Source organism: Sarcophilus harrisii, chromosome 6, assembly GCF_902635505.1.
Source record: "Sarcophilus harrisii chromosome 6, mSarHar1.11, whole genome shotgun sequence".
In the NCBI taxonomy this organism is placed as follows: Eukaryota; Metazoa; Chordata; class Mammalia; order Dasyuromorphia; family Dasyuridae; genus Sarcophilus; species Sarcophilus harrisii.
Genome location: NC_045431.1, coordinates 158,032,195 through 158,099,076, shown reverse-complemented (window position 1 = coordinate 158,099,076; position 66,882 = coordinate 158,032,195). Strand labels below are relative to the sequence as shown.

The window sequence follows — 66,882 nt, the reverse complement described above, 5'->3', positions numbered from 1 at the left end:
GAAACTAAGATTGGAGATGTGAATAAATAGGTAATAAATATCACAGGTGACTTGAGTCAACTAAAAGGGTAAGGCCTTTCCACTCAGACATATACTTGTTGGGTGACTCTAAGCAAATAATTTAATCCTGATTGCCTCAAAAAAAACAAAACAAAAAAAAACAACTTTTAACAAGTTTTTCCACAAGAAATAAAAGCAAAGCCTTAGGAGGAAAAATATACGGTTTGATCACAAGGCCACTCTAAGAGTGGCCGAAATAAATTAAGCAAGAGATTATTTTTAATGAAATAAAAGCACTGAGGTAAAGTACAAAGAGAATAAATAGCTTAGAACAAAAGGTGGAAAACCTTACCCAAGTAGCAGACTGCATTAAATTAAAGTGGAGAAATCAGTATCAGTGACTCTGGGAGAAAACAAGACATGTCAGAATGAATAATAATGATGATAGCTAACATTTATATCACTTATTAGGTACTAGGAACATTTAAGGTTATTTAAGAAAATCATATTTTTTATTTTAGAAATAAGAAAAGTCTCTAGCAGACAGAAAAGGAAAAAAGCATTTATTAAGTGACTACCATATGATGTGCCAGGTGGTAAGTGCTTTATAATTATTATTTCACTTGATCCTCACAACAATTCTGCGAGACAGATAGTATTATTATCCCCATTTTAAATTAAGGCAAATTAAGTTATTTGTCCAGGGCCATGCAGACAGTACAAACAAAAAAGAAAAAAAAAACTTCAAAAACAACTGATCTATATAAAGGTTGAGGAGAAATTTTCAAAATTATTAGACTATGGGAAAATCATGACTGCAAAGAAGCCAGACATCATATTTCAATTAAGTGAAAAATTGCGCAGAACTATTAGAACCAGAGAGCAAAGTAAAAATAGAAACAATTCACCAATTGCCACCTGAAACTGTAAACTGAAAACTCCCAGGATTTTCACTTTTTTTCCCCCCTTCTCATTTTTTTTTTTTCCTTTTAGTCTGATTTTTCTTCCACAACATGAAAAATATGGAAATATGTTTAAAAGAATTGCACATATTTAACTTTTGTTAAGTTACTTACTGGGAAAAGGAAGGAAAGAGAGGGGAGGAGAAAAATTTGAAGCACAAAGTCTTACAAAAATGAATGTTGAAAACTATCTTTATGTGTATTTGGAGAAATAAAATATTATTGAAAAATCATGTTTTAAAAAATCACAGGAATGTAAAATTACAGGGCCTAGAAGTCAGAAAAAACTAAGTTCAAACCCAGTCTTTGACACAAGTTTTTTGATGCTGGACAAGTTCATTAACTTCTGTCTGTCAACTATATTTTTCCTCAACTATATAAATTATACCTAGCTCACAGATTGCTGGGAGGATCAAATGAGATAATATTTGCCAAGTGTTTAATACAGAGCCCGGTACATCATACAACAGGTGCTTACTAAATGCTTCATCCTTTTTCTACCTGCTGGAGACTTCTCAAATTTCTACAATAAAAGTATGATTTCCTTAAAACTTAGGTCTTAGAGGAATTTCACGAATGGAGAGTTGTTTGAAAAAGTGCACATGATGGAAATCCCAGTATGGAAAAATCTCCCCACTAAAGTAGATTTACAACTCATCTTTTAATAAGTCTTAGAGAGCTACTTGGCTCGGCCAGGGTCACACAGATATCAGAAATGAGATTTGAATCCCATTCTCTCTTGAATCCAAGTCCAAGGAAAGTTCTTTTTACAACTCTATAAAGTCAAGAAGTGAATAACAATAAAACTATGGCAATACCTCTTTGTAGTGGCTAGAAACTGGAAACTGAGTAGATGCCCATCAGTTGGAGAATGGCTGAATAAATTGTGGTATATGAATATTATGGAATATTATTGTTCTGTAAGAAATGACCAACAGGATGATTTCAGAAAGGCCTGGAGAGACTTACACGAACTGATGCTGAGTGAAATGAGCAGGACCAGGAGATCATTATATACTTCAACAACAATACTATATGATGACCAGTTCTGATGGACCTGGCCATCTTCAGCAATGAGATCAACCAAATAATTTCCAATGGAGCAGTAATGAACTGAACCAGCTACGCCCAGAGAAAGAACTCTGGGAGATGACTAAAAACCATTACATTGAATTCCCAATCCCTATATTCATGCCCACCTGCATTTTTGATTTTCTTCACAAGCTAATTGTACAATATTTCAGAGTCTGATTCTTTTTGTACAGCAAAATAACGGTTTGGTCATGTATACTTATTGTGTATCTAATTTATATATTAATATATTTAACATCTACTGGTCATCCTGCCATCTGGGGGAGGGGGTGAGGAGTAAGAGGTGAAAAATTGGAACAAGAGGTTTGGCAATTGTCAATGCTGTAAAGTTACCCATACATATAACCTGTAAATAAAAAGCTATTAAATTAAAAAAAAAAAAAAAAACCCCGAAACTATGGCAATAATGAAATTGTTGCTATTTATTCTTCATTTTCTTTTCTTTTTTTTGTCCTTCATTTTCAGAGGACCAGTGATATCACAATATTGGGGTCTGAGTACAATGTTTTTGGCTGTGTGGCTGATCAGACCAATATGAGCTTGGAAGGTTCTATTACAGATCAGGCAAAAATAGTTACTTAGAACATTTGGGATGGAGATGTCTTTGAATTTGCACAATTCACACTTCTTCTGTGCTGTCATTCTTGCTTTGTTTAGAATACAGAATTTCCTTTAAGACCATTCTGGGCAGTCCTATGCCAGTGTTTCCATGTGTCACAATTGATAATTAAGCTCTTCAGAGTCTATCAACCATTCATTGGCCCATTCTGAAGCCATAATGGCTCTGAGGTAAATAACCATTTTCCAGGTGAAGAATCAGCCTGTTAAGGACTCTGGAAATTATTTTGCTGATGATAACTGAGAGATCTCCTCCTGTGAGTGTCATAGGAGAGATTATTTTCTTTTCCTTTACAGAGATGGACAACGGAGCCATTTTTGATCTGAGGAAATTTTCCTTATTATTTAATCTGGAAAATCTCAGTAGTTTCTGTATGATCAGTGGATCCCCTGCCTTGTAGATCTCTGCTAGGATGGAATCACTGTCAGGCACTTTGCCACACAAGAGGAACCTAATGACATTCAATACCTGTTCTTCAGTTGGCCAGAGACAGCACAACCTGAAGTAAACAACCAGCGGTCTCAGCTTTGGTCGATGATGGTCTGTTGAGAACACTAGGAAAGCACTCAGCCCAGCTCTTCGGGATCCTGTCGTTATCAGCATGGTTCCATCAGCATTGAGTGCATGAGAAGCACCAGAGATTTTTGGCCCATAAATAGTCTCCAGGGTTTTGGAACGCTTTGCATTGTTGCATGTTTTCCCTTCAGGTCAGCGATGAATTGTTCATGAATGGAAAAATAACCTGTTGCCATTAATCTCCTGATAGTCATCTTGCCTTGAGGTCATTGCTTTTGCTGAAAAAGTGAGTAACACAAGAAGACCATAGCCATAATGAAGTATGGAATATTAGAAAGCATCCTGGAACTAAATTTATGAATTCAAGTTCTGGTCCCTTAGTGCTTGTGCAATCTTAAGCAAGTCCTCATCCGGCATCCACTTGTTTATCAATAAAATAAGAAAGGTGGATTAAAAATCACTTTATTGCTATGTCTTATTTTCCTTCCCTCTGTGATCCCTCTATTCACTGGGTGGATAGTGCCATGAAGGAAAACCCTATGACTTTGATTCCATGTTAGCTATGAGAATGCTGAGCTGAAATACTGCACACCTGCATAAGAAAAAACTTCTTCAGATGTTTCCAGTAATTTTGAGAGAAACCAGTAGAAGGAAGCAATACACCAACTTTTGATGGCAATTTGCAACTCTCAGAGCCAAAAACTTGCACATACACACAAAAACACATATCTTACATCTATCTATTTTGTCTGTCTATTTATTTATTTGTTTGTTTATTTTAGCTTTTTATTTACAAAACATATGCATGGATAATTTTTCAACACTGACCCTTGCAAAACCTTTTGTTCCAACTTTTCTCCTCCTTCCCCCCATCCCCTCCCCTAGATGGCAGGTAGTCCAATTTGTATTAAATATGTTAAAGTATATGTTAAATACAATATATGTATACACATTTATACAGTTATCTTGCTGCACAAGAAAATATTTTAATTTCTAAAATGAGAGGGTTGCAATAGACAATCTCTAAAGATAATTCCATCTCATAATTTTCTATTAAACATGCAGAATTATGAACCACAGAAAGAGAATCATTGATAAGTTAATAAATATTAGGTATTTTAAACCTTACTAAGTCAGAATAAGACTTCCCTTTTTTCAGAGCACTGCCTGGGCATCTTAGGCAGTGTGTTCAAATTCGTTTATAATAATAGCTACCACTAATATAGTTTCCTAAGGTTTGTCAACTACTTTATAAACATTCTCTCATTTGATCCTTACCTTCTGGGAGAGTTAGGTGTTATATACCTAATATACATTTTACTAATAAGGAAACAGAGGCAGAGAGATTAAGCCACTTACCCAGCGTCATGCAGCTCAATAAAGTGTCTGAAAGTAGAGAACAGCTCAGGTCTTCTTGACTTCAAGCCCAGGCCTAAATCCATGGCCTAACCATCCATTAGTTGCCTTGGTTTATTATTACTCATATTTATTATTACTCTGTCTTTCATTACTCATTTTTATTATTTCCTCCCTTTTGAGAAGGGAAAAAAATTACCCTTTTCAAGTAAGAAATTGGACATATTGAAATATTTTCAAAATAGGAGCACTTTGCTTATCTCATAATGATACCTTAAGAAATTCTATTTCAGACTAGTTGATCAGTGGAATAGATGAGGTTCAAAGGACAAAACAGTCAATAACTTTAATAATCTAGTATTTGACAAACCCAAAGACTCCAGCTTTTGGGATAAGAACTCACTGACAAAACCTGCTGGGAAAATTGGAAATTAGTATGTCAGAAACTTGGCATTAACCCACACTTAATACAGTACACCAAGATAAGGTCAAAATGGGTTCATGACCTAGGTATAAAGAATGAGATTATAAATAGATTAGAAGAACATAGGATAGTTTACCTCTCAGACCTATGGAAGAGGAAGGAATTTATGACCAAAGAACTAGAGATCATTATTGATCACAAAATAGAAAATTTTGATTATATCAAATTGAAAAGGTTTTGTACAAACAAAACTAATGCAGAAAAGATTAGAAGGGAAGCAATAAACTGGGAAAACATTTTTACATTCAAAGGTTCTGATAAAGGCCTCATTTCCAAAATATATAGAGAATTGACTCTAATTTTTAAGAAATCAAGCCATTCTCCAATTGATAAATGGTCAAAGGATATGAACAGACAATTCTCAGACAAAGAAATTGAACTAGAAACTATTTCTAGCCATATTAAAAGATGCTCCAAGTAATTATTAATCAGAGAAATGCAAATTAAGACAATTCTGAGATACCACTACACATCTGTCAGATTGGTTAGAATGGCAGGAAAAGATAATGTGGAATGTTGGAGGGGACGTGGGAAAACAGGGACACTGATACATTGTTGGTGGAATTGTGAATTCATCCAACCATTCTGGAGAGCGATTTGGAACTATGCCCAAAAAGTTATCAAACCTGTGCACACCCTTTGATCCAACAGTGTTTCTACTGGGCTTATACCCCAAAGAGATACTAAAGAAGGGAAAGGGACCTGTATGTGCCAAAATGTTTGTGGCAGCCCTGTTTGCAGTGGCCAGGAACTGGATACTGAGTGGATGCACATCAGAGAATGGCTGAATAAATTGTGGTATGTGAATGTTATAGAATATTATTGTTTGGTAAGAAATGACCAACAGGATGATTTCAGAAAGGTCAGGAGAGATTTACATGAACTGATGCTGAGGGAAACGAGCAGGGCCATCATTATATACTTCAACAACAATACTATATGATGATTAATTGTGATGGACCTGGCCATCCTCAGCAATGAGATGAACCAAATCAGTTCTAATAGAGCAGTAATGAATTGAATCAGCTACACCCAGTGAAAGAACTCTGGGAGAGGAGTGTGAACCACTACATAGAATTCCCAATCCCTCTATTTTTGTCCACCTGCATTTTTGATATTCTTCACAGGCTAATTGTACACTATTTCAAAGTCCGATTCTTTTTGTACAGCAAAATAACTGTATGGACACATACATATATTGTATTTAACTTATACTTTAACATATTTTACATGTATTGGTCAACCTGCCATCTGGGGAAGCGGGTGGGGGGAAGAAAGGGGTGGGGAGGAGGGGAAAAATTGGAACAAAAGGTTTTGCATTTGTCAATGCTGAAAAATTATCCATGCATATATCATGTGAATAAAAAGCTATAATTAAAAAAAGAAATTCTATTTCAATAATTGAAGAACATATATTTAATAAATAAGAAGCATGCAAAGGACTCCTAATAGATAATAGTATTAGAGGGAAATATTCAGAGTTGTTTCAAATCCTTCCTCAGATATTTAATAGCTGTGTGATCTTGGGCAACTCATGTAACCTGTTTGCCTTAAATTTTCTCTTCTGTAAGGTGAGGATTGAAAATGGCTCATACTTCTCAGGATAGCTGTGAAGACTAGGATGGGGGAGAAAACCATCTCTGCTTCAAAGAGCTTACCTTCTAGAAAGCGTTATAATCCTAGCCCCATCCTTCAGAGAAACATCAGCATTTGTGCATCCAAAAAGTAATCCCTGAGACCAAGCTCTCTTCTTCCTTGAGCAGATGCGAGGAATCCACATTTTAGGGATACAAAACCCACACTTCTCATGTTGGCGATATTAATTTTTGTCAAGGATCCATCAAGATAAGAGAAATCAGTCTTGAAACAATCAAATTATTGTTTCCTGGAAAAAGAGCTTGTCTATCTTGCACAACAAAGTGTGAGTTCATGTGCACATACACACACACTCCACCTGGTGCAGTTTTAAGCTTTTAATAACAGAAAATGATACTAGGGCCTTTGGGACTCCACATATAATATAGACACATTTTATTATACACATACAATATAGACACATACAAATGTGGATAGTTACCAATACCTACAAATAAGTCTGAGATTAAAAGTATTGACCAACTTTTAATTTTGCTCATTGTAATAGGAATAAGTGGATATCCAAAAATTATCATGAAGGTAGAAGGGGGGAAGAGTAATTGTGTTGCTAAAGAATTGTGTTTAATAGCATTACATTATGAACATTTTCCCAGGCAGATTTAAAATAGCCATAATTTTGTAAAAATGGGAATTTTTAGATAAATGGATTATCCTTAAGTTTCTTCCTCTCCTTTCTCCGAATGCTACTACCTAGATCTCTCAATAAGGCGTTTGTTGCAGAAACAGTGGCTTCCCATATGGAGGTAATAGTTAGAAATCTGATTCCAAAAGTAATCTTTACAACACAATCTTAATGTAAACACCAGTGAGCTTTAATATCCAATACCACAGAGAGCCATCAGATTCCCATGTCATTCTGCCATCCCACTCTCAACCCCCAAAGCCAGGCAAGAACTATTTGAAAATGGCAATGGTTTAACTGAATCTTGAGTGCTACTGCTGGCAGAAGACATTAGCTTGTAGCTTGAATGGTCAAGCTCCCATTTTTGGAAGGATGCTTTTCTGTGGGATTTGGTCTTTCAAAGTTATCCACTCTAACTGGTGTTTGAATATGAACTTATTTGGTGTAATTGTTTTTTTAAAAAAAGGGAGAGAAGAAAAATTAGAGGGGTGCTATAAAAAATCAATTGTCTTTTTGGAAGCGCTTAGTAAAAACTGGCCTGTTTCTTATCCATTCTCTTGTTGATGCTGGACACTAGCTTTTTTTCTTTAATGTCATTGTCTTCTTAATCATATACTTCTCATCCCACTCAACCTTCATATTTAGAGATATTTAGGAAATGTTCATCCTGCACTCAAAGCTCCTTTTCTTACAGAATTTGCTTTGGCTTAATTGCCAAATTAAGGAATGGAACATATCTTAGTATGAAGGTCACCCACAAAAGTTTTACTGTGGGATGATGGTGACCCTCAAGTTATATATTCTGGCAGCTCCATAGGCCAGAATAAGTCCAGCTGAAGGTCTCCTTCACTTGGAAGAGGGTCATCAGCATACTGACCACAGGCTGAGCAATTTTCCTATCATAACTCCTGAAGACTCTTTACTAAACAACTTTGGTATTAAAATCTGAACCAGTGAAATTCTTCATCTTCAAAGGGTCTAAATATAAAAAGCTTTTTGATTTTTAAAAAACGGGGAATTTTTCTTTCTGGTTCAGACCTATAATTTAATTACCGTGGGCAACTTTCTTCAGAGAAATTCTCTCCAACAAAGCAAAATTAAAATATTCATCCATAACAAAAGAGTATCGAAAGATTCATGTGGGCAAACTGTACTTTGAGAGGTGACTTACCCAATGCTACAGACAGCAGGATGTGACTCCCTCTGACCGCTGGAGCAGCTCTGTCCTCAGCCCCTGCTGCCAATCTACTCTGGCCTCCCCTCTGTTCTACTGGCCACTGGAGGGCATCTGTACATACTGCCTAGCATGATGAGCATTTGGATTGTAAATGACAACGCCAATCAATCAGTCATTAGGGTCATAAATAAATGAGCAGGGGAAACTGTTTTTTTATTAATTTAAAAAAATTTTTTTTTAATTAATCACAACATGAAATATTACATGAATGCACATATCAGAACCAAACTGGGATAAATAGTACTTCTACAATGTGCATTTCTTCTCTTAACAAGTCTGAGTGAGGGAAATGATTCCTTTACAAGGTATTCTTGATCTTAGGGATGACATGCCAAGTACTAAAGCCTAGGATGATACTGACATTAAGATTTCTTAAGAGTTAAAGGTTAAAACCACATTTTTATTTTGCACCTTAATAACAAGTAAGATTATTCAGGGCCACTGTCAGATCCATGGAAATTACAAGCTATATCCTAATGACAACATCAACACTTGGTTACGCAAGCCCTGCAAGAGATTTTCATTCTTAATTTTCTTCTTCTTCACTACAAGTTAACAACAGACTTCTGGCCTTCTTATATGTGATAATGGATACACTTTAATCACCTCTAAATATTTGCTCCCATCACCATAAACAGGACATTGTAGAAAGATTCTAAAATCGTAGCACATTTTCAAGGAGTGGTTTTAGAATAGTGAAACTTTCCAAATGACTTTTCCAAATTAGCATTCTGCTTGGTAAGGAACCAGCTAAAGCAAGCAGACAAATATTCTCCCTTTTTTCAGTAATTATATCTATTGCACTTAGCACCCTAACAGCAGAGAAATACTTTAGTGATGCAGCCTCTCAACAACTCCTATCTTCATAATTTTTAAAAAATAGGCCTTAATTTCATTGAATTCCCTTTTCCTTTTCCCTTAAAGACCCCTGGGGAAGGTGATTTGAATATATAATTTTCCTTAGATGTGCGATTTAATCAGTAGAATAAATCCAGAAAACAAGAGCAGAGGTACAATTCTGAGAAATAATTTTGATCTCTCTTCAAAAAACAAAAATAGCTCTTCCTCTAAGTTGATGAAGGCAAGAACAGTTCATTGAAAGAAGTGATGAGGTTGAAATAAGACTTTTCATCATCTGTTAATCCTGCATTTCCAGGTCTCACTACCACCGCCACATGGACATCTGCTTCTTCTGCAGCATTAGCCTCTGGAGAAATAAAACAGAACCATACCTTCCTTAAAACTGAGGAGTGAACAATAGGAATCAGCTGTGCCTGAGTAATGTCATAATTTAGATGATATTAATTAGCATATTAGACAATTGTAAAGAAATGAAAAGGGGCCCTCATCACCTTGACAAATAAAAACAAGATGTTTCCGCCCTTTTCTCAGCTCATTTCAAATACAAAAATGAAGACAGGACATCTTGAATGGATCTCAGGACAAAAAGGGAGAAATGTTCAGGGGAACCATGGGTTGAAGTGGAGGGAATTTAGTACTAAACCTTGTTCTTCTGCTACTTCTTCTAATGTCATTCTCCCACAAATGAATGGGTTTCGAAGATTTCAAATTACTCACTAGTCTTTCCTCTCCACCTCCTCCCCCCAATCAAAAATTAAGAACAAAAAACACTTCCTGGCTAATAAGAGCCAAACATGTATTCTCAGGCCTGGCACTACAATACTGGAAGCAGGATCTGCTTCAAACTCATCACTTATGACTTCTTCCTTCCAATCTCTTAGCTTGGGTCAACCACAGCAAAATTCTGAAAAGCTTCTAGGCAGTGTGGCAGCAATCAAGAAAGCTTTGGCCTGGGATAGAAACGTGGAGCCTGACCTAATTAAGATCTCGATGAACCACCACTCTCCCTCTTCCCCAAAAAGAAGTGGTAAAGAGTAAAACAGGCAATGAATGCACCAGTCACTATGGATCATGGAAATTCAGAAGACCGCCATCAGATTTTCCCTCATATAAGACAAAACTATGGGACTTGATCTTAACAATTTCCTAACAGGTTCTGATAGAATCCAGACTGGTTTTAATATTTATACCATCATACTAGGACAAGGAGTTGCCTTAGATGTTTTTCTGCAATCTACAGATCCCATTGTTTTCAACAAAATCTAAATCCTGTGACCTTTGAAAAGTGTTCACCTAAAGTATTTATAAGATTTATAAGAAAAAAAAAAGAGGCCAGGAAAGAGAAATGCTCATGGAAATAAAGAAGGCAAGTCATTCAATGGGCATATAACACAAACACATTTATAATTCAGTTCAACAAATGTTAAATATACAAGAATCTGCTAAATGATGGATAAACAAAGATACACAAAGAAGTCTAAGGCAGAAAAGTGATATTGACAAAGGATTGGCTTGTAGCTCTTGGGACAAACGTAACCAACAACACAGAGAGGAACTAAGCTCCAATAAGCCACATATGACGGGAGGATTTCTCTCTCTTGTGTTATCCAATCTTAATTGGAGAAGGGGGAGCAGTAAGCTGCTAGGCATCTTCATCATTTCAAGAGCATAGAATAAGGCTTTGAGGTATTTAACACCTATTTTTTGATTTAAACTGTTATTTGCCTTACTTGTCCATCCCTTATAGACAAGGATTCTGGGTCAGTTGCAGGGACAGGGCACTGTGGTCTAAGTGAAGAAAAAGAAAGTCTCAATGTAGAGAACAGACAGAATCAGCCCTGTCCTAGAGCAAATCTAACTCTCAGGAGGGTCTCCCAGAAGTCTGAGGTTCCTTTATCTAAAGTTTATTTTGCCCTAAATCTGCAATGGGGCCAGAACCAAATCACTCTTAAAGAAGCTGGTAACTTGAAGCTTGGGAAATGTGGTTATTTACTTTCTTTTTTAAAGACTTTGTCTGATTTCTACCCAAAAAGGGCTTACAAGTTGATAGAATTAAAGCTGAAGTGACCTTAGGAGTCAGCTAGTCTAACCATCTCATTGTACAAGTAAAATGATTCAAAGCAACATCAGCCAACCAAGCCTACTGCATTCCCCAGTTTGGGAGGAACCTCTTCCTTTTCTTTCTATTCTTTTCTTTCTTTCTTTTTTTTTTTTTTTTTTGGCTGAGGCAATTGGATTAAGCGACCTGCCCAGGGTCACACAGCTAGGAAATATTAAGTGTCTGAGACCAAATTTGAACTCGGGTCCTCTTGACTTCAGGGCTGGTGCTCTAACTACTGCGCCACCTAACTGCCCCACCCCTTCCTTTTCTTAAGAAAAATGAAAAAGTTAGGGCCTTTAAATGACCATTCCCTGAATTAACCACTCCAATTCTTCAAATTCAACATACAATTAAAAAAAAAAAATCAAGATTTTTCCTACTCCAAGCACCTAGAGTATTCAGGAATGAAGGTAAATGGCAGCTATATATCAGTGAAAGATTATAGGAAGATAAGTTAAATACTTGTAGTCAAAGTGCAATCAAAAAGTCAGTGTTGGAGGTGGAAACAAGATGGCAGTGGGAATCCTAGCCCTTCAAAATCTCTGCTCCAAGGGAAGATCTAGAATATCACAAGATTGAATCCTGATGGGAAATTACAAGAAAAAACCCCAAATTATTATTATTACTCTTGCTACTGAAGGTTTGAATGGGGGGAGAGAGGTCAGGGGACCCTCTAGGAGCACACTATTCAGGTCAGCCCACTGCAGGATGAGGTGAAAAGAAGATGGCAACATGGGCCAACTGGCAGCTCTGAGGCTCACTATCCAGCTCAAGGTCACAGACCCAAGGCAGACTGAGAAAAGGACTCGCACCCAGAGCTGGCATTTTGGGGCAAAGGGTAAGTGGCAGGTCTGGTGCGATGTACTGATCTAGAAAGGAATTCAGAAGCAACTGGAAGTGATATGGCTTGGAATTCAGAGTGGAATAGGGTCTTAAGTCCACCTTTTTGCCTAGTCTGAAGCCAGCAGAGGAATAAACAGGACAGAAATCCCAGATGAAAGGGGAGTCTGCAGTTCTGCCCCTCTGGGCCAGCAGCGTTCTTCAGCTGGCCAACTGGAAGCCGGGCCTGGAACTTGCAAAGCTCAGTACAGGGGAGGGAGAGCCATCTGATAGTGCCTTGGCTCTGATCACTCTAGAGCACTAAAAGCTTGTAGGTCCTCAGCGTGACTGAGGTCTGGGAACAACAATCCTCAATACTCTAAAAAAGCAGCAACCAAACTGGCCCAGACCTTTCCTCCAGAAATATTCAGAGCCCAATGCTAACATCAACACCAGTTGGGAAGGAGGCTGGGAGGAATAAACCACAACAAAAACAAGCCATGTGAACAAACCACAAAAGCATCATAGTGATGGGGATTCTCAAATCACAAGCCAAGAAGATAAGAATGCTTTCAAAACATTCACAAGCAAAGTCTCAAAAAACCGCAGCTTGGGAATGAGTCTGCCCGTCCATCACCAATATTATTCAATATTGTATTAGAAATACGAGCAGTAAGAGAAGAAAAAGAAATGAAAGGATTAAGAATGGGTAATGGGGTAATACCATTTTCTCTTTTTGAAAATGATACAATAATATACTTGGAAAATCTTAGAGATCCAACAAAATGAGTTGAAATAAAAACTTTAGCATAGTAGGATATACAATAAGCCCATATAAATCATCAGCATTTCTATGTATCACCAACAAAACCATTCAAGAAAAGATTAAGAGATATGTCATTTTAAATGTTCCCAGCATAACCATCTCCAATCACCCTGAGCTGTATCTGGCCACTGGAACCATACTGCTTAGGAGGGGAAAGTGAGGCAGGTGATCTTGCACAGCCCTCCCTTAAATCCAATTCACTTGCATGTCATGGCAGCATCTCCCTGATATCATGATCCTCTTCAAGAACAAAGGACAAAAGCAACACCACCACCATATAATGCATGGCCATATACATGCCAAAACAAACCCAGGGACTACACAAACATAATTAGAAAACATTTTACACAAATAAAGTCATGTTTAAATAATTGGAGAAATAGTAATTGTTTACAAGTGGGCAAGGGTCAATAAAATAAAAATAATAATTCTAACCAATCTACTTATTTAATACCTTTCCAATTAAATTACCAAAAATTATTTTATTGATTTAGAAAAATATTAAAATTTATCTAGAAGAAAAAAAGGTCATGAACATCAAAGGGATTAATGAAAAAATGTAAAGGAAGGAGGTTTAGCAGTATCAGATTTTAAGCTGTATATAAAGTGGTAATTGTCAAAACTATCTGGGACTAGCTAAGAAATAGAAACATGGATCAGTGAAGATATATAATACACAGTAGTAAATGATTACAGTAACCTTTTGTTCGACAAATACAAAGATTTAAGTTTATGGGGAAAAAAACTCACTATCTGGCAGAAATTGTTGGGAAAATTGGAAAGCAATATGACAGAAACTGGGCATAGATCAATTACCTGACACCATTTACTAAGATAAAGTCAAAATTGATGCATGACTTAAACATAAAGGGTGATATTATAAATAAATTAAAAGAACATGGAACATATTACCATCATACTAGGACGTACAGACAGAAGAATTTATGAATAAACAAGAAACAGAACTGTGTGGTGCTAAAATGGATAATTTTAAGTACATTAAAATTTTTTTGCACAAATAAAACCAATATTGCCAAGATTAGAAAGAAAGCAGAATATGGGGGCAAAAATTTATACAGTTTCTTAAACAAAGGTATCATATTTCAAATACATAAAGAACATTGTCAAATCTATAAGATTATGAATTATTCCCCTATTGATAAATGGTCAAAAGATATGAACATAATTTTTGTATGAAGAAATCAAACTATATGTAGTGATATAAAAATGCTGTAAATTATAGAGAAATGAAAATTAAAATAACTGAGATACCATCTTACACCTATCAGATAAGCTAAAATGATAAAAGGGAAAAATGACAAATGATGGAGCAGATGTAGAAAAACAGGAACTCTTGTATACTGCTGATGGAACTGTGAACTGATCCAAAGATTTTGGAAAGCAATCTAGAATTAAGGTCAAAAGAGTTATAAACTATGGATACTATTTGGCCTAGCAATATCACTATTAGGTCTGATTCTCAAGGTGATCACTGAAAAGAGGAAAAGAATCTATATATTCTAAAATATTTGTAGCACTTCTCTTTGTAATGGCAAAGAATTGAAAATCGAGGAGAGGTTTATCAGTTGGGGAATGATTGAACAAATTGTGGCATATTATTGTGATGTGACTAATATGCTCTAAGAAATGATGAGCATGTTGATTTTTAGAAAAACATGGAAAGATTTTCATTGAAATTATGAAGAAGGAAATGAGCAGGACCAAGAGAATGTTGTATACAGTAATAGCAATATTGCTCAAAGAGTAATTATAAACGACTAAGGTATTCTAAGTATCATTAAAACTCAAATCAAGTACAAAGACCCTATATGAAGGAAGATGCTATCTACCTGCAGAGAAAGAATTGATAAAGAAGTACGCATAATATGGTTTTATACACACCCCTCTGGGTCAAATGGTGGCCTTCTCTACTGAGAAATGGGAAGGAAGGAGAAAGACAGTTGAAACAAAGTATAACAGAAAAAAATTTAATTTAATTTAAAAACAAAGCTTGGGTATACAAATTGGACTGGAATTTCTGGAAGATGTGAAGTAAGCATTTAAAGAAAAGTTTGAAAATATTTAAATAAATAAGAGTATTAAAGGCAAAATTCTGAAAGAAATGAGAGCTGGGGTAGAAAGAATTAGAAAGGGAATTAACAGCTTGACACAAGAGGCAGAAAACCTTGCATAAGCAACAAATCCCTTGAAAATTCAGATGGATTCCAAAAAAGACAATTAACTCCATGAGACCAAAAAAATATTAAAAGGGCAGCTAGGTGGCACAGTGGATAGAGCACCAGCCCTGAAGTCAGGAGGACCTGAGTTCAAATCTGGTCTCAAACACTTCATACTTCCTCGGTATGTGACCCTGGGCAAGTCACTTACCCCCAATTGCCTCAGCAAAAAAAAAAAAAAAAAAAAAATTAAAACAAAAAAGTGGAAGAAAATATGTTATCTCACAGCAAAAACAATCATTTCTGAAAAGGGAGCAAGAAGAGAAAAAAAATTCAAGAAGCCCTATATAAACTTAAAGTTATGACCAAATACACCATAGGCATCATACTTCAAGAAATTTGAAAAGAAATTCGTCCAGACCTTTTAGAACCAGAGGGAAAGATAGAAAGAATACAATAGGTGTCTCCTGAAAGAAATCTCAAAATGAAAACAAAAAACAAAATGAGGAACATAACAGTTAGAGACAAAATACTGCAAGCAGCCAGAAAAAAAGAATTAAAATACTGAAAAGTCATAGTTAGGATCACACATTATAAAACAGCCACTACTATAAATTAACAGACAACTTGGAATATGATATTTCAGAAGGCAAAAGAGAGGGATTGACAGTCAAAAATAACTTACTCGGCCAAAATGATGATAAGGCTACAGAGGAAAGATGGACTTTTAATGAAAGAAGAGGACCTCCAAGCATTCGTGATGAAAAGACCAGAGCTACATAGAGACTCTAAAGTTCAAATCCACAATTTAAGAGAAATATAAAAAAGTAAATATGAATAAAGTGATAAAGGATTAGATCAGGTTAAACTGCTTATATTCTGATATAGGGAGATGATCCCCATGTCTCCTCTGATCCCTATCATGACTGGGAATCAGAAAGAGATCCAAAGCCTGGGAGTGGTTCTGTTATGTCTTGATGTTATTAGGAAAAGAACAGAGAAGGGAAAAGGAATACATTCGGGAGGGGAGGAAAAGAAGGAAGATTAGGAAATATGATCTCACATAATCAGCATGCACAAGTAGATATACCTGTAGAGACAAGCAGAAGAGGATGGGAGGAACATCTAACTCTTTAGCCTCACTTTTCTTAGAACTGGTCACAGGAGAGAATAGACACACACAACGAGACACAGCATTGGGTATAAATATAAATCAGAACCAACAGGGACAAGGAGAAAGGAAAATTAAGAAGGAGCAGATGAATTCAGAAAGGAATCTTTCTACATTTTCATTGAATTACTCTGCAGACCCTTGGCAGCTTGCCATCCACTCCCCCATTTCATACTTTTAAGTTCTTTTATTTCCCTTAGATTTGCTACTCCTTTCCTGAAAAGAAATTTGGGAAAGATAGTTGGGAGTTGGAATCAAGAATAAAATTAGACTAAGGGATAGCAAAACAAAGTCTAACTAAAGGTAGACAAAAAATATTTATGGCTATTTATGAGGTGATAAAAAAAAATTAGGAGGTGTTCAATTGGAGAATGAATGAGCAAATTATAGTATATAATGCAATAGAATACTATTGTGTTGTGAGAAATTATATGAAGAGGATGATTTTGAAGAAATTCTGTAAGATTTGAATGTACTGATGCAGAGTGAACAAAGTGAACAAGGAAAACAATAATGTAAAAACAAACAACTTTGAAAGAATTAAAAACTCTGATCACTGTTATAAACAACTATGATTCCAAAAGACTAATGATCAGACATGCTACTCACCTTTTGATAGAGAGGTGAAGCACTCAGTGTACAGAAAGGGACATATTTATTGGATGTGGCCAAGATGGATATTTGTTTTGCTTTTATTTTTCTTTTGTACTCAAGTAGTGGTGGGAGAAGAAGGAAGATTCTTGCTAATGGAAAATACATATATTTTTAGAGAAACAAATGTTAACTAATAGGCTTATGGGATTGACTAAGAAAAAAATATGTCTTCAAAAAAGCACCATTTTCCCCAACTCACCATACAATAAATTTCAAGGCTTTGAGCCACTTCACACTTCCACATCAGAAATTTATTCAAGTAGTAGAAAGAAAATTCTTTACCTGTACCTAAAACCCACTTAACCTGCTTTTCTACTTATTGCCCTACCTTATATGTTGACCATACTTATGAATGCACATAGTGTTTAAAAACAAGAAATATATTTGACCCATTTTAGGCTGAAGAAAGAAATCTATTGTTATGTGCAAACTAGCAGAACAGATTTTCTCAAAAACTGAAATTTACCATTTGTCTTTTCAGTAAAGCGATAGGAGTATTTCTCTCAAGGGTTCCCCAGGCAGACATCTGTGCATGTCCTTGTATTGCATGGAAAAATGCATTGTGTAATCTTTCCCCCAATCCCTCTTACTTCCCCAATTTCCCAGACTGTGCACGCTGATTAGAAAGATGAATGTATCCTTTAAGCCTCCTCTATCCTCCTCACTTTTAACACTTCACTAAAGCCCATTTGTTTCCTGACTCATCTTATCTCCCTCATAAATATATGAAAAAAGGTGAATTTCACACCCCCTCCCCGCCATGCTCCTCTGTGAGAAATGAATTTGAATAGCTTCCCTGCTAAGCAGAGAAAGGTCTTGTTTGTGCCAAGTCATCAAAAGGGTGAAAAGTATGGTCAAGGGGAAGCAATATGTTGATGATTTGCTGGGATGTACCCTTGGGCCTTGAAGATGATGCATGCTACAGTATGCAAGGAGAGAAGCTAATCAAAACTAAAAATTACAAATGAATTTGTGAATTGCTGTAACCCAACGTAAAAATTCTGGCATCAATGCATATATAATTAAATTGCCTCTTCCAGACACAGAAACCCTAGCTAGTTTATTTTTCGTCAAATATTTTTGACACAAAATAAACATGGAAGTACTAGATAGCTTAGGGTGGGAATTAAAAAAAAAAAAAAGTTTGAGGTTGCCCAAATATCCATGATACTCAAGAATGTTAGCCAGAGCAAAGCATCAGAAAAACCTCGGAAGTTTCAGAGTCCTCAGTAGGAAAGTACTCAATTTTTTTTTTTAATTAATGTTAAAAATGGTCTTTACATATAACTGGAAAAAAAAATACATAATTTTTTTTTTTAATTTAGAAAGCATTAGTGTGATCCTCTTCCCTCCCCCCTCCGAAATAAAGCTTAAAAGATTTTTTTTAGAGCAGAAAAGCATAGAAACATACCAAAATTAGAACCAAGAACTTACTCCTAACTCCCAGATTCTTTTCATTAAAGATTCAAGAGTAAATGAATTTGGGTAAGATTCTTTCTAAACTTTCATTGAAGACCCCTGGCAACTTCCCACCCATTCCTCATATACCCTACTTTTAAGTTTTTTTTTCCCCCCTTGGATTTGCTACTCCTTTCCTGAAAGGAAATAGGGGAAAGATGGTTGAGAGTTGAAATCAAGAATAAAAAATGCCAATATTCCATAACTGTACAGTATGGGAACTAACCTCAGTGGTTAAACAGATTAGGTTTTTAAATTTCTTTGGACATATTTGCATTAATTTTCTAAAACCCCTACAAGGTGAAACTCCTTTGCAAGTATATGAAGTTTGCAATGTCCCTCAACATTTGTTGCCTAGAATCTAAAAAGGAGAAGAGTTACCTCGGGTGACGTCTGTCAGAAACAGGATGTTGTTGGGGGAACAACCAATGCTCGTTGCAATTCTCCTATAACTTTCACTCTCAATTTTATGTCCAATTTTAGTATCAAAATGGCCATCAAAAAGCTGGATGGAGGAAACAGAAATGGAGACAACATTAAAAAACCAAGATAAACGGGGGATAATGCTCCCTCTAGCTCAGGAGTAGAGCCCAACTTTAACATAAAATTTAAAAGTCAAGAAATAGTCTGGGAAAATGAGCAAACAAACAAAAAAAACCCTAACCACAGAAAGTTATTTATGGTAACGGGGAGATCAAAACACAAACTCAGAAGAAGACAAAAAAGTCAAAAACTGCTCCATTCAAAGCCTCAAAGAAAGATGTGACTTGGTCTTGGACCCAAAAAGAATTCCTAGAAGAATTAAAAAGAGATTTTAAAAGTCAAATAAGAGAAGTGGAGGAAAAACTGGGAAAAGAAATGAGAGTGATATAAGAAAATCATGAAAGAGTCAGTAGCTTGGTAAACAAAATACAAAAAATTACTGAAAAAAGCAACACTTTAAAAAATAAAATAAACCAATATTAAAAGAGGCATAAAAATCCACTGAAGACAACTCATTAAAAAGTGGTCTGATCTACTCCATCTCACTATTACCTGGGACTGGAATCCAGAACAACCTATCAGTTTGACTGTTGTGCCAGTAAAGGTCCCTTCTGACTAGATGTCTAATGCCTGGCTCTATGAGCCGAGAATTCCAGAAGCTGGCTGCTGATTCCCTTGCCACCTTCATCTTCCACCCTCAGCCTGAGCAGCCTGAGCTGAACTGCATTCTATTCTCACCCTAAATGAGACAGACCTTTTCTGCTGCCTTTTAAATTGTCATGGGCTGGAGAATTGTTTCACCCCATCCTTTTCTTGGTTCTATTACTGCTCCAGAATCTATTTTGAGGTGTTATTTTAAATTTTGGGGGAGGAAAATATGAATGAATGCAGAAAAGTCCCTATCTTTACTCCCTCATTCTGGTTCCAGGTACTATCCCTTCAACCTTATTTTAAAGATGAACAGATAAGATTTTTTCTTGTACAGCATGATAAATGTGGAAATGTTTAGAAGAACTGCACATGTTTAACCTATGTTGGATTACTTGCTATGTATCTAGGGGAGGGGAGTTGAGGGAAGAGAGGGAGAAAAATTTGGAATACAAAATTTTGCAAGGGTGAATGAAAATTTTTAATAATTGCTTTTTATTTTCAAAACACATTGCAAAGATAGTTTTTGCAATGTACTTTGAAAATAAAAAGCAATTATTAATTTTTTTTTTAAATAAAATGAAATAAGTAGTGACCCTGAAGTAAGGAGGACCTGAGTTCAACTCTGGCTTCAGACTCTTGACATTTCCTGGCTGTGTGACCCTAGGCAAGTCACTTAACCCTTACTGCCTCAGCAAAAATAAAATAAAGATGAGCAGATAGAGATTCAGAGAAAGCTAATCAACTGACCTAGAATCAGGTCTTTCTGACTTGATTACTCTATCCACTACATACCAGGTGGTTATTATATGCTGGCTTAATATCTGTGATCTTTTTTACATAATTCTGCACTGTGTCAGAATGAAATACAGACTGCATCTAAAATGTTGGTACCAAAGAAACCCATTCTTGGCCCTCCCCTTGAGATGAATGCCAAGCATAACCAGTTTGCTACTCTTTCTTCCCCAAACCTCCAGAGAGGCAGCTGTGAAGACAGCTCTCCAAATTCTGGGGAGTTCTGTAGTGCTGCCTTACATCATGCAATCATCCACAACTTGGTAGTTCAAAGCAAAAAAGCAATTATGTGGCTCACCTCAAGAATGTTTCCTTCTGTCGAATAGCCAAAGAGCAGCTTTTGTGCCTCAACACTCCCTGAAGAATAAATGTATACCTTCATGCCTGCTTGCCTCCATTTTCTGATTGCAGGAACTACATCTTCAAAAAACCTAGAAAAAAGAGACAATTGAGAATGTCTCTACTCGTCTTATCTCTCAATCTGAACCAGGGCACAAGGGGTCTCTTGGTAACAAAGAGCTGGATAGCCCTTTACAGTCAAATCTTACCCAGGGTCCCTATGTGTCAGAAGTAAGTCTCTTTATATATAGTCTCTCTCTTCCCCTCTCCATTCTATTCTATTTTCTCTCTCCTCTCCACACCATGAGGCAGTTGCTGACTCTCTTACCTAGCTCCACTTACCTAACCCTCACAACTAAAACTGAAGACTAAAGCTGATACTCTTTATTACTAAGAGAGCTCCTTTGTCTCTTACTTGTGTCATATTTACTCTTTACCCAATTCTGATAATCAATCAATTAAAAGAGGGAAAGTAGCCACCATAGCAAGGAGAGTAATCGCTGAGAAGAGGCCTTTAGTTCATGCCATATGAAGGATTAGCCTAAGCTCCATCTGGAGCCAAAAGGCATAATTGTGATGCTGCAGAGAGACATTAGGGTCACCATGTGAAAAATATTTCAGAAAAACTAGACTTCTACTCTGAAATGGTTTATCTTGAGAGGGGATGAATCCACTACTATAAATAGTTCACCAGAATCCACTACTATAGATAGTTGACCACTTGCTGGATATATATGGCAGAATATAAGTTTTCCCTACAATTTGAAAATTCTGTGAACAAGAAAAGAGTGAAGGAAAAATATGTAATTTAATTAAAGCAAATGAACTAACAAGCAGAGCAACAAGGACCATTAATTCAACATAGAGTCAAACATCCCCATTTACTCGAGTACCTAAAGGCAACATGATATGATTACTAATGTTCCCAAGGATGACTGGAGTAATCAAGAAAAGGTACAACAACATTCAGCACACTTTATTTAAGAAAGTGAGGAAATATGACCTACATGCCAGAAAAAATTTCCATAGTAAACAGTCATATAAAGAGGCAAACTTTCATTAGTCAGAAAACTCTAAAAACAACTCAGTCTTCAAGGTTTTAGTATAATAATATTATATTTGTATATTGCCTTTTTGGGGGGGAGGAGAGGGAAGAATAACTACATATTATCACCTCATTTGAGCGTTTAGAGACCAATTCAATAAATGTTCTTTAACTGGAAGGCCTTGTGGTGGATGTGGAGTCCCCAAAGATAAAGACCTTAAGTACCTAAGGCCAGAAATTTCCATTCTTTTGAGCTCCACATATAGAGATAAGTATATACAAGGTAATTTGAAAAGAAGAGAACCCTAATAACTGGGAATAGGGTGAGATGAAAGGAAGGCTTCTAAAAGTAGGTGGCCCCTGAGCTGGGGGACCATGTGGACATGGGTGGGAGTAAAGGAGAAAGAGGCCAAGTTCAGAAAATACTGAAGAGTAGCTTCTGGTCAATGGAGAGTACATAAGATGGAGTAAGGAGGGTAATGTCAAGGAAGGCTTTAGGTGACAGGCCAAGGAATTTATATAACCTCACTGCAGACATCTGTGTACAACTAGCAGTAACCCACTTTGCTCTATGTTCCTTTGCTTCATTTTTCTTGGATTCATTCCTCTCCGTGTACATAATGCTCTCTTAGTCAACATGTACAGTATCTTTCAGTGCTCTTTTACTCACTTTTCCTACAATAAATGTAAATTTGTTTCCTTCACATTTCATATACTTCTTATTTTTAATAGTATTATAATATTATATTAGATGGATTGAATGATTAGAATGATTGACTCATTCCACAAATGACGGATCATTTAGGTTGCTTATAGCGTGGGGCCATTACAAATTATGTGGTTATTGAAAGTGTTTTCCCCCCTTTCAATTAACAAAGAGCATTTTTACAACAATCAGATTAATGGCTCAAAAATTTTTATTATTTTTTAAAGTCATGCAGTATATTATAGTAAACTGCATAATAGGAACAGTTGATTTTCTAAATTTTTAAGTCTTCTAAGACTTAGCAAAATGTTCTAGAGGCACTTAAAAATATTTGTCAAATAAGTATGCTGGACTCTCCTGCAAATAAATCCACAAATTTTGTTTCAATAGAAATATGTTTCTCCACAAACTCATGACCATGGAATTTTGTTTACTTTTCCCAAGTGGGTGGGTGTAAGACCAAAGTTATTTTAATTTCGCATTTCTTTAAGTTGGAGATGTGGAAGTGATCATTTAAATTTATAATTTATCTTTTATATATTTATCTATAAATATACATTTATAAATATATATTTATTTATTTATCCTTTGACTATTTCTCTAGTTAAAAAAAAAAGAGATGAAAGAGAAATTCCATTTGAGATAATTACAAAATATAAGAAATACTTGACAGTCTCAAGGCACACAAAAGAACTCTATGACTAACTATAAAGCCACTTTACACATAAAAGCTCTAAATAAATTGAGGAAGATTCATGTGTAAGCCACACCAATATAATAAAAATGACAATGCGCCAAACAATTATTCAGTACCATATCAAATTATCAAAGAATTCAATTGTTCAGCTAAAAACAATAACAACAAAATTCACCTAGAGAAACAAAAGGTTGAGAAATTCAAGGAAAATAATGTAAAAAAAAGTACCAACTCAAACTACACTATAAAGCAGTAATCATCAAAACAATATGATACTAGTTATAAAACAGAAGTTGAACAACAAAATAAACTAGGAATAGTTTTGTTGTTGTTTAATCATTTTGGTCGTGTCTAACTCTGTGACTCCACTTGAAGTTTTCTTGGCAAAGATACTGGAGTGGTTGTCATCTCGTTTGACAGATGAGAAACTTGAGGCAAACAGGGTCACATAGCTATTAAATGTCTGAGTCCAGATTTTAAGTCAATTAAGTCTTCCTGATTCCAAGTAGATTTCTTTACCCACTATATAGAGGGCTGAAACTCTGAATCAGACAAGAGAGCACTTAAGGCTACCTATTCGATATGAGACAATGGCTCTATTAGCACATATTTGGATGATGGCTCCCCTGAAGATTGGTGCTGCTGAATGTTTTGGTAGTGAGGTAATCGTAGGTAAGGATTGGAGGGAGAAGGGAGAGAGTCAGAGTCTCTTGGCAGCAGGACGAGGAGTAGAAAGGCTGGAGATTCTGGACTTCAGAATCCAGGATACATCTTTGGCACAGGACAGCTTGCCTGCCTCCTTCACTTCTCCCTCTAAAGACCAAGGACTTTGATTTATCCTGACTGGCTAACCCTGAGGCCCTCTAGGGAGCTAGCCCATACTTTATACCACTGCTCCATCTATCTGCCTCAGACACAAAACATATAGAAGCAAATTAAACATAGTAGTCTAGTATTTTGATTGCATAAAATTAACAAGTTTTTACATAAACAAAACATTGCAAGTTTGTTACTTGAGAGGAAAAAATTTTTGTAGCAAGCACTACATAATATACATAAGAAAACCAAACTTATAGAAATAAGAGCCATTCTTCCATTGATACATGGACAAAGAGTGTGAATATGAAGTTTTCAGAGGAAGAAATCCATGCTATCAATAGACATATTTTTTTAAAGTACAGGCAAAGATATCAAAAAAGGATAATGACATGTTGGAAAGGCTACCAAAAATACATATTAAAACACAATTGAAGGAGCTATGAATTGTACTAGGTATTATAGAGTGAAATTTGGAACTATATACTTGAAATCACTACATCGTACATACCCTCTGATCCAGCTATAGTATCAATAAGCTTATACCCCAAAGAGATCAAAGAAAGAAGTAAACATGGAAAAAAAAATTTTTTTGATAAAATTATGAAATGATGAAATGGAATTCTGGAAGAAGAGAAACCTGGGAAGCCTTGAATAAACTGATTCTATATGAAGTGAAAATGAGAATGATTTATACAATAACAACAAAAGTATAGACAAACAACTGAAAAAGTTGAGAACTTGGATCAATGAAATGACCAGCCTTGATTTTGAAGGGGCATATCATCATCTCACAAAAGGTAATGAATCAAGGTGGAAGAATGAGGAAGCAACTGAACCTTGCTTCACACTAACTTGGCCCTGGGAAAAAGGGAACTAGCACCCAGTGGGTGTACAAGTGGGGGGTCAGGGGCACTACTGGCTCATCTTCCACTGAGGACAGTGGAGTAAAAAGAGCTTCTACCCCAAAGAATAATGTGAAATGGCTCCCTGCCCAGAGAGAATTTATAGAAGAACTCAAAAAAGTTGAGACACTGAAGAAAAACTAAAAACATAAAATAAAATAAAAACTATCCAAGAAAAACAAGAAGATTATGAAAAAATTAACCAACTAGAAAAGGAGATACAGTCTCAAAGATGAAAATAACTCTGAAAATAGAATTGGGTTTAACTTAGATTACTTGCTGTCTAGGGGAAAGGAAGAGAGAAAAATTTGGAATACAAAGTTTTGCAGGGATGAATGTTGAAAAATGAAGTATTTTATTTTAAAGATAAAAAGCTACTGAATGGGACAAGTGAAGAATTTTCAGAAGACTATAGGATAGAATTGGGTCTTAGGGTTAAGTTTCTGGAAGTCATGTCATCCCTATTTCTAGAGAGGGTTGTAGGACAGAAAAAGTCAAACCTTAGGTCTAAGTTTCAGAAGTCTGTGAGTCCCAGGAAACAGACAGCATTTTTGACCACAGGTCAAGTAACTTCCTTTTCAGTCCATCCAATGAATTTAAAAGTCAACAGGAAGGAGGGGAGGAGTATGCCCCCAACTTTTCTGCTATATAATTCATTTTCCACTTCTGTCATGTGCCACACACCATGCTGGATTGTCCACTTGGTATGCTTGGCCCGCTTCTTGCAAGAACTTAATAAATGCTTTCTGTTTGTAGTAGTCCTCTGAGTAGTCGATTTGGGGAAGGGAGGTCTAGCATCACCCAGCTTATGAGGGCTCATCCAGGATCACGAGACTTGCTGGAGAGAGGGCCGGGGGTCTGATCCAAGGCAGGCACCAATTTTTTCTCCAACCCTTGAGATCAGACTCCCAGCCATCCTCTGTGAGCAATAGGCCTGAGGTGGAGGCACAAATAAAAACAGAAAGCAGGAGTAAAGTCTCCAAAGCCCAAGGACAAGAGAACAGTCAGGTAACTTGTGTGCCCATAATCCAGGGCTATTTCTGAGCAATGCCTGTGCCCTTGGGCTGAAGGGGATCCTGGGATCAGGCTTGGTGATACAAGGAAAGGGATGACATTTAATAAGCCAGAAGGAAGTCTTGATAAATGGCACAGAGCAGCGGGGCTCTGGGTGACTGCTAGAAGGGGGCCACCCCTCTGGGCTTGGGGATCCGAGTTGAGAGGTCGGCTCTGTGTATTACAGGATTTCAAGCCATGAGATTGGACCTGTTCTCCCCAGAGGAAGAGGGGAAGGCGCTGTCCAAACTCAAATCTTCAGAGCAAAAATCTGAAATACAAATTACCAGAGTATAGAGAGAAAGACAAAAAGAAAATGATGAGATACATTGCTATTTTGTGTGGGGATGGGACAAACCTTATAACTCATTTTTGTCTGTGACTATAAAGAATGTCTTGTGTCATGTCTGTTCTGAGGACTAGATTTTGTTACCTGGAAAGAACTAAAATGCAGCCAGCAAGAAGAAAAACTTTTATGCTACAGTTAGAACACTGGGAAAGATTTCTTAACACTCTTGACTCCTACCTTAAAAGGGAAAAAGCCTAACTTTTTCCTGTGGACTCCAGCTCTGGACAAGTTGGGGGGTACAGAAATAAAGTTAGATAATTAAAACTGCTAAAATGACATCTTGGTGGATTCCCAAAGTTTTTAAAGTAATGATTGGGGAGTTTAGCAATTGGTCATTTTAAGACTGCAAGACATTGGGGATAGTTCCAGGAATGTACCCCATTCTGAAAGAAGGCAGTAAAAAACAAACAAAAGAACAAACTAGGTAAACCACAACTTTTTGCTAACCCTTCCTTGACTCCTATCTTGTCTGGAGTCCCCTTCTGCTCCATTGGGAGAACACCCCTTCATTAAGGGACCCTCTCCATAACCCTGATCACTCAGCAGACTCGACTCCCTGGAGTCCTGAGTTTATCTCAGTTGTGGGGATTGCTAACAAGATCAATATAGCCCAAGTTCCTCTGTTTGCCAAGTCCTCTTATCTCAGATCAGATTAAGAAAAGAGAATGCTAAAGAACTGTAAGGAAACTCAAATTACCTGACCTGTAGAAATAGGGAAAGCAGCAACAGCCATGGGGACTCCACACAATCTTGCCCAAACACTTCCACAGTCCAGTTTTGGGAAGTGGGGATGGAGTGGAAGTGGACTACATAGTTAGCACTTGCTCACCTTTATTCCTCAACTCCCGACTCCTACACTGCCTCATAGCTCTAGGAACAAGATCCTGCTAAAGAAAGGGGGTATACCCTTTTCCCCTCTTCCCTTTGTTTCATATAAATCTGGGTCCAGACTGCTTGAGGTGGGAAGGATGTGACAATGGCCCTGAGTATTGTAGTACTATGGCTGTCAGATGCCAATCTGTTCTGTGATGGCAGGGTTTCCAAGGCAGAGAGTGGGAGTTGGTGGAAGCGGGGTCTCTGATTCCTGCTCATTGTTTTAAGCAGCAATAACCTGTCACCCTCTTGCTTATGCACTTAATCATTAGAGTAGTTTAAGATTTAGCCGACTTCAGGAGTAGCTAAAGTGGTTCCTGAAAGCTTCCACTGATGGGCAGGTATTGGTTATAAATCAGGGGTCCTCAAACTACAGCCCGTGGGCCAGATGCAGCAGCTGAAGACGATTATCCCCCTCACCCCAGGTTATGGAGTTTCTTTATTTAAAGGCTCACAAAACAAAGTTTTTATTTTTACTTAGTCGGCCTGCCAACAGTCTGAGAGACAGTGAACTGGCCCCCTATTTAAAAAGTTTGAGGACCCCTGTTCTAAATGGTAGGGGGCAGATTACAGTTAGTATTGAAGAGGGACCAGCCTGAAGGCCCAGATCACAGAGATGCCCTAGTGGAAGAAATATATATCAGGATTGGGGTGAGAAATCCTAAAACTGATGAAAAGGAGAGGGGACTGAATGGGACCAGGTGAAGTTTCTCAGAAGACTAGGATAGAGTAGGACCTTAAGCCTAAGTTTCAGGAAGTCACATGACTCCCAGGAAGTAGAGCTTTGTTGTTGTCAAATCCAATGAATGTAAAAATCAATTGGGGCGGGAGTACCCACATCTTTTCTGATATATAATCCATTTTCCACTTCTGTCATGTGCCACACACCATGCTGAACTGTCCAGGTGGTATGCTTGGCCCACTTGTTGCAAGACCCAAATAAATGCTTTCTGTTTGTATCTGGAGATACCTCTGAATAGTCAATCTAGATAAGAGAGGTCTAGCACCCTGACCCATACATTATGAAAGAAAAGAGAAGAAAAGAAAGCAAAGGAAAAGAGGAAAGGGAAAGGGGAAAGGAAAACGGAAAGGAGAAAGGAAAAAGGGAAAAGCAAAAGGGAAGGGAAAAGGGGAAGCCAGTGAAGCTATGAGACCAAGAAATGATAAAAATAAATAAATAAATAGAATGAAAAAGGGAACAAAATGTTTCTTCTAAGAAAAACAACTGATCTGGAGAACAGATCAAGAGGAGAAAAGCAAAAGTCTACAGGCTACCCCACCCGGGGAGTGCCACAATGCTGGTTTTCAGATAACAATTTGTTGTCAATAATAACAAAGTTTCTGAGACAATCTGAGCCATGGAATTTGATAGTGAGTGTGCAACTCTACTTCTTAACCCCATCTGCTGACAGTTCCACTTCTAAGACCACACCTCAATTCTACCTCTTAGCCATAAAATTAGCATATGGGTGACTTGAAGCAACTGATTTTTCTATCTTTTCCCTATAAATTTATCTTCTTCTTCTTGGTTCTTTGCTAAATTCTTTTGGAATGTAGTCCTCAATTGGCATTAGGATTGTAATAAACTTTGCCCCTTGACTTGGAAATGGGTCTGGACTTGCAAATCCTTTAGAGCTTCTTCACGACACCGGTACCCCAACCTTTTGGGAATCTCCTTTGAACCCCAACAATTGAAAGTTGTGACCAAAAAAGGAACCTTGATACAATAATGTAAGAAATAATCCAAGAAAATTGTCCTGGAGTGATACATAAAGGGGAACAACAAACAAACAAACAAAAATCCACAGATTACCACCTCAACAATTTGTGGAAAACACAAAGGAATAAAAAAAAAAAAATTCTACAGGACTTATCAGCAGGTCCTGGAATCATATCTACCAACAATCAAAAGAACTAGTTCTGCAACCAAAACTATCATATTCAGCAAAATTATCTATAACATTGAATGAGAAAAAATGGACATTCAATGAACATGCAGATTTTCTATCAACCAACTCAAACTCAATAGAAAATGTAACATATAAGAGCCAAAATCAAAGTTAATTTCAAGGAACTTAACATGGAAAAATTGTTTATGCTTTTTTTTTTACATGGAAAATAAATATGTTTAAGATTAACATGAGCAATAGAGTAGCTCAAAAGAAAGATTGGAGCAGAGTTAAGGAAAAAAAAATAGCAATCATGTTATAAAAATGTGGTGGAAAGGAATAGGCACAAAGGCATTAGAGGAGGAAGGAGGGTTCATAGTTGGGAAAACTTACTCACATTAGGAATGAGTTAAATAGGCAACACCACATATATACCATAAAGGGTACGGTTCCCTCCAAAACCTATAAAGAAATAAGGTGGGAGAGATACATGGATGGAGAAGCAAAGGGTGAAGGCAGAAAATAAGGAAGGAATCCATTGATGGAGAGAGAGGTTAAGTAATAGCAAGGCTAGTTCAGGAACAGAATTAAAGCAAAGAATCAACAGGAATAGGAAAAATATGTGTTTGTATATGTATGTGCATGTGTGTGTGTGTGTGTGTGTGTGTGTGTGTGTGTATTCCACACACACACACATTCTTTCTTAACTATAGCCTGCTGGGGGGAGGTAAGGGAAATGAAAGGAGGAAAAAAAAAGAATAAAGCAAAAAATTTGCACAACACAAAACAAAAGAACAATTTCCAAGGAAGTAAAGAAAAGACACATTGGCGAATATAATTGCTTCTATTAATATTTATACTTTTTTGAATTGATAATTCATTGTTATATATTTTGAATCTTCCCTGATGTTCTGCTGGACACACAACAATGTTCTGGTTTGTTTTTTTGTTTGTTTTTGGGGTTTTTTTTGCTGGCAACTGGGGTTAAGTGTCTTGCCCGGGGTCACATAGCTAGGAAGTATTAAGTGTCTGAGGCCAAATTTGAACTCAGGTCCTCCTGACTTCAGAGCTGGTGCTCTATCCATTGCACCATTTAAGTGCCCCACAATGTTCTGTTTTGTTTTGTATTCCTTTTCTGTTTTTTAATAAATAATATACGTATATAAAAAAAGAAATTCTAAATGAAAACTCCCAGGAATATGATAGCTAAAATCCAGAGTTCCAAAGTCAAGGACCAATCACTTTAGGCATCCAAAAAAAAAAAAAAGGAAAAAGAAAAAGAATAAAGAAATACCAAGGAGCCACAATCAAGATTATAGAAGATTTAGTAGCCACCACATAAAGGGATAGAGAACTTGAAAGATAATGTTCCAGAAAGGGACCTGTATGTGCACGAATGTTTGTGGCAGCCCTTTTTGTAGTAGCTAGAAACTGGAAACTGAATGGATGTCCATCAGTTGGAGAATGGCTGAATAAATTGTGGTATATGAAAATTATGGAATATTACGTTCTGTAAGAAATGACCAACAGGATGATTTCAGAAAGGCCTGGAGAGACTTACACGAACTGATGCTGAGTGAAATGAGCAGGACCAGGAGATCATTATATACTTCAACAACAATACTAGATGATGACCAGTTCTGATGGATCAGGCCATCCTCAGCAACGAGATCAACCAAATCATTTCTAATGGAGCAGTAATGAACTGAACTAGCTATACCCAGAAAAAGAACTCTGGGAGATGACTAAAAACCATTACATTGAATTCCCAATCCCTATATTTATGCACACATGCATTTTTGATTTCCTTCACAAGCTAATTGTACAATAATTCAGAGTCTGATTCTTTTTGTACAGCAAAATAATGTTTTGGTCATGTATACTTATTGTGTATCTAAGTTATATTTTAATATATTTAACGTCTACTGGTCATCCTGACATCTAGGGGAGGGGCTGGGGGGGGGGGTAAGAGGTGAAAAATTGGAACAAGAGGTTTGGCAATTGTTAATCCTGTAAAGTTACCCATGTATATATCCTGTAAATAAAAGGCTATTAAATAAAAAATTTAAAAAAAAAAAAAAAAAGATAATGTTCCAGAAAGCAAAGGTCACAAATACATTTAAAAAAAAAAAAGGAACCTATTTGCAGATCAAATGCACCTGGATAAGAAACAAAATAATTTTTCCATGAGAAAAGACACTGATACACTGGAATCCATCCAGAGGAGAGTGACAAGGATTGTAAAGGATGGATTCAGGATAATAAAATGAGATCAGGTAAAGAAGAAAATGGGACACGTTTGGACTGGCAGGGGAAAAAAAGAGGGAGAAGAGAAGGGGGAATGAGACAGGACATCACAACTCTCTAAATATCCAAAGAGATTAGATTGATTCTACTTGCCTTCAGAGGGCAGAACTAAAAGCTATAAATAGAAATGGTAAGGTCAAATTTAACTTGAAATAGTTAAAGCTACTGAAAAGTAGAAAAGCTGCCTTTGAAGAATTCTGAGTGCCTTCACTTAAGGTCCTCAAGAAAAGGTAGAATAACCACTTAATTTCTATATCACTTAAAAAATCATGGCTTCAATATAGATAGGTTGGACTAAATGGCTTCTGATATTTTTTCCAACTCTGAGATCCTATGACTAGGTGAAATTAGATTAATACTAATTAATTTCAGAAAGTTTTGCAGCCTTGTTTTATCCCAAACCCCAAATAGTTCTTATCCTGATCATATGGTGTTATTTAAGCACTCAACACAATAAACATTCTTTCCCTCCCACTTCCAAAATTTGCATTTCCAACTGGAGTGAAAAAAATATATTACTGTCTCTACAGATACCATTAGGAAGGACAGCTTCAGTATGTCAAAAAGCATTCAAATTTAGAAGGGGGAAAAACCTGTAATGAGGAACACAACCTATACATGACAGGGAAGGGAGTTATGGTACAAGGAGTAACCAAGATGATGAATATAAAAACAGGACAGTCCATTGTCACAGCTGTGGACAGGTGGAAAAGAGTCAGGACTCAGGGTCTGAGAGACCCTATGGGTCTCAAGGATTAGCAGCTTAGTGCCTTCCAGGCATAGTCTCTAGTAGTATGGTTTGGGGGGGTGGGGGAAGAGGGGAGAGGCAGCCAGAGGAAATATGGCCAGGGTGGAGACCAGTAGATTCCCTCTCCCCAGGCATGATTCCTAGCCATGTTTATATAAGATATTTCTTCTACTGAATGACCACAGAACTTTTAAAGAGATGGATCAGGAGAAGGGAAGAGACATTTGAAATCATCTCATCTAAGTCTTCAAGTTATAAATGAGGAAACCAGAGGTAAAGAGAAATGCCTTATTTAACATGTATAGGACTGCTTGCCATCTGCGGGAAGGGGTGGAGGGAGAAAGGGGAAAAATCGGAACAGAAGTAAGTGCAAGGGATAATGTAAAAAAGTACCCTGGCATGGGTTCTGTCAATAAAAAGTTATTAAAAAAAAAAAAAAATCAGAAAAAAAAAGAATGGTTGTATCACCACACACACACACACACACACACACACACACACACACACACACACACAGAGAGAGAGAGAGAAATGCCTGAGATCATGCAAGAGATCTCAGTAGGGCTGGACCTAGAAGAGAGTCTCCTTAGATTTAGTCCAGAATTATTCAACCCTTCAGAAATCTAATTTGCACAGACATCACATCAGCCATTCCTAAATTCTGGAGATTTCTCAAGAAACCCAGAGTACGGATCGCCAGAAAAACAATTACAGATGACACCAAGCTAATTATCCTGGCTTATGTTTGGCAGATAGAATTTTCAACAGTCTCAAGCTGCTCCTAGGTCCTCAAACTTATTTTTAACACATTCACTTTGAATGGTGCTCTGTTTAAATTCTGAATACCAAATCGAAGTAGAATCAGTATTACAGATGACCCAAAAGACAAGAGAAGACAGTACAATGGGAGGAAATGACTGATAACCATCTTATGAAAGGTCATCAGCATTGAAGAACTGCTGTAAAACATGTGGCTCTCAAACAACCCCAGAACCAGATTAAAATGCAAGTGGAAAATGTAACAAAATAAATAAAACACAGACCATGTTCCTATATGGTTTTCTATGTCAATATAAAGGTCCACAGTGATCCTTCTATTTCGGTTTGGTGGTATTAATAGAGAACAGCTTCTTAAACTGTTCTCAACCTCATGAGTGGCTTAACTGAATGTGGGAGTCGTGAAAAATTTGGCAACAGTAAAAGGTATCAACTATTCCACCAAGACTTAATTCTTTATGTAAAAATAACCAAGCATATCCATCTCATTTGTATGCAAATTTGCTACCAATTTTAATAAATGGTCAAATTATATGTATACTGAAGAGATGTTTCAAAATAAATTTCCTGACGATTTATTACCAGTAAATGTCTGATTTGTATACCTAGTTTATATACCTATATACCTGGGATCACGTAAACATTTCTTAGGCAAAAAGGGTTCATTAGTGGAAAAAGGCAAAGAGGCGCTGGTATCAAGATAGAGGGCCTAGTAACTGATGTTTCACTAATCAGGAGCTAAGTCTCTCCCTGTTGTTTTCCCTCTCTAACAATGCAGACTCATTTGATTCAAGGAGAAAGAGAGCTAGTGACAACAATAACAGCAGCAGCTCACATCTGGCGGAAGCAACGGAGTCTGCAAGTGCCTCTCTCCTTTCTGAGTCTGCAGAGGTGCAGAGGTCCCCACTGCCACCATTCCAGCATCCCGGGGGTGCCCACAACCTCGGCCACCTCACTACTCTAAGGCAAAGCTGCCAGGAAAAGAGCAACAAATAGAGTTTTTAAAGTGCTATATCAACATTATTTCATTTGAGTCTTACAACAACCCTGTTACATCAGAATTATCTCTATTTTACAGATGACGAAATAGAGACTCAAGAGACCTTAAATTGCTCAAAGTCACACAGGCTTTAAAGCAAGATTCAAAGCCAGGACTGACTGACTTCAGCTCTCTCTCTCTTAAAGACAGGAGAGAACTGAAATCCTGGAGTTTATTTCCAATGTTAGTTTAAAAGTTTATGGAGTTCTGCCATAGAAGAGCTCTCCTCCTGCCCCCACTGCACTCCCTTTTCCAATGCAGAGTTTACTTGCAAAACAGCCTGTGTCCAGGAGCTGCTCCACCTTCCCTAAATGGTCCTCAGAGGCTGCAATCTCTTTATCTACAGAATGCCAATGTGAGTGTGGTTTTAATTCCCAAACTCCCTAGAGGCCTAGTTAGGTGTGTCTCTTGTATCTGAATTAAATGGAGACAGCAGGCCAAAGGGACCACTTCACTTCAATGCTGGACAAGAATAGGGAGAAATCGCATCACTGCTGATTATCTGTAATGATCTATCCCCCAGAAGCAGGAGATTTTAAAACAAAACTAATATGACTGGCTACGTCCAAGCTCAAGGCATCAACCTTGCTAGAATCTTTTAATCCAGCTTTAGAAAGGCTAGAACAAATGTCCCAGGTTCATCTCGAAGCTGCAGCACAGATAGCAGGGGAGGGAGTCTACTCACACTCTCAGGAGATCCTGAGCTCAGTAAAGGCTGGCAGGAAAGAGGAGGGAAGGGGGAGGAGTCCTGACCAGACTGAAGCCCAAGGCTGGCAATGGACAAGGCCAAATGTTGGACACTTTGCCCAGTTCTTCAAGGACCATGGAATATCAAGGGCTAAAATGTTCATTGATATAGGGAAGACATTGGAGTAATTTAAAGTGGCCTCTGGTGGAGAGAAAAAGCTAACAAAATATAAAACTCTTCGTGTAGTCACTTACTCGGCCTTCACTGTCCCAGCTGTGAAGGCAGCACGCCATATGTGGCCCTGGAGCTGTTTCAGGGCTGGGGTCTTCCTATCCAGAGACATCTGCCAGTAGACATTGTCCACCACAGCCTGGATGATCTGCTCTGTGTCATCGACACCATGTTCAGATCTGACGGGAATTGGTACAGCTCCCTCCAAGTGAGAATCCTCTTCTGCCTTTAAGTCATTTTAAAAAATGATTTATTTTGTTAAACTTCTTTCAAAATGAAACTTGAAAACCAAAGCAGGCAGTTTAAAAATATACTTTCAGTCTCATATCCCAAATGGAAATACATCACTTTCTATTGGAATTAGAAGGCCTTGTAAGTTGAAAGGAGACTTTAAAACATCTACTTAAATTCTCCATCTTATAAACGAGGAAAATGAGAGGCTCAGAGAGGGCCACAACTTCTCTCAGTCAGCAGCAGGACCAAGCCTTCCAACTCTCCACCGAGAGCACTGTCTTTCTATCAGAGCATACTGCCCTCTTGAAGGACAGGACTTGGGAAACTCCAAGTGGAAACAGAACAGTTATTCTTCATTTTCTCCCCTATTTTAGGAAAGATACAAAATACAAAATCACAGAGAGTAAAAAGGGGGAAAAAAAAGAGAGGAAAAGAGGAAGATACGAAAGGATAAGAGAGAATGGAAAAAGAAAAGGGAAGGAGGAAAAGACAAATAGAAAAGGAAAGAGGAAGAGAGAAATGGAGGGAAAGAGGAGAGATAAAGGGAGAGAGAGGGGAAGAGAATGTGAACTTTGTTTATAATAAAGCACAAGAAAGAACAAAGTAATGGATGGGAGGCAAGGGAAAAAGAGGATGTTTTTTAGGGGGCAGATGAGAATGTGAACATAAAAGTTCTAGATAAAGACAAAGACGGTAGAAAGTTTGGGTCCAGAGGGTGCAATGGGGACTGGAACAAAGAAAGCACACGTCTCAAGCAGGAGAGGAGAAACAGGGTGACTATGTGATATATAAGGTAAAACCATTCACTAAAATGAAGGGTCACAAGCAGGAATAGAAGGTGCTGTCAGGCAAGCCTGGTGCGGGGCTGTACCCCCTGGGGTGGGGCACCTGGCTGGTTGGGAAGGGGCCAAGAAGGGGAGGGGGTGACATGTTTCCAACCTGTTTTCTCAGCAGACTCACATCCTGTTGACACTCTTCTTCTCCCCAGTGAGTGTGCAGATAATCTTTAACATTCTCCCGAATGTAGGAAAATAACGTGTCCTGGACAAAAATAATCATGAAGAGAAAAAAAGATCACAAAAAGATGGCACTCACGCTTAGGAGTAAAGTCACGTTTTTCTTCCACCCTCTCACTTTAGCACTGAGACCATTTACCAAAAATGTGACTAGGGTTCCATTTATAGAAGGAATGATGGCCAACTGAATACAAATATTAAATGAGAATCAAAGAAGTTATTTCTTAGTAGGAAGGTTACATATAAAGCTTTCTATCAGAAAAAAATGAATATAATTTTAAAAATCCTAATACCATGTCTATTAAAATGCTAGGTAGCTCAGTGAATAAAGCACTGAACTCGCGAGGACCTAACTTCAAATGTGGCCTCTCACATTTCCTAGCTTACTTAACCCTGGGAAGTCACTTAACCTTGTTTGCCTCAATTTCTTCATCTGTATGATGAGTAGGAAAAGGAAATAGCAAGTTACTCCAGTATCTTTCCCAAGTAGACCCAAAATGGGGTCATCTACAAGTTCTGAGATCTCTCTGGATTACTAGGATTTTTAAATATATCTAAAAGTCTACCTTGTCCTCATACTTGAGTTTGTCAAGTTTTGTTTTATCTAATGTCAAGTATTAGGGCCGTTTTGTGCTATAGACAGACATAGATATAGATATGTAGACATATGGAGGACAATTTTGTGATATATATCTATATCTCTATAGCATAAAACGGTCCTAATACTTGACATTTCCCTAGGATGTAAGAACTGGACTCATTACTAACTACAAGTACCGAACTCTTCAGGGCATGGAGGGAATACAATTCTCAGAAATCACCCTAGCAGAGCACTGACCACAGGAATCCAGAACCCGCCTGAAGGCTCCTCACCAGTCAGCTGAATGGTCAGCAGACACTGCACACCGTCTGTGCCAGTGGAGGAAGCAGTCACACTAATGAAATCAAGAGATACAGATCTTCCAGGGAGAAACCAGAGCTAAGTAAGCCTTGGCTATTGGGACAAGTGGCTGGAGTATTGCTTTTTCACAAGACTACAATGCAACAACCGTAAGAATAAAGGGCCTCCCATAAATAGCCATTTATGAGACGGAAGAGAAAACTATCTCAGAATGAGTTCTGTTAGGGGCTTATAACATAATGAATAGAGTATTGAGCCCAAAGTCAGAAGGATCCAAGTTCAAATACTTGGCTCAGCTCACTTACTAGTTGTGTGACCCTAGATAAGTTACTTAACTCCTATTTGCTTCAGATTCCTCATCTGTAAAATGATCTGGAAAAAGAAATGGCAGACTACTCCAGTATCTTTGCTACAAAATCCCCAAATGGAGCCACAAAGAATTAGACAGGACTGAGAACAACCAAAGGGAACAACTAAACACTAACAACAAAGAATTGCTGGTGAGCACTGTTATCTCACATAGGCTGAGAAATTCAAGTAGGATTTGATTTTATGATCAAGTGATTGCTATAGTGAAAATGGTATACACATGATTAAAAAAAAAAATAAAGTATATTTACATCTTCAGACATGGCCAAGGTGTATGTTCCCTAATTCTACTTCTGTAATACATAGGAGAGTTGTGCTAAAAAAGAAGTCCCTGGGAATGATATAAAGCCCACCAAAAAGGGGAAGGTAAAGCTTGAAACATCTGCATCACACGTTATTTTTGTTTTCCTAAACTGACCTATATAAAAAGCTGCTTTTATCATTTATTAATTTTCAATCACAAAAGTAATTTATCAAATGTTTCATTTGTTCAAATAATTATATTTTATTGAAAAAAATGTACAAAATCACTTTCACCCAAAATAGCTGTTAAACCTTCCCTAACCTTCTAGAGGCCTAGTGTCTACAAACCTACCAGAGCAAAAACCTGAAATTCATCCCCCTATGGATCCTGACTAAGAAATGCAATGAAAAGCTAGAGCAACTTCTCCTACCCAGAATCGCATTCATTCCAAGACAATCCTAAGTCCAAAGGCTAAAGCAGAAAGGGAGGCACTTAGCAAGTCAGCAGCCTCCCCTCTCATCTAGACACAGGGGTAGCCTACAGGGCTCTGGATTTAGAAGCAGCAAGAGTTAAGGATTCTCAACCGAGAAAGCAGAGGCCAAGAGACCAGAGCTACCTGGCAGTGCTCAGACCCAAGATGGCACAGGACGAGGCACTCCAATGTCCTGAGAGGCCATAGAGGGCCCTGAAGTTCTTTGACCCCAAAGATGCAGGGGATCCAATCCCAGAAGTCAGAATGGGAATCCAAGGCATGACCAACAAAGGCATGGCAGAGGACAGAGGTTGGCCCTAAAATAGAGCCCCAGTTCAGAAACAAAAACTGGAGGTAAGTGGGCTAGAGAAAATGCCAGAGATCAGTATAAAAAATTTAGGGAAAATTCAGAGATTTCCTGAAGGAAGGAGAGAATACCTAGTAAAACTGAGATTTTCAAAGGAAAAAAAAAAAAAAACCCACAACATTTTTTCTCAAGGACAACTAGAAGAAATGAGGACATTAAATAAAGGAAGAAAAGAAGAGGAAGGGAAGGAAAAATGAAAGCTCTTGAGGAAAGAATAGAAGGGGGAGAACAGCTTAGAAAAGAAAATGATAAATCTTACTTAAGTAATTCTCAAAACTAATCTAAATCAAACAGAAGTCAGAGAATTCATATGAGAATAAAAAAATCGAAAGACTAAAAAATAGAAGAAAATATTATCTAGGGAAAGGTCAAAGAAATAGAATTTCTGAATTCTTGGATTTTGTGAAATCATCAAATTTTTTGTCTACTATAGCTCAAGAAATCATATATAATCTGTTCTGATAGAACTGGAAGGCAAAGTGAAGATAGAAAGAATGTGCCAATCATCTCCTGAAAAGAGTGGGGGCATAGGAGGATAGGGAACCAGGAAAAGTCCCAGGAAGGTAATGGAAAACAACTTTACAGTCCCTCCCCCAATCACCCAGAGCTTCTGCAGGGATTCATTTTTACCTTTTTCTGGGCTAAGGATGCTGGCTATCTTTGAGCAAACAAAGTCTTGCCAAAGGGCTAGAGGCAGGAGGTGCCAAAGAATTATCAGGCGAAAGGCAGCAAAGCAGCAGGAGGTATCTAGTTGGGGGGGAGAGAGCTATAAGGAAACTCACTGTAACTGAGTCTGAAAATCTTAGGATCTTTTACCTGCCTACAGATGAAGTAGGGCTCTGTGAAATGAAGTCTAAAAAACATAAGAAAGCCTGCTGCCCCTTCTACGTGGATTGCTGGGCTATCGAAGTAGGTCAGGCACTCTTATTTGAAGGACATTTCTCAAGAGGCTCTACAATCAGCCAGAGTTCAGACTTAAACGGCAAGGAATTCCCCACCTAGCAAGAGATAAGACTGGGTATCTGGCAGTATAAAAAAAGTTAATATATTTTGGAGTCCATAGGGATTTACCTGATGATAAAACCACTGGGCACCTGGAATAGGATGAAACATCTTTTTTAAAGACAAGGTGTCCAAGAGGATGGGATGCTTTGGACACTGAAATTCTGACCTGGAAGCAGCTCCCCCCAAAGGAAAAGCTCTTCTACTTTGGAGCTCCTGTCAGAAACAAAGGCTTTGTCCAGGGGCAGACACCAGGAGTCTGGAATGAAGGAGCATCATTATCTTCATTGGGACACATGGGAACAGAATAAATAAATTCCACAAGATCTAGGCTTGTGTCATTCCTGGCATTCTCAAATATCAGTTTTTCCAGATCATTTTTTCTTGGGGAAAAAAAAAAAAAAGTACTTAGCCCCAATTAAGGAGGCTGAATTTAACTAAATCCTTAAAAATAAACAGATACTTTTCAAGCTAATCTATGATAAAAACAGAGTACTTGTAAGAGAGATGAAGGAGAAAGGTGTTTGTAGCACCAAATAAAAAACTTCTCAGAAATAAAACACTTGTGTTTCCAATACACCTAGAGTCTTCCTTCCAGAGCTATGTCTAAAAGCAGTCATTTGCTGTAACGTGTTGGCCCAGCCTTCCAAAGCACTTACTTCACAGGGCAAATCAGAGGTTTGGGAGTAACCACACATCTGGACAAGATTCCTTCCACATATAGTTCATGTCTCAATTCATTTCATAATTCTAAATTTTAGGCAATTCTAAAAAGAATAATTTCACAAAGCATGGTATCATCTGCCCAATGTGCAGTGTTGCAGTTGTGGTCTTTTAGCCTAGGAAATAACTGAAATAAATTTTATTCAATGTCACTCCCTCCCCAATTATAGACATATGGATTCTATATGAAACAATGCAGAGCAAGGAAAGTAGAACCCCAAAATATATATTCTTGATTTCTACTACAGAATTCTAGACCACATGGCTCCTTGAACTTTTCTAAATGTATAGCTGTGCTGCAAAAATACATCATTTTAGCATTTCAACTTGAAAGTGCTAAATTTTTTTCATGTGCCAAAAATAGCCACCTGCATATTACCCATCAAAATGGAAGGAGAGGGAGGAGAGGCAGAAATAGAAAATATAATGGAGGCAGCTGATGGAGTAGATAGTTTGTTAGAGCCTGAGTTTGTATTTGGTAAGATATTTACTATTTGCCATAAGACCGTAGGCAAGTCACTTATCTTGGGTTGCCTCCATTTCCTCACCTATAAAATGTAGATCACAGGGTCAAGTGAAATAATCATTGTGGAGTACTTCAGTGCCCGGCCCATTGCAGGTGCTTTACAAGTGTTAGCTATTGATTATAGCTATTATAGTAATAAGTGGACTTGGAGGAGGTGGGATGAGGAAAAAAATAATCACACCCTCACTGGGTCAGTTCTTCCTTTAAAAAATGTGGGACACCCTATAGCCTGCTGGCATTTAGCTCTTCTGATTCCAGCACTCTTTCCAGAAGCCCAAAGTAACTAAGGAACTAAGGAGTTTTCAGCCAAAAACATTTTTTTCCTAAATAAAGGGCAACAGAATCCTGCCACATCTAGCAGAGTAATTTGTTGAACTGAATTTCATTTACACATTGCTTTTCTTTACTGAGGGGCAAAGCCCTCCAGTTTAGAAGTTGGGGGGAGAGGAGGGATAGAGGGATGATGGGTGGAAGGGAGGAACTTTTTCAGCTGAGACCCAGAGATGGGGACAGGGGGAGGCTTGGTTTTGCAGAATGGTCAAGAAAGCTGTGAACATATCACTCACTGCACCTCAAGAACAGGGCTGTGCATTCATCTTTCTTCATGTTCCCAGAACTGGGGCACAAACAAGAAGGATGAAATACTTGCTGACTGATCAAGACCAAAAACCTCCAAGGGGAGAAAAGGGAGGAGGGGGTGGTGATAATCTATTTTCTTCATACTTGAACCACACAGCATTCTTGAAAGTAGGCTTGGAAATGGCAGTGTTTCAAAGGGGGCCTCGAAGATTTGAGGACACAGAACCAACTGATGTTCCTAATTCTTCACCACCACAAAAGAATGGCCAGCTCCACATGGGGGGGCTTCTTACTAGACCACAGCCAAACTGAGTGGCCCAGCATTTAAAGCCCTCTCTGGCTGGGTCCTTAGTTCTTTGGGTGTCTGAGAAGGCCCTGGGATTCCTTCTTAGCATCATGGTTTTACATGCAATCAAATTAAGTACATAGAATCATCAGGGAAACCAATTATGTTGAAATAGTTATCTGCATATTACAAAGAAGCCCTGCCCCAAGCTCTCAAGATTTCCCTCTCTGAAATCTACTCTCCATCAGACAGACTGGTCTAGTCACTGACTCCAAGAACTAGCCCTTATGCTTTCCTGTCCTCTCTTGGCCTCCATGGTTGCTCTTGTTTCTCTGATTGTCCTTCTCCAGAAATCTAAGGAAACAAGCATTTCAACAGCACCCACCATGTGCTAAGCATTTTACAAATATCTCATTTGAGCATCACAAGAGTCCTAGGAGGCAGCTGCTGTTATCTCCATGTGATAGGTGAAGGCAGAGGTAGCATGGTTTGCTGTAAGTCACCCTGCTAGAAAATCTAGGTTTGAATTTGAAATCAGGGATTCTTGACTCCAGGTGTGGAGTTCCATCTACTATACCACCCAGCTGCCTACTAAATAAAGACTGCATTTTGTTGTGCAATGGGTTCCACCCATATTCAGGAAAGCCTACCAACCCTGCTCCTTCACACACACCCCCACACCCCCATCTCTGCCAATGTAGGGGAGCAGTCCTCAGGCTACTGCAGTCCCCACTTCCTCAGCAGCTGCAGCCAATAAAGAAAGTCGCAGAAAATTCCCTCAACCTAGCCAGATGGTCAGACATCCCAAGAGAGATGGTTTTTATCAACAGAGAGACCACTGAAGGAGACGCACTCAGTCTCCTTAGCCCCAGCCCTCTAGACACCCAGGCCTTTCCCCCTGATTGGCAGCTAGACTTCCTCTCTTTGGGGGGGCGGGGGGGGGGGAGGGGAGGAGGGAGGAAAATGAGCTTCTTTGGAGGGAAATGGCTATAAGGATTTGCTGTTTCTGTATCTGCAGGTTCCTTTTCAAAAAGCATAATCCCAAACAGTTCTTTGGTGATGAAAAACTGTGGCTAACAGGACCAGGATAAACAGGTGACAAAGCCTGCCCCCTCTACTGTCCCCTTCAAATCCAGCTGCTCCTGGAGTCTGGAGACCTGGATCAGAATCCTAGCTCTGGATTGGGTGACTCTTGGTCAAACTTTCTAAGCCTGTTTCCCCACGTACTTATGGTAAAATCTATGGGTTTTCTTAGGTCCATCACAAAGAGGTGGGGGAGCCTGTCTGTGAGCAAATAGAAAAGAAGTAATGTTTCACTATATTCTAACTGAAATTCAGGATGTCCAACCACCAATTAAAAGTATTACCAGAAGGGGTCCATAGATCTTAGCAGATTGCCAAGAGGGTCCATGATGCAAAAAAAGCTGCTTCTAGGGAGTGTTACCTCTTTCTTTGCCTTTTCTTATCATGGCAAATTCCATCTCCAACTGTTTCTTTTCCCTGCACCAGTGTCTCCTTCCCAAGCATTTCTAGGCTTTAGAAATGTTCTGTTACAGTTCTGATACTCCCCTCCAGAAGCTAATAGAGCATGGTTATGTGCTACCCTGCTGGGGCCTTGCCCTTCCTAGACTGGACCTCAGCAAACCTTTGGCAGAGCGCAAAAAGACTTGTGTATGAACAAGGAGCTTTATGACAGCATCTTTAACTCAGCTATCCAGCCTTTGCTGGATGACCTCCAAGAGGGAAAAAGAAGCCACTAGCTTTCCAAACTGGGCCTGTCATACTTCTGAATACCTCTAACAAGTAAAGACTTTTCCCACTGCTTCTTCCTTGGAGTAAGACTGAACAAGGAATAAGCTCAGAAATTGAATTACAGGGCACCCCAATGTTCACTCAGGCCAATCGCCTCATTTTACACACAAAGAAAGTACATACACAAAAAAAGAGTATGATAATTTCGCAGATTTTCTGGTCAAAACTAGCTATAGAACAGGGTTATTTAGAGGATGGAACAACTTAAAGTGGTTAGAGTAATGATCTGGGGCCAAGTCATGATTACCACCCTTTTCATCATTCTCCTAGATCTTGGCACAAAGCAAAAAATAAATGTTTACTGATTAATTGAACTTTGATATTTTTTTCAACTGTTTAAAAATATTATTCTGAAAAGGTTCATAGGTCTCACCAGAAGGCCAAAAACAATTCATAAAAATTTGTATTCCTAGTCCTGAGAAACTATTTTTAAAAAAGGGCAGATTATCTACTGGTTTCTGAAACAAAGACAATTCGTCATCATCGTATTGGGGTCAGGTCTTTTAAAATGAAACATTTAGCACACAGGTGCCTATCTAGCAATTCTCTTTAGTGTATATGTTTGTGAAAGCACACCACGTATTTAAAAAAAACCCTCACAGTTTTCTCCTCTTTAAAATGAGAGGTTGGATCAGGTCATATACATCCTATCACCACAGACCAGGAAGATTGTCCTTTTACTTGAGGCCTCGGTCATGTAGTTACAAATCATATTCAACAGGATTTTGCTTAATTAGATAGTAACACATTAATATCTTGATTTCATGATAAAAATAACCTACTTCTAGCCAAAAAATATACTCAATATCAATCTTTAAGTAAAGACAACCCTAAGGAATAAGTGGTCCCAAGTTATTCAAGTCAAAATACAAATCTTTTTTTTATTCTAAGTAAATGAGAAAAATAGAAGCAACACACACTTTTTCAACTATGGTGAGTAGTTTGGTTCAACTTTTTTCACAGATGAGAACAAATCGTATGGGTGATGGATGATCCTGTGTCCAAACATCAATCAAACAGTTAAAGAAAACTTGCTTCTACTGCATGGTTCAAGAATGCATAGCCTTGTTTATGGAGTACCTACTGTGTGTGAGGAACATTTGTGGAATGAAAGCGATTTCCCCTATAGTCTGCGTATTTGTTGTCGCTGCCGTTTAGCAGAGATGTGCCATTTCCTTTTCCGGCTCATTCTACAGGTAAGAAAAGGAGGGCAAACGGGGTTAGATGACTTGCCCAGGGTCACAAAGCGAACGAGTTTCTGAGGCCAGCTTTGGAGTCGGGAAGTTAAGTCTTCCTGACTGTGCTGGCACCGCATCACCGGGCCACAAAGCTAACCAGAGCTCTGCATAGAGCACGAGGCTAAATAACTGTACTTTTGCTCTTCACTAAAACTAAAAATGCGCGTGGTGGAGTCAAAGTGTATCGGGGGTTTTGTCTGCTTGGTTTTCCGTGGGGTGAATTACACTATTTCTTCCTTCAGTAATCAGCGGGTAACGAGTATCCACAGCTGCAGGGAGGCAGGAGGCCACTTGGTCCGATGCCTCCATCTTCCATGGAATGCTGATCCAGGCTAGGCGATGGAGAGTCGGTTCTGGTCCGGCGTTGCCCGGCCAGGCACTTCGATAAGGGACCAAGGGCGTCTGTGACAATTCCCACAGTGCAGCGCAAGTAAGAAGGCGCGAGGAGAGGCCGGACAACCGCCGCCGAGGGCCGCATTTCTGCCTCTGATGCCAACGGCCCCTCTGCTCCCTGCTGCCACCTCCGGAGCTGGGTGCGGGTTCTCCCCCGCTGGGAGAGGGGGCCCCCTCTCCGGGCAGCTCGACACCCGCCGAACTCGGCACAGGGCCTGGCGCACGGGAGGCACGGGGCCTTCGCTACCGGGACTTCCCACCAGGGAAAGGAGGGGCACCCCAAGCACCCCCGGGTTTCCTGGGCGGCGGGAGGAAGGCCGAGGGAGGGGTCCGTCGTTCCGGGAGGGGTCCGGCCCCGCAGACAGCAAGCGCTCCCCGAGGAACGCCCCTCTCCTCCAGCCCCACCACACAGCAGACCCTGCGGACAGGCGGGCGCCGCCTGCGCCAGCCCGCCACACAGCGGGCACCACCCAGAGTTCGGCGCTTCCCCGATGTTAGCGCCCCTGCCCGGGCGCCAGCCAGCGCTCCCCACGAAAAGCAGCGGGGACTCCCAGAGGCCCCGCCCCCCCCGCCCCCGGCACCCAGCGAGCGCCTCCTCGGTGCCGGCCGCGCTGCCCGCGCCCGGCCGCCCCTCACCTTCACGAAAGCAATCGGGGTAGTGGTACCTTCGATATCCAACAGGATGACGGTCACCTCCGGGGGCACCGAGAGCACTACCATGGCTCCGCCCCGGCGGCTGCGGCAGCGAGGGGGTACGCGGGAGGAGCCCGGGAAGTCCAGCGGGGACGCCGGGAGAGCCCTTCGCGCCGGCGCAGTGAAACGCAAGGGGCGGGGCGGCCGGGACCACGTGGGACAAGGAGGCGTGCCCTCCAAGAGAGGCTGGAGGGAACGCCGATTGGCAGGCGAGGAGCGACCCAGAGCAGTCCTGGGGGAGGGAACAAAGAGCACGCCGGCGCTGAGCGCGGCATGCCGTGGGACTGCGGGAGCTATCTAGGAGCACGTGCCGAGAGAAGCTTCCCCCCTCCCCTCGTTCTGACGCTCCCATGACCCTCCCGCCTAGCGCCTCCTTCCCCTTCCTCATGTTCTCAGACGGGCCCCCTCCCCACCAGTCCCCCGTACCCGTCAAAAGCCCCCGCGAGACCTCCCGGTCCCGCAGTCCGGGCTAGGGACTTTTTCGGGGAGGGGGGGGTTTGCCGCGTTGGCGTGCCGGGGGAGGGGAGGTGGGAGCGGAAGCGCCTCCCGGGCCGCGCCACCGCCGAAAAGCGCTCCCGGGCGCGCACGCTTCCTGTGCCGCTAGTTCCAACCCGCCTGAGGGAGGACCCAGCACGCGTGCGCGCTCGCCGGCTAGCGCCGGCCGCAGCGAGCGGGCCCCTGGCGCAGTCCTCCTGGCCTCCGCAGCGGCCCTAGCTGAGCCCCAGGCGGCGGGAGCGGCCGCGCGCTGGGGGACCGCGGGAGGAGGAAGAGAGGCGGGGCTGGTGCGGCGCCGCGCTGGGAGTGGGCTGGACAGGACGCCGCCGCGCAGACCCAGGTACCCGCGGCCGCTGCCCGCCCCACGGCGGGGATCGGGAGCGCTAAGCGCGGCGGTTCGGCTCGGTGGTTTGTTTTTGTTTTAATCGACACTCCCGCCGCCTCCCCGTGCAGCGCGGCCTCTCTCGGGAGGGTTGGCCGTTATGGAGGTCCCGCCCCGGCTCTCGCAGGTGCCGCCGCCATTGTTCCCCTCGCCTCCCTCCGCTCTGGCCCCCCGCAGCCTCTCCCATTGGCGGCCCCGGGCTCCCCGGCTGCTCGCCCCGCTGCTGCCGTCGCTGAGTTCCGGCTCCGCCCGGCAGGGGGCGCGCCGAGCGCCGCGCCACGTCACCGCCCCCCAGCCCTCCCGATTGGCGGGCGGGGCGTCTATAAAGGGAGGGCGCAGGCGGCGCCCGGATCTCTTCCGCCGCCATTTTAAATCCGGCTCCATACAACGCGCCGCCGCTGCGACTCCCTCTCCGCGCCACCTGCCCCCGGCCGACAGCCCCGCCGCCATGGAGGATGTGAACGAGTACAGCAACATGGAGGAGTTCGCCGAGGGCTCCAAAATCAACGCGAGCAAGAACCAGCAGGACGACGGGTACAGCACGCTTCTTTCCTCCTCTTGTGCCTCCGTCCCTGCCCGCTGGGCCCCGGCGTCCCTGGTTTTGCGCGTGCCTCTACGGCCCGCGCGCCCCACTCCGCGCGCCGTGGCCTCCGGTCCTTTCTCGGGCACGGGAGTGGGGGCGGGGGCGGGGGTAAAACCTCGTCCTGCTCCCCTCCCCCTTCCCGCGCGGTGGGGGAGGGGCGCGGGAGCCCGAGGGCCCTGGTGCGCAGGCGCCGCCGGAGCCGACAGGGGGAGGGGCCCTCGCTGCACCGCATGCTGCAGCCGCCGCCGCCTCTTTGTGCGTCCCCCGCGGGGCTTTCTTCGAGGGGCAGGGAAGGGGCGATGGCGGGGGTGGTAGGTCAATTTCTAGTGGGGGAGGGGGCGTCTCCCCCCAGCCCCCGCCGGGGCTTAGAGTGTCCGCATGCGGAGCCTCCTGGACGGGAGCGCCGACGGGAGGACTCTGCCGGGCTTCGCGGGCCGTCTTGTAAAAGAAGCAAATAACTTTGTTTGCAGTAAAATGTTTATTGGAGGGCTAAGCTGGGATACGAGCAAGAAAGATCTCACTGAATACCTGTCTCGTTTTGGAGAGGTTGTAGACTGCACAATTAAAACAGATCCCGTCACGGGAAGATCGAGGGGATTCGGATTTGTGCTTTTCAAAGATGCGGCCAGTGTCGATAAGGTTCGTGGGCGTCTTGTGCGGTTCTTGGGGTCCAGGGCGTGTGCGGCAGCTCGGCGTTCTAAGAATAAACGTTTCCGTTCTTGCAGGTCTTGGAACTTAAAGAACACAAGCTGGACGGCAAGTTGATAGACCCCAAAAGGGCTAAAGCTTTAAAGGGAAAGGAGCCCCCCAAAAAAGTATTTGTCGGCGGACTGAGCCCAGATACGTCTGAAGAGCAAATCAAAGAATATTTCGGAGCGTTTGGAGAGGTATGGCCAAACTGTGCTTCCGGAGCCTGCGTATGCCAATGGTGCCCGGCTGAAGCAAACTGGCTTGGAAATTTTAGCCGGGGAATTCGCGAGCATTAGGAACCTGTGCTTAAGAACGATAAGTGATTTGGGGACGGGCTGACAGAAAAAAAACTTTAGGCTAGATTCCATTGCGCTTTAAATTCATTAACTTAATGGCCTGTGCTTATGAGGTCCTTTTTTGAGGAAGGAAGAAACATTCTGGAATAGTTATGACAACTTGGAGTGGCCTTTGTTCATTGGCTTAATTATCGTTTCTATAGCCTATGTTGTTTAAAATCGTGCTGCTTGTGCCAGATTAAAGTTTATAGAATTAAAATACAAACCACTGATAAAACTTGAGTTTATCAGAAAAAATAAGTTAGTTAAGGTAAATCAATCTTTAGAAATGTGAAAGCTTTTTCAGGACTTAATGCATTTTCATATTGTTTAGTTGCTCCTTAGGGATCTTAGTAAGTTTAGGGGTTCATCTTACTACACATTTTGGTTTCAGATTGAAAATATTGAACTTCCTATGGACACAAAAACAAATGAAAGAAGAGGATTTTGTTTTATCACATATACAGATGAAGAACCAGTAAAGAAATTATTAGAAAACAGATATCATCAGATTGGTTCTGGGAAGGTAAGACCTGTTTTTATCTTTGCAATTTGAAGTTTTTCATTGCTTTCTGGTAGTTGGGTAGCAATAATGCATAATTTGGGCCCTGCATTACTTCAATATTTCTTATTTTTGCTTTTATTCTGCAGTGTGAAATCAAAGTTGCCCAACCCAAAGAGGTATACAGGCAGCAACAGCAACAACAGAAAGGAGGGAGGGGCGCTGCAGCTGGCGGACGAGGTGGGACTAGGGGTCGTGGCCGAGGTAAGACCCTGGGACTTGATATAAAGCCATTGTGAATTGCCAAATCTGAGCAAGCCCAAGAGAGACTAGAAAATGCTTGTTTCCATGGGTGATTTAAACTTTTTTTTTTTTTTTTTTTTTTTTTACTTTTTGAAAAGCTGATTTTTTTTTTTAAGGAATAATTGCACTGAAATTTAGTGTCATCACTAGTAGGATAAAGGTAAAGGTTATTAAGTACACCATGGCGTTTGAAATTTCCTTGGGAGGGGGGAGTCCTGTAGTCTTAAGTGGAACAGCCCACCATCCATATTTTGTCCTGGTTTTCCATTAAATTTAGGAAGCATGATACTGGCACAATTGGACTTTCTGCCCCCTTTTATGTCGAATGAGAAAGATAACTTTTAAGCAGATAGCACCAAAGGTGCCCACTCTGCCACTCAAGATTTGTAGAATGAGGGACAATTTATCTTTACTAGAAATTCAATCCACTCAATTTTATGTTAGACCTGGGGGTCAGAAGTTATTTCCTAACAATCATTGTGCATTGTTTCAGGTCAGGGCCAAAACTGGAACCAAGGATTTAATAACTATTATGATCAAGGATATGGAAATTACAATAGTGCCTATGGTGGTGATCAAAACTATAGTGGCTATGGCGGATATGATTATACTGGGTATAACTATGGGAACTATGGATATGGACAGGGATATGCAGACTACAGTGGTAAGAATATTTAACTTAATTTCATTGGCATTAAAATTCAGTGTTTAAAGTACAATCCCCCTCTGAAATTGTTTTGGTGCATAGGTTTGTCCTTTTATCAAAGTGTTTGGCTCCACTAAAAACTGAGCTTTTAAGACAATAGAATGTTAGAATGCATACATTAATTGACAGTGAATGGCTCTAAATGTAATAAAATGCACATTTTGAAAGACTAGTTTGCAGCAACTATGAAAATTTTTCTCTTTTTTTTTTTTTTTTTCTTTTTTGCTTTATCACTTAATGTTTGGGTATGAAAATTGTGGGGTGTTTTAATGACTTTTTCCAGCAATGTTATTGTTAATAGAATCATGCACAACCCAATTATGTACACATCTAATTCTTTTTGCTCTTTTCAAAATAGGTCAACAAAGCACGTATGGCAAAGCATCCCGAGGAGGTGGTAATCACCAAAACAATTACCAGCCATATTAAAGGAGGACTTGGAGAAAACAGGTGCGTGTGAGAATGCAAGAAAGATATAAAATACTTACTGTTAATTTAAAGATCAATAGACAAAAATAGGTGAAAGTATGTTTTTATGTAGCCTTTTTACTAAATTTTGTTTAACTTAAAACTGCTGTTAAAAAAAAAAAACTTGTATTTTTTTAAAGTGTCTATAGATCTTTAACTTTAAAATCTGATCTCGCTTTCCTTAGTACTCAGAAAAACTTAAGAGTTTTTCTGTTCGCTTTGTGTGCCAGGTGGTCTAAAGGAATAATTAAACTTTTTTAGAGCTATTAACAGGTAAAGTACTGAAATGGGTACAACTTAAGGAAAGCAGGAATGTTGTCTTCTAACTCTGACATTATACCTTGTTTGTACCCGCCAGCGGGAACTTCATTGCAGGCCGTGTGTCACCCTGACCACGTCTCTCTCTGGGGGTCGCACGTTGCGGGCAGAGCGCAAGGCACACACCAGAAAACGCTGTCCTGTGGTATGGTCTCTTCCAACTTCATGTACCAGCGTAAAGATTAAAGTGGAAAACTTCAGACTTTGGCTTCTTTTTTTAATCTTTTTGAAGATTAAGTCTCTTAACTTAAATGGTTTTTTACAGGAGTTAAAGTACATAAATGCCTTTTTACAGCTTAATCATTTTGGTCTTCTGTTTAGTGTTGTATTTCAATTGTGGAGCCTCATTTTAAGTGTGTATTCTTTAAGATTTAATGCTTGCTTTTTCTTTTTATAGCTAATAGTGAAATCTGCAAACCAAAACAACTTTTAAATCTGGGGAAAAAAAAATTAAAGATCATATGCACAAACAAATTTTAATATATCTACTGAAAATGTAGATGTTTTAACCAACATTGTTAAATTTTTTATTAACTAGAGATGCTTCTAAATAAAGCTCATATATTGATACTGCTTGTGAATTTCAAAAGTTTTTGTTCCTGGGATCAGAACAACTTAAATAACATTAAATTGAAGACCCCAGGTCAGCATTTAAAACTGTAATAACTTTTTTCCAGTATATATGCATATGATCTTTAACTATTGAAGAAAAGAATAAATTGAGGACTTAAAGCAATTCATGAAAATGGACCTTTAAAACCTTGTGGCAATTGCACAAATCTGATGGGTCTTCTGTTTTATTTTAGGTGCAGATGCTTATAGCAGCCTATCTTGCAGGATGACGACATTGAATGGAGAGTGGTCTTCTATTGATCTGAGATGACTATTTTGTAAAAGACTTTTAGTGTACATGACACAACTGTGTCCAATTGTATATAGCGGCCGATTTAGTTTTCTTGTTTTTGCTTTGTCCTTTGCCATCTGTGTTATGACAAATGTGGATTTGTGTTTATACAAATTTTATTTGTATAATTTCATGTTAAATGATTCTCAAAAATAAATTACTTGTGATTGTTTTTCTGTGTCAGGTACTAAATAGCTCTGTAAAAAATGTAATTTTAAATAAGCAATAATTGAGGCACAGTTTATTTTCTAGGAGTTGTGAACAGTGGGGAAAAACAGTGGTCCTTTATAAATAGCGAGCAGCAAACTTTGCCTTAGTTTCCCAATTCCCTTGAGAGTGATCTATGCTAAGGGTTCATGTCCATGTTTAAAATAACCATAGATGCTACCATGCAATTAAACAGTGTTTGTCCCCCACATGCATTCTTGGGATCTTTGTATGATGAGAAGTGTTATTCAGCATGTTGTGAATAGCTGGAATTGTTTCTATCAGGCCATAAATCCCTTGACTTTTATTTTCAAGAGGAACACCTTTTCTGTTAAACATCATAAAATAAGGCATCATTAATATTAGTAATGGCTTTTATGAGTTGACAAGATGCTTTGAGCCTATTTATAACAAAACAAAAATCCACTCATCTATTATGATTACTTGACACTTGCGTTGAATGTGAGTGTAATTCAAATTGCATATTTCTCTGTCCATTGAAACTGGATCAAAGATTAATCTGGACAAGATTTTCACTATAGAGTTGTAAGTAAATGAATTGTACTCTGAAATAGTGCATTAAGTCACTGCCACTGCCAAACCATAAATAGCTATTTCCTATTGGAACACATACTTGGAAAGCTTTAGTAGAGTTAACGGCTTTTGTCGTGCAAGTTTTTAGGAAAAGTCATAATAGTGAATCCCATAAACTCATGTATTGTTTTGTATTCTAAATAAAGGTTATTTTTCCATTTTTAAATGATAATAATAGTGCATGTGCTGTGAGTAGTGAAGCATTACCATATTCAGTTAAAGGGGGGAGGTATGTGTGGTAATTAGTAACAAAGCAGTATTTATGTGACACATTCTGTGTAAGTTATAGGAGGGCTTCCTAATAGTATCTGGCCTTTATAGCTCTCAAGTATAGAGACTCAAATCTTAGCTTGACATTTAATCGACTTCACTAGGGTCTATATTAAAAAATGTTTATATGCCCACAAATACATTCCCCCTGTAGATTATGATCTTTATTAGACCTAAAATGTCAAGTTTGTTCTTTTGGCCTATTTGAAGCGAGTTTGTCATATGAGAGGACTGATTTCTACATCCCTGAAATTTATGCAATCAAGTTAAACCCTAATCTAAGATGTGTTGGTTTTGTCCACACTGCTGGGTTCTTCCTGCCCCCCGCTTCTGTCCTCTGGAGCAAGTATTCTTTCTCATTCTCCGAAGGGCTATCAAATTTGCTTTATATTGTCCTAGCTTTGGTTTGTCCCCATATTGCTGTTAGTAAGTTGGCCTTCCATATAAGCAGTGATGAAATTGGATTTCACCAGGAACTGTTTGGAACCATAGAAAACGAAAGAGATGATTTGGTTTTATGTTGTCAAAGGCAATAGGTTCAGTGTATTTAGTGGAGTGATTCCTGTAAGTAGTTTACAACTTTATGATTAGGTGACAAATTGACATTGAAATTGTCCTTTCCCTAACTACATGAATAAAAGTTTTTTATCCTTAACTCTTTATTCAAGTCTTGCTATATTTGATTTTAAGGAAGTACTTTGGAAAACAAACTGCTAACTAAATGCTTCCTCCTCCCTCCCTTTCCCCAAAAGCCACAGGTGCTTATTTCATTAAAAGATTGAAGTTATTTGAATTCTGAATTGAGGTTTTGGTTAAAGGCAGGCTTGTAATGGATTATGTAGGGGAATATTTATTTTTTGTCAGATCTACCATTACAACTGGAAGTGTCCACAAATCTTAAACCCTGGGGTAGCAAGCAGTAAGGTGGAATTAAGGGTTTATATCATGTGTTAGGACCATAGATTAATTAAACAATGGTATTGGCAAATTAGATGACCAGAAATGTAGGAAAGTTGGAATTGGCAACAATTGAATGCTTTTTGCCCAAGTGTTACAACTATGTATTTGTGGGCATAGGACCATTGGGGGAAAAAGTGGTTCTGGATTGTTTTCCAAAGAGGAACAACGTGTTAACATTTGGAGAACTTCTGGAGCATCACAAGCAAGTTGGGTTTTTCTCTATTAGTGGGAATTGATAGGCAAAAGTCATTAAAATCTACCATTTAGTGGTGAATGAGGCTTTTTCATGGCCTGAAATTAAATGCATGGAAGAGGGGCACCTAAGGTAGCTGTGCGTCATTTCAGTCGCAGATGACAACGTGGGGCCAAGTTCTTTGGGTAGAGTGAGAAAGAAAATGTTAAGTCCTGACCACTGATAACTTTGGGACTTGGTGGAAACCACCTCACTAGGCCTCTTATCAATAAAATGAGGGATTTGAACCATTATCTATCCAGCTCTGAACCTGGAATCCTGGCTCTTTATCCTGTAACAGCCAATTGTATGTTTTATGGAGATTCTGAAGAGCATAATTGTTTTGAGTTAGAAGAATCCTAATCAACTTTGTGATCTTTTACTGTTTCAGTCTCATATGCTCTAGGTAACCAAAATATCTTACAAATCCCAATCATACCTATCTTCTCTATCACCAGACTAAGCAAGAACCATAAATCAAGAAGCAAAATATTAGATTATTTGTCATTCATTCTCAGAGGACCATGGCATCAGAGAGGTAATACCATGACACGCAAGTAAATCAGATTTAGGAGAGGGAGGGCATTACAGTAGCAAAGTAAATAGTGGAGAAGGAAATAAGCATGTATATAGTGCCTACTATAATATTACTATTTGATTACACACACATCCCTAATCAATAGGCAACAAAATTTAAGGCAGATAGGTGAAGGGACTTGGCCAGGCTCATACAGCTCCCCTGAATGTCTGAGGCAGGGTTTGACATCAGATCTTTCTGACATCCAATCCAGTGGTCATTCCCCCCACCCCGGAAGAAGTACAGTCTTTCATACATACATTGACCTACAATGCCAGATGAAAATCTAGCAGCCCATGCTTCAAGGAAGGAGTATTGTAAAATATATTTTATTTGAGAAACAGCAAGAAAAAAAAAAGGAATAGAAAATAAAGCAAAACAAAAGAGAACATTGTCATGTATCCAGCAAAACATCAGGGAGGATTCAAAATATGTGACAACAAATTACCAAATCAAGAAAGTATATATAATGTATTGGACTACCTGCCATCTAGGGGAGTGGGTGGGAGGAAAGAGGGGAAAATTTGGAACAAAAAGTTTTTCAATGATCAATGTTGAAAAATTACCCATGCATATGTTTTGTAAATAAAACGCTTTAATAATTTTTTAAAAGTGTGTATATGTATATATATATGCATATATATATGTTAGTAGAAGAAATTATATTCATGAGTGTCCATCTTTACTAAGGAAGGAGTATTGTGATGGACCACTTCTTTTCAGGTTCATCTCCTAACCCCCACCCCCAGATATCCCAGATTTACAATGCTTCTTTCTCCTTCCAAAACGATCATTCCCTGGCTTCCATAGGAACAGCCTGCCATCTGTCGCTGCGGTTTTTCCCTTCCTCACATTTTTGCTCTTTTATCAGATTACCCCAGGCCTGGAAACGCCTTTTATTAATCAGACTCCTGCACTTTGTATTTGTTTGGGCCCTTTGGTCAAGGGAGTCTGGACCTTTCCAGGCGTGAATCCTACCTCCAGACTCCAGTTGAAGTAAAGTGAGTGAAAGTACCGAAAAGACAAACCCCTTGGTTGCAATGACTTGAGGGGAGCGGCTGGTCTTCCCTTGAAATCACCTTACCTCCTTGAGACTGTTTCTCCTCCACAAAATAAAGGCATCCTCAGATAGACCTGCTGCAAACCTGCAGGAGAAGGTGCAGAGGGGAGGGGACATCCTTGCTACAGATGCCAAAGTCCTTGCACTCCTTTACCTGAGTTTAGTATTGAGCTCTAGGAGGATTCCATTTGAAGATGCCTTTATTCATATTCATTTAAACTGAATTGAGTATGAATAAATCACCTAAGGGGCAGTGAGCCAGGGAAGTTATAGAACTTAGAAGACTCATTTCCAGGAGTTCAAACCTGGCCTCAGACACCAGTTGGGTTACCCTGGACAAGTCACTTAACCCTATTTACCTCAGTTTCCTCATGGGTAAAATGAGCCAGAGAAGGAAAAGACAAACCACTCCAGTATCTTTGTCAAGAAATCCCCAAATGAGTTCACAGAGAATCGACGTGACTGGAACAGCTCAACAAAAATCAATGCTAGCTCTTATTAGCCCCTTTGTGCCGTTGTTTATGCTCTAATCTTTATATTTCTCCATGTTCCGAGTCCTTCACCCTAAGGGGACTTTCTAAGTAGCTTGTGGACTTAACTTGTAAAAACTGAAGGCTGGCTCTGAGTGAGTTGTGCACCAGGGCAAACAATCTTTGACTCTGGGAGGTTTCAATTCAAAAAGCATTGACTCCATTCAAAGCATTATACTTGGAACTGAGGCTAGAGAAACCAAGAAAAACAAAAAACCAATTCCTCTCTGGAAAGTACTATCCATGTGTACAAATAACCCAATTCAAAACAAGTCATTTGCTGAGGGAGGTGTTGACAATTGAGAGACCAAAAAATGCCTCATTGGGGCAGGAAGTGGTTCTCAAGCTGATCCTTGCATACAGCAGGGATTCTACAAGTGGGACACGGATTGTCCTATATGGGAAGTTCACAGGACAGAACACTGCGTTCATGAAGGGAGGTAACTCTCATGGAAAGAGAAATTGGAACCAAGTTATGAGGGGACTTTAATATCAAGAGTCAGGAAACCTAGGTTCTAATTTTGGCTTAGGGACAGACAGGTGACCACAGGCAAATAACCTGTCTCAGAAGCTGAGTTTCTTCCTCTGAAAAATGAGAGTAATCACACTTTTTTATTACCTTAAAAACAAGCCAGTCTTAAGGAAAGTGGTTTGCAAATCTTGTGCTACATAAATTTATGGTGTTACTTCCATTTCACAAGAGGTTAGATGACCAATAGTCACAGAACTGGTAAGTGTCTGCAATGGGATTGAATTCTATCTCTTCTGACTCCAAGGCTATGACCCTTTCTACTATGTCTTGATGCCAAATGGGGCCTTCGCAAGCCATCTTAACTCTTGTCTTGCCACTGGACTCTGGAGAAAAGAGTGGGACTGAGGACTTTGAACAGCTCTGTTTCATTTAAATCTAATTCATTCACAAGACAAGACATCACCCTGCTGATGTCCTTGGTCCTCTTCAAGAATAAAAGGCAAAGAACAATTATCTGATGCCAAATATAATAATAACAATAATTCATAGTTTGTTTTTTCCCTAAGACTAATTTTTGATTTTTCATAATAACTAAATTAAATATATAGAAAAATCAATCAATCAGTCCACAAGCATTTACTCAGCAACTACTCTATGCCAAGTATTAGGCAAGCAGCTGGGGTTTGCCATTTCCTTCTCTGATGAATTAAATTGGAAAAGGTTAAGCGATTTATCCAGAGTCACACAACCAGTAAGAGTTTTGAGTTCAGGTCTTCCTCAGGTCCAGAAGTCTATCCACTCAGCCATGTAGCTACCTTATACCTAGATAAATATAGAAATTCATACAAGATAATTTGGGGGGAATAGACACTCAACCACTGGTGGAGATCAGGGAAGGTATCATGTAGAAACCTTTGCTTCTTGCACTTGTGCTGAACCTTGAAGGAAATGAAAGATTCTAAAACAGAGATTAGGAGCCATGCAGGACAAGTAAATTGTTATTGGCATAGGGGAATAGCTAAAGCAAAAACCCAGAAGCAGGAGATGGAGTTCTGTGGATGAAGAATAGTAAGAAGAACAGTCTGGACCTTAGTTTAAATGAAGAGAAGAAGTATACAAAAATGGCTGGAAGGATAAATTTAGGCCAGGTTTTCAGGGGCTTTAAATGTCAAACCTAAGAGCTTATGTTGCATCCTAAAAGTAATCAAGAACCATAGCTGTCATTGCATGGTCCAATTCTGGGACCCCATTTAAGACAATCAATTTGATTTGGTTATATATATGCATTCATGTAAAATATATTTCCAGCAAACAATATTTCCAATTTTCTCAAACACTGCTGCCACCAAGAAGCTATAGAATCATCTGGGATTTTTTTGGGGGGGGGGGAATCTTGGTTCTTCATTTCATAGATCTATAACTTAAAAATAACTCGTATGTTTAGGGGTCAGAGATTTTTGTATATTGCACATTTGCTTCACTTAGACATGCTTCAGAGTATACTTTCCTGAAGTTGCAGAATATTGGTTCAAGAATCCCCTAAAAACAGGCAGCTGAGGTGATCCAGTGCATAGAACACCAACCCTGAAATCAAGAGGACCTGAGTTCAAAATAGGTCTCAGACACTTAATACTTCCTAGCTGTGTGCCCCTGGGTAATTGCCTCAGAAAAAGAAAAGAATCCCCTAAAAGCTCTAGAGAACAACTAATTATTGGGTTTCAGCCATTGCCCACATCTATTTCTTGGTTGATAAATGATTCTTACTTTTATTTCTTCACTAGTAATTTAGCAAGTTAGATTCTTTTTTTAAAATTTTTTTATTTTTGGAACAAGAGGTTTGGCAATTGTTAGTGCTGTGAAGTTACCCATGTATATATCCTGTAAATAAAAGGCTATTAAATTAAAAAATAAATAAATAAAGGATGACCAGAACCAGAAAAAAAAAATAAAATAAAATTTTTTTATTTTAATAAAGCTTTTTATTTTCAAAACACATGCATTTTTTTCCTTTTTTTCTTTTCTTTTTTAAATAATTATAACTTTTATTGACAGAGCCTATGCCTGGGTAGTTTTTTACAACATTATCCCTTGCATTCACTTCTGTTACAACTTTTCCTTTCCCTCCCTCCATCCCTTCCCCCAGATGGCAAGCAGTCCTATACATGTTAAATATGTCACAGTATATTCTAGGTACAATATATGTGTGCAGAACTGAACAGTTCTCTTGTTGCACAGGAAGAATTGGATTCAGAAGATAGAAATAACCTGGGAAGAAAAACCAAAATGCAAACAGTTTACATTCATTTCCCAGTGTTCTTTCTTTGGGTGTAGCTGCTTCTGTCCATCATTGATCAATTGAAACTGAATTAGATCTTCTCTTTGTCAAAGAAATCCACTTCCATCAGAATACATCCTCATACAGTATCGTTATTGAGATATATAATGATCTCCTGGTTCTGCACATTTCACTTAGCATCAGTTCATGTAATTCTCTTCAAGCCTCTCTGTATTCATCCTGCTGGTCATTTCTTACAGAATAATAATATTCCATAACATTCATATGCCAAAATTTACCCAACCATTCTCCAACTGAAAGGCATCCATTCATTTTCCAGTTTCCAGCCACTACAAACAGGGCTGCCACATTTTGGCACATACAGGTCCCTTTCCCTTCTTTAGTATCTCTTTGGGGTATAAGCCCAGTAGTAGCACTGCTGGATCAAAGGGTACTCAGTTTGATAACTTTTGCGACATAATTCCAGATGCTCTCCAGAATGGTTGGATTCATTCACAACTCCACCAACAATAGTAGGTTAGATTCTAGTGGCTTTTAGTGGCTTCTTATATATGGACTAATCAAAGTCATTAGGACTATATTTTATTCCTTTAAAAAATATATCAGGCAAATGATCATTGACAGCTCACTGGAACATGTCAGCTTAATGTCAGCTTTTTTTGGAGAAAAGTTATTTCCTGAGAGTTCTGAGACAGCAGTTGTTGATTTGTTTATAACAGTTTAGAGAAGCTATACTTTGTTCTCAACTCTTATTTGCTTTTGATAAAAAGGAGAAAAAGGAGGAAGAAGAACAGAAGATATTTCTCTACTGCACTTATGGCTAAGAGGTAGAGAAGAAGAAAAATCCTGCTAAAAGAGTATTTGTCATGTCTAGGTTCAGGCTGAGCTGATCCTCTTTACTGAAAATCTTTTCCTAAAAGAATACAATTCTACTTTAGTAAAGGATGTCAGCTGAGCTAGAATCTACAAATGACTGGTATTAGAGTTGCTATCTAGGAAGCAAGTTTAACTGAGCCTCCTCTTTGAGTAGTTTAAATCATCAACTGAAATCTCCCTGGTAGATGATCCATACATCTAAGATATCATGCCAGGTGAGTTAATTAAGGAGGAGGTAGATCAGTTTGGTTTATTAGTGGAATTACTTGTTCACTTGAAGTTATGTTAATCAACGTACTTTTATGGACACTTCCTGAGGAAAAAGAGGATGTTAAAGTCTATATACAGTTCATTAGTTATGAGTTAGTTGCTTTCGCCACATAGTAAGAATAGTATGTATTCTTTATTATCTTGGTACTGAAAATGTCTGTTATTCTGTCCATAACCATTATGTGTTTTGATGGAAGAGTATGATCCAGTTTTTAGGTGGACATATATCATATAAGCATTATATATTTTCTTTGCATTTTCAGTAAATGTTTTGATTAATGTTTAATCAAGTATTAGTTACTTTTTAGTAATGTAAAAGACATCATTGAGGGATCATGAATTATAGTGTTATTAGGAATAATCACTGAATGATACCCCTAGGATTATAAAAGTAAACTGTTACTGCTATTCTCCTGAAAAAACCTCAATTTACCTTTGGGGAAGCAGGAAAATGGGCCATAGAGAGAGAGCATGTTCCTCTAATGTGATGGTATATTATAGTTTGGCTGCACCAAAACTTTTTACTTATTTGGTTTATTTTAAAAGGTAAACAAATATATTGGTTAAAAAGATTTTATTCTGTCAGTACATTGTCTGGATTTTGTAGGAATGATGATAGGTCTCATCATCTTGTAATATCATCACTTAGGAAAATCTTTGCTCCCTGTTATATTTTTCATTTGGAATTTCATTTCCATTGACCTGCTCTCTTTTATTTAAAACTATAAGACTCCTTCTAGCAAAGAGGGCAACTCCTTTATCTTGCACAGAAGGTGGATGTAGAGTAACTTTTAGCTATTGCAATAAATTATTAAGGCTTGAAACTGAAAGGATAAATCCCTGCTTGTATATACACTAATCCACACAACCTGTGTTACCATGGAAATAGGACCCCAGAACTGGTGACACTGTGAAAATAGTGCTCCTCCTTAGCTGCTTTTTAAGGATTTGCCATGAAAAATGGAGCCAAAAAAGAAGAGTTTGGAGTTCCCAAAGTTCACACATGGTCTCAAGAGGGAGAGCCAACTCTGAACTTTGAACTGATTCAATTCCTTTAGATATTTTCAAATCAAGTCAATAAGACCCACCAAATGCCTACTATGTTGTAGAAACTGTGCTAAACACTGAGGATACAAAGAAAGGCAGAAGACAGTCCCCACTCTTTATTTCATAAATTCCGACAAAGCAATCCCAAGAGCATTATGGAAATGCATATTGTAATTAGATGGTGGATTATGGGACAGTATCTCCATGACAACATGGATTACAATAGAATTAGAAGAAAAAGACAGAAAGTAATGGGCAAAGCATAGTATTCACTGGTCATACTTCTCCCTGCCACAAAAGGGAAGAATTAGGTTAGGTTTGGTTTGCAGAGAGTAGAAGGGAATCATTCCTCTTCCAAACATCAAAGTCATATGAACTGTGGGTGTCTATGAGAGAGAGAGTATCTATAAGTTAATAAAGAGGGATTCTCATGTAAATTTATTTGTGATTGCACAAACAGACTATCTCTGACCTGTCCTTTTGACTTTGCCCACAGGAAAATGGTTACTTTGGGTCAAATTGAGGCAGTTAGGTAATGCCTTATTCTTTGGTGAAATATTTCAGGGAATCAATCATGTATGAACATCTGTAAAGGATATGAAGGAGACCCTTGCATAATAGATGGATACATGGTAATGAGTCCCCTTCTCTAGTTTGTTTAGCTTCCTTTTTTTTTTTTTTTTTTGCTTTTTTTTTGGTAAAAAGTGTTTTGTTTTTTCAGTTACATGTAAAGATAATTTTCAACATTGTTGCTGTTACTGTGTACAATGTTTTCTTGGTTCTGTTCATGTAAGTCTTTCCAGCTTCTCCTGAAATCAGCCTGCTGATCATTTTTTGTAGCACAACAGTATTCTATCACATTCATATACCACAACTTATTCGGACATCTCCCAATTGATGGATGGGCATTCCCTCAATTTTCAGTTCTTTGTTTGGCTTCCTTTTGTCTCAAGAATTTATATTCCTTTTGTCTAGACTTAGGAGAATGATCTCAGTGTGCCCCTCTAATGAGTTCAAGACCTAGAAAGTTAACCATGACCATCTTACCTTCCTATGCTGAAGACCTGCCTCCTGATCATCTCCAAACTAAGCCCTGTCTCACTTAAATCCAATTCACTTGCAAGTCAAGACCTCATTCTCATGATGTCATTGGTCCTCTTCCAGACGGAAGGAAAAACAATAACAATATCTTTCTGGTTTTCTCTGATTTACACCTCTCTACACACATACCTGCACCATATCAAGCAACAAAGATATGTGGACAATCCATTTTCTTTTATATGAAAATGAGGGGAAATTAAGCAATAACAATGGACAAACAACAAAAAGATGGGTAAAGGGTAAGGTTTATTGGATATTTGCATAAGGATAGATCTTCTTCAGCTTCTAGTTCCTTCCCATTGTGGAAAAGAATGAGACAAAATCCTCGAAGAGAAGGGCAGTTAAAAGAGGTTGCTCCTAATCCACAAGGGGACTGAGAGTCACAAGTCGAAGTAGTGTATCAGCTGAGGAAAAATCTCAGCAGGAGCAGCAGACAGGCAAAGTATTTGTAATATAGAGAACAAATCCCAGAACCTATTTCAAAATCCTGTTCTGGCATGTCCAAATGGCCTCTCAATGGAAGAGAATGTTTGAACTCAAGCACCGAACTCAAACTATCCAATGCAACTGAATTTTCCCATTCTTTTATCTCTTCCAAAATCTGTTTAATAGGTGTGCCATGAGTTATATCTGCAAAAATGCTGTAAAAGTTTAAGTAACAAAAGTTCCCCTTCCCCCAAAAAACAAACAAACCCTGAAATGGTGTCCACTTAAGTCCTGTTTCCAGGGAAGTGTAGATTTACACGTGGATTGTGATATAATAGTTTTCTAAATTCATCAGTTGATCGAACATACACTTTAGTCCTACTGTGATTTTGGCCCCTTACCAAAGGACGTGCACCTTTCTTTGTTTCAGGATAGGAATTTGCATCAAAGGAATTTAGCCACTGATCAAGGCAGAGAAGACTACTCAGTAAAACTTAAAAGGAGACTCTAGTGTTTCTTCTCTTTTACTTAGCATCTGGGAAGTCTGGGAGCCTCACTCAGATTTTTCATAATTTGGGAATAGCTACGGTAGTGGATCACATTTGGCATCAAGCACATGTATTGGTTGGATACTGGATCTCAAGTTGTTGGCTCTGCATTTCTTTTCCTAAATTAGGAACAACAATCTAGAGATGGATACTTCTAGCCTTGAAAGCAACCATCCTGAGTTTGAGAAGTTACGAATTTCTCAGTCAGAATTGACATAGAATAAAAGGATTTCCTAATTACATGTTTCTAGGAAAAGATGAACACAGAGAGGAAAGTGAATTCTGGCCAAGAGATATAGACCCTAAAGGGGATGCTTGGACAATTCAGAGCCTAGGTAAAGGTGAAGATGATGTTTAGCAGTTTTATTAAGTATCTCATGTTTTATATATATATATATAAAATGTCTCACTGCAGAATATAATGAAATTATGGGTTGCTGGTTCATATTTTAATTCTTTGTAGTACACTTATGAGTCTTTTGAGTTTTAAGCATTTCTTCTACATAGCTGTTCAAATGTAATCAAAAAAGGAGTAATTTTCTACTCCATTTAAGGAGACCCTAGACATGAACCTAACAAGCTTTAAAAAAAATTTCCCTGAGGCTCTGGAATAGTTTGCATAAAAACCTAGAGAGGGCAAGAAGAGCCTGAGTACACCCTCTTTAGAGGCAAGAGCTTCCCAAGATCCAATCTGGTCTGCATGAGTCCAGAAGTTAGGGCTACCTAGTGGGAGATAGTGTCCTAGCCCCATTACACCAGCACCAGTTTTTGTAATAATCAATTTCTGAATTCTGTATTATTTTCTCCTTTAAACTTCCTTTCCTTATATTTCTCTAATCCATTCTCATCTTCCCCCGTCCTTCTCTGAATAGTTGAAACTTCATGGGGGAGTTGATTACTTTTTCCCTCACATTTACTTTCCTCTTTGGATGAGCTACTGATTTAGAAGGAATCACTGTTCTTTTAGAAGTCTCCTTATTAGATCATAATGATGAAAAAATAGAAATATTTTAAACAGGATGCATCTAGATTAAAATAAATCTGTGATCTTATTGATGTCAGTCTTCTCTCTAAAGGTGCAAGTTAGAATCTTCAAAACTATGTATTAATTTAATTTTGGGTTAGATGGCAGAGAAAGGCTTCCATAGCCAAATGGCTATGTAAAAGATTTTAGCCACACCTGACTGCTTCAAGAACTACAATAGGAAAATATCCCAAATGAAAAAGAAGAGCATTAAATAGGTAAGATAAGCTAGGAGGAATATGAATGAGAAATTTCTTATCCATAAAGGGACATACTACAAAGACCCACATCAAGATCTGAACCAATACTTGAAAAATTCCTGAAAGGACTTCATTTGGAATAAGTGTCTTAAAGCAAAATAAACAGGACTGGCCAATGACAGCCCAGTCCTTCAAGCATGAGAAATATTCTTTGCCTACTGCATATTCTCCAGGAAGATGGGTGAGTCTGCTTCTGTAAAGGCACGATGTGATCAAGGGACCATTTCCCTCCTTCCCTTCTTAGGTATCCTATGACAATTTTCTGTCTGCTTACTACTTGGTAATGAAAAGCCTTTTCATTCATTGCTGAGCCAGAACTAAGAGTACCTTCAGACAAAAGGCCTGAATGGATGAAAATATTCCCTTTTCTCTGCTTGTGAGAGAAAGAAGAAATGCTATGGGAAGATAAGTTGCAGCAGTGACATCAGGAGGTCCTGCTTCAGCTGTCTTATCTCCCACCTGAGTTGCCTTGTGGCAGTGGACATCTGATACCACTATTTTTGTCTCTATTGCATTTGTTACTCCTGATTTTAGGTGAACAAGTAACAGAGATGAAATGGATCAGATTAAGACCTTGTGGGCTATTAAAGGTCAGAAAAGCCCTTAGAACAGCAAATGCAGTTCACAGTGGAGTCTGCCAGGAGTCACAACAGAATGACATTGTAGATGATAAGGAGCCAGCCGTGAGGAGCCACCTGTTCAAACCAGCCCGGCAGTGAATTGACCTAACAGCTGAAACACTTTGCCCTGCAAGGCAAGGAATACTTGTCTACTGGCCACACCATCCCCTCCCTATCCTGTCCCCCACCTCTCAATTCCTGCCCTGGTGAACATGGTAAGAGGAATGTTTGTAAGCAACTGTTTTAAGTTTATTCTACTCTTCCTAGAAAAGGACATGTATGCTTCCAATTTGGGAGATTTTTGTACTTATGGTCTTGCTATATTTTCTCAGCAAATATCCTTTTTAAAGCTAATTGATGATAATTAGCAAATTGATATTGAAAAGAAATCACATGGCAAAAACTGGAAATTGAAAGAATGCCCATCCAAGTGGAGAATGGCTAATACAAATTGTAGTATATTATTGTGATTGCATGTTAATGTACTGTAAGAAATGATGAACTGGTTGGTTTTAGAAAGACATGAAAAGATTTGTATGAAATAGTGAAAAGTGAAATAAGCAGAACCAAGAGAATATTGTATATGGTAACAATAATATTGTTCAAAGAATAACTGAACAATCATGTTATTCTGAATACTATAAGTACTCGAAATAACTATGAAGGACCTACGAAGAAAGATACTATTTCCCTCCAGAGAAAGAACTGATAAATAAAAGTGTGTTCAGCAAATTTTTTAGATATATATTTATAAATCTGTGTTAAATGTTGTACTTTTCTAATGTGGGATCAGAGCGAAGGAGAAAGATTGTTACAGAACTTAAAATGTAAGAAAAAAGAAATTACATTTGAGAAATTTAAAAAGACGAAAAGTCAATGGTTGATGAAGTTCTAATGAAGAAAAATTGGTGGCAATTATACCTAGTCGAAATTTCCAGTTGTCCCAGAGGATTATTTATTATTGTACAAAACAAGATTCTCCACTAAAAGCCATAGATAAACTCCTAATTACATCCATGTTCATTTGCCAATAAGCATTTGCATAACTAAGGTTGATTGATTTCATCAGGGTACCAGAAGCTAACAGCAAGTAGATGTTTTAAATAATAAGGCTAGAAAGTGTACATTTTTTAAAAAGCATTGTGGAATAGTCACATTGATTTTTAAATTTCTGTGTCAAAAAGTTTATTATGTACTAGATTTACCACAATTATAAGGTCACCTCAACATAATCTTCAGCTACTCTTTAAAATAAAAATTCATTCCTCTTATCTTCTCCAAAATAAAACAAGAAATAACCTTGTCAAATTGATATTGGGAGATATTAACCAGTGATTGATATTAAAGGCAATTGTAACTGTTTGGGGGCACAAGGGCAACAATATAGGTATACCTCATTTTATTGTGTTTCATAAATACATTTTATTTTACGACTCCAAGGTTTGTGGCAACCCTGCTTCAAGCAAATCTATCAGTACCATTTTGCTAATAGCATGTGCTCATACAAGGTTTCTGTGCCACATTTTGGTTTTTCTCACTATATTTAATTTTTTTTCCTTATTCTATTGTTATTGTGATCTGTGACTGATGATCTTTGATGTTACTATTGTAATTCTTTTGGAGTGTCACAAATTGTGTCAGCAAACTGAATCAATAAATATTGGCTATTCCCATCTCTTTCCCTGTCCTGGGCCTCCCTTTTCCCTGAGACAAACAATATTGACATTAGTTTTAACATCTCTCAGATTGGCTAAAATGACAGGAAAAGATAATGATGAATGTTGGAGGGGATGTGGGAAAACTGGGACACTAATGCATTGTTAGTGGAATTGTGAACGGATCCAGCCATTCTGGAGAGCAATTTGGAACTATGTTCAAAAAGCTATCATACTGTGCATACCCTTTGATTCAGCAGTGTTACTACTGGGCTTATACCCCAAAGAGATCATAAAGGAGGGAAAGAGATCCACAT

The 66,882-nt window shown here is 39.0% G+C and overlaps 2 protein-coding genes across 4 annotated transcripts; one reads left to right on the top strand and one right to left on the bottom strand.

The window, feature by feature from the left end:
- Positions 1-8,577: 8,577 nt before the first annotated feature.
- On the bottom strand, positions 8,578-46,279 carry ENOPH1 (enolase-phosphatase 1). The gene is given in 10 exon segments (XM_031943088.1): positions 8,578-9,751; positions 18,993-19,116; positions 20,836-20,968; positions 35,023-35,225; positions 36,173-36,274; positions 45,798-46,031; positions 46,034-46,095; positions 46,098-46,136; positions 46,139-46,176; positions 46,178-46,279. Coding segments are annotated over 10 exon segments (1,140 nt in total). The 5' UTR covers positions 46,243-46,279; the 3' UTR covers positions 8,578-9,611.
- A 123-nt stretch (positions 46,280-46,402) lies between these two features.
- Positions 46,403-53,273, top strand: HNRNPDL (heterogeneous nuclear ribonucleoprotein D like). 3 transcript variants are annotated; one of them, XR_002770569.2, is made up of 9 exons: positions 46,403-47,265; positions 47,785-47,953; positions 48,040-48,201; positions 48,734-48,865; positions 48,991-49,105; positions 49,638-49,808; positions 50,209-50,300; positions 50,677-50,781; positions 51,443-53,273. XR_002770569.2 is itself a non-coding variant. In XM_023505717.2 (8 exons), exons 1-7 carry the CDS (start codon positions 46,832-46,834, stop codon positions 50,277-50,279), a joined length of 1,254 nt encoding a protein of 417 aa, XP_023361485.1. In that variant the 5' UTR covers positions 46,405-46,831; the 3' UTR covers positions 50,280-50,300; positions 51,443-53,273. The 3 variants fall into 3 exon arrangements, 2 of the variants coding, with proteins under 2 accessions (XP_023361488.1, XP_023361485.1); XM_023505717.2 differs by lacking the exon at positions 50,677-50,781 and having other exon boundaries at positions 46,405-47,265; XM_023505720.2 differs by lacking the exons at positions 49,638-49,808; positions 50,677-50,781 and having other exon boundaries at positions 46,404-47,265.
- Positions 53,274-66,882: the final 13,609 nt, after the last annotated feature.

Coding starts and splice junctions, on each gene's coding strand:
- HNRNPDL (XM_023505717.2), top strand. CDS start 46,832: ATGGAGGTCCCGCCCCGGCTCTCGCAGGTGCCGCCGCCATTGTTCCCC. Junction 48,202..48,733: donor ATTTCGGAGCGTTTGGAGAG/GTATGGCCAAAC, acceptor TTTTGGTTTCAG/ATTGAAAATATTGAACTTCC. Junction 49,106..49,637: donor GACTAGGGGTCGTGGCCGAG/GTAAGACCCTGG, acceptor GCATTGTTTCAG/GTCAGGGCCAAAACTGGAAC.